The sequence below is a fragment of the Macrobrachium nipponense genome, chromosome 18, assembly GCF_015104395.2.
Source record: "Macrobrachium nipponense isolate FS-2020 chromosome 18, ASM1510439v2, whole genome shotgun sequence".
Lineage (NCBI taxonomy): Eukaryota > Metazoa > Arthropoda > Malacostraca > Decapoda > Palaemonidae > Macrobrachium > Macrobrachium nipponense.
In genome coordinates, this window is record NC_087211.1 from 80,052,892 (window position 1) to 80,124,980 (window position 72,089).

The 72,089-nt window shown below is 41.0% G+C and overlaps 3 protein-coding genes across 4 annotated transcripts in view; 1 reads left to right on the top strand and 2 right to left on the bottom strand.

The window, feature by feature from the left end:
* The window catches only part of LOC135196662 (uncharacterized), a 17,259-nt gene extending 15,883 nt beyond the window's left edge, over positions 1–1,376 (bottom strand). Inside the window, 1 exon segment of the mRNA XM_064223496.1 lies at positions 1,041–1,376. Coding sequence (XP_064079566.1) covers positions 1,041–1,290 — 250 coding nt within the window. The 5' untranslated portion in view covers positions 1,291–1,376.
* A 22,854-nt stretch (positions 1,377–24,230) lies between these two features.
* On the bottom strand, positions 24,231–33,621 carry LOC135196663 (uncharacterized). The gene is made up of 5 exons (XM_064223497.1): positions 33,482–33,621; positions 26,672–26,780; positions 25,993–26,092; positions 24,544–24,749; positions 24,231–24,266 (listed from the first exon to the last, which is right to left on the bottom strand). Exons 2-5 carry the CDS (start codon positions 26,777–26,779, stop codon positions 24,231–24,233), a joined length of 450 nt encoding a protein of 149 aa, XP_064079567.1. The 5' UTR covers position 26,780; positions 33,482–33,621.
* Positions 33,622–40,782: 7,161 nt separating this feature from the next.
* LOC135197244 (uncharacterized) lies at positions 40,783–57,612 on the top strand. Of its 2 annotated transcripts, none has more exons than XM_064224335.1 (8): positions 40,783–40,928; positions 52,438–52,512; positions 53,078–53,210; positions 54,663–54,709; positions 55,287–55,487; positions 55,616–55,849; positions 56,796–57,002; positions 57,259–57,612. In XM_064224335.1, exons 2-8 carry the CDS (start codon positions 52,446–52,448, stop codon positions 57,459–57,461), a joined length of 1,092 nt encoding a protein of 363 aa, XP_064080405.1. In that variant the 5' UTR covers positions 40,783–40,928; positions 52,438–52,445; the 3' UTR covers positions 57,462–57,612. The 2 variants fall into 2 exon arrangements, with proteins under 2 accessions (XP_064080405.1, XP_064080404.1); XM_064224334.1 differs by having other exon boundaries at positions 40,784–40,928; positions 55,284–55,487.
* Positions 57,613–72,089: the final 14,477 nt, after the last annotated feature.

A 72,089-nucleotide genomic window follows, 5' to 3' on the forward strand; every position in this document is an offset into this window, starting at 1 on the left:
GAGAAATCGAGAGTACGTACTCAGTTTTATTGACACTGGAAGACTATCCGCTGTAAGAGAAATTGAGAATATGTATTCAGTGTTACTGACACTGGAAGACTATCCACTGTAAGAGAAATTAAGAATACTCAGTGTTACTGCATGTATCTGTGTCTACTGTAACATTGCATGAGTTTTCACCGAGGAAATATGGCAGATAATAAACACTCAAGCAAGTTCTTGCTTTCTAGACATGGATGTCGATCAACTACAGATACCATGATTATGTAAATGTAGTATTACCTTTAAATGAACAATAAATAATCAGTGCTTTAATAAATGAACAGCTGTACATAGCTTTAAGCAAATTAAAATATAAAACTTTATTTAAAAAGGCTACGAATATGAGATTTCCTAATAACTTCATCTATGATATAATACACCACCTGGTTTCATTAAAAAATGTAATTAAATTTGTAAGAGCTTAGAAAAACATTGTTTTTTAAAAAAATTTTCACTTCCAAACTACAGTAATACTTTGCCAAGTATATCCTTTTCCTGTATCCACACTATGTCCTAAGCCACAGACTTTTCAGTACAAAGGGTATATGTACTGCTTTAAATAAACAAAATTTGTGAAGTGTAAATAAGAATGAATGTTGCATGGATGATGCAAAGGCCGAGTGCAGGGAAAACACTAATAGTTCTGGAGTGCATGTACATAAAATTCCTCATACAATAGCCTTTGTTCAACTAGGAAAAGCTCAACACTCCGCATAGGCTGACGAGTGTTGAGCAAACACTGATCATTCTGGAGTGCTTGTGAAACTACATTACCGCTCCCATAACCTCTGCTCTGCCAGTAATCATGGTACTCTACATATGCTGACTGACTTAATCAAGGTGGTTGGTACAGTTTTATCAAGCAACTCCATTGCGTTGTTACCTAATCAACATTAATTTGTCATTAAGTAAATGTGCTTTGTTTCACATGCAGTGTTACCCAAAAAAAAAAAAAAAATTCTTAAGAACTTCTATGGAAATCATTTCAAATTACTTACATGTGCTACTATCTCGCAAAGGCAGTCTTGGTTTAGTCTGGGACATCAACTTCACATACTGCCTGCCGCCAGCAGAAGATAACGACGGCTTCCTATGAAGACTTGTTCTTACTATAGGCCTGTTTATCTTCGAGGACACATCAGGAGCTTTGGAAACGGAAGCGTCGTCTTCTATTAGTGCGACATTCAAAAAGATATTTGGGTCCTTGTCTTCTGGCAATGGTGCCCCTTCTTCTGGTTCCTTGTTCATGTGCTCGTTTATGCTGGAGATGGTTCCTGGGCCTTTATATACAGTCTGAGGCGCATCCAAGGACTCCCTAAAATCAATGAATCTTTCAGAATAAAATACCATGAAAATACTATATTAATGAAAATTGTCAAAACTTTAAAATAAAATTTAATACAGTTATTTCTTCTTTCCTTGATACATGCTCCTAATGAAAATATAACATTTTGAAATTTTTGACATAAAACAGTAAAGACTGCACAAACACTATATTAAATGTATGAAATGTTTACAACTACATGGAGTACAAATATGATATGTCCAGTTTTTAATCTTCAAGCTTCTCCTAGAAATACGTGACTTCTATTCTCCATCTTAAAATGTAATGATTCTACCATTATCTGATAAATTCACAAAACACAACATTCCCTTTACATACTTTGGTCTTTTGCAATTTTTGGCATTTACCATAGCAAATGTGATCTCATTACCTGCATAATAAGATCATAATTATCATAACATCAATAATAATAATAATCATAATAATAATAATAATAATGCACTTGTATAGAGAATAAAACTGCTGTATAAATGCTGTTAATATAATTCTCTTTGCTGAAGTATCAACATTGGCCAATTATTAACCAAAATTAACATAGACGAAAAACAAGTCACATGGAAAAACTGAGAAGACTTAATATAAGATTTGACCAGTGCAGCCAACTTTTTAACTGGACATGATTGAGAGTGAGTCTACTTCCTTCTAATAATAATAAAAATAATAAAACATTGTCCTCCACAAAAAAATGATGAAAATGAACATTCAAATACCTAATCTGGAACAATTTCTGCAATCTCACCGTAAAAGGGACCCTATACGTATTGCACAGGAGATTACTAATTACGGGCAAACATAAAAACATTCCAAACCTCACCCTTTTGTCTTGAGTCAAATGCCGGTCAGGGTATCAATCAAAAACATATCTCGCCACTACAGTCACCGACAACAAAAATCTGCAGGTCTTCATCGGCTGCCGTTCCTAAGTTGCTGTTAAAGTTTCCTCCAGATAAATCCCTCAGGACTGTGGGACCCCTTCGCTGATTCTTCATTCACATCGCCAAAAGTTCTAAGACCTGTGAAGGTAATGTTGCATCAGCTAGATTTCCAATGAGACAAAGTACAGACACCACCCTACTTACGAACAAGTTACGTTCTTGGTGGCCATTTGTATGTTGAATTATTTGTAAGCTGGTTACTGCACTCTCCATGCCTATTTAAGTACAGTATGATGTATTAAATTTATACAGTACTGTACGTCTTTCCATCCTAAAACACAATACACTGTACTTACAGAACTGTTTGCACAGAATAAGTGTGCAAAACAAAATCTGAACTTACAGGTGGCAAAGGGAAGCGCTCTGAACACAATCATAATTTACGATCCCATTTGTTTGTAGCTCTACATGTTTTAAGTTGAAGTTCAAAAGTAGGGTGGTGTCTGTATGCAATACTGCTTGCTTATAAGGACACATCTTTTTATTCTGGACTGCTTTGAGATGTACTCTGAATAAAATAATAAATACTATTGGGACTCCTGTGTGGTGTCCTTTCCCTACAAATGTAGTAAGCCGAAACTTCTACATTTACAAGAGAAATTTTGAGTTGATGAGATATCAAAAATCATCCCCATATTCTAAGGTTATGTAAAAAAAATATAATAGAATATTTCACAACAAACTAAGGATGAAATAACCAAAAATTCTCACAGAACACACCATAGAAAATGATATTGTTATGATACAATAAAGTTTGTTCATACTTACCTGGCAGATATATATATAGCTGTATTTTCTGAAGTCCGACAGAATTTTAAAAAACTTCCGACACACGCAGTGGTCGGACAGGTGGTTTAGTACCCATTCCCGCCGCTGGGAGGCGGGTATCAGGAACCATTCCCATTTTCTATTCATAATTTTTTATTTCCACTGTCCCCGAGGGGAGGTGGGTGGGTACTTGATTATATATATCTGCCAGGTAAGTATGAACAAACTTTATGTATCATAACAATATCATTTTGTTCATGAAACTTACCTGTCAGATATATATATAGCTGAATCCCCACTTTGGAGGTGGGAAGGGACAGAATAGAAGGATTTTGGGAAACAAATGCATGCAGATGATTTACATCTTGGTTCCACCTGTTAGCATAGCTGGCTTCGTGGTTACTGCCACGTAAGTCTGCTTGTGCTACTAGAGTTGCCAGCGAGGTAGAGACCTAGTATAGCTTGGTGCACTCCAGATGATCTGGCAACAGGGGCAGGACCACGACGTGACTAGACCATATGACCATACCATGAGGGCTAAGAAGTAAAATAAATATATATATATATAAAAATATATATCACCACCTGACCAACCTAGCCAAAGTTAAGGTGTGTTAACTAAGGCTTAAGAGTTAAGAAGTCGCCGTTGTCGGCGACTCAACAACTAAATTAAGAGCTCTTCCTAACCATTTCTACAGGATAGGATGAGTGGTACTTCTTGCCCCCAAGATTGTGTCTGCAGACACGTATGGCCCTAGCGCGCAGCAGATCTCATATGCCATCTTCACATCTCGCAGGGAGTGTGAAGTGAACACAGAGTTGCTTCGCTAAAACATGGTACTCAGGATGTTGCTGAGTGCCATGCTCTGTTGAAAATGCTTCCGAGGGCCGCGCCCTCACCTCGTGAGCATTCAGATAAAAGATTTCAATCTTTGTGCAAACACAATGAAGGAGCATTTTTGAAAGAACTCCTTAACACTAAAGCCAGGCTGTTCTTCGATATGGGCAAGTCTGGTCTTTTTGAACACTGCAGATTGCCCAATTGACTTCGACTTTCTTGAGTTTTATGTAGATAAAACTTGAGACCCGACAGGGCACAGGACTCTCTCCTGGCTCCTGCCCATCCCACTAACTTGTGCCATCCTGCTTCCAAGCTCCTGGCCCAAGGACAAAACGGGTTACCATTCTTAGGCCACAACGGAAGGGTTAGAGAGCACACCGCCTTGTGTTCTCTAAAGCCAAAACTTGTGACGATGGCTTAAAATTTCACTAACCCTCTTGTCGTATCTAGGGTGGTTAGAAGAAGGCCTTCCTGATCACATGCAAGAAGTTAACAGGTAGGAGAGGTTCGAATGCTTTAACATCAAGAACTTCAGACTACGTCTAAGTTCCATATTGAAAGCTTCGATTCTGGACATGCACAGTCAGTCCGTCTGTACTAATAGTCAGGTGACCGACCAGTGACCAGTCAGACGAATCAAGGACAGCAAGGCTGTACCCTGAAGACCATAAAGGCACTATCTTCGCTGAAGGATGGAGTGTCTGGACTGCCTGGGCGATTCAATCTAAGCAAACCTTGGGGGTGTATCAACGCAAACCCAACGTCGTCAGCGAATCAACTCCTGACTCGAGCTTCCGGTGCCAGGAGAAAGGAGCGAGGAGCAAAAAGGCGATTCAGTCCCGAAGGAAGAATGCCTGACAGTCCAACCTGGTCTCATGTTACACGATCATCGGGGGGTGTATAAACGCAACCGACTTCGTCAACAAGAAACTCAGGGCTACTATATGTCGCGATCTCGCACGAGTGTCTGACTCCGAGAAACAGGTGAGACAAAAAGTAGATGGTGAGCGAGGTTCGAGATTCCACAGAACTCAAAGATCGCGAAGGGCTTTGTTGTTTGACAGACGCAAATCTCTGAGCCCAAAGGCCGTCAACAACATATTTGCGTATTCTTTAATAGTTGTGACTGCCAGCTTATCCCATTCTTCAGACGGAAATGGAAGACGGTAATCTATTCCTGTAACATCTCGATAGCCTGAACGTAGTCAAGACTCAGAGCGGAGAGGTTATAGGTACCTTTCGAGTTAGAGTAGAACCGACTCTCTCGGAAAAGGTCCTTGGAAAGTGAACTAGGAAGTATGTGACCTCGTGAATCCAGGATCCTGAAGGCCAACATGGGGCGATCAGCGTCATTGTCGCTCCCTGTGACGTCATAAATCCTCTTATACATTTCCTAAGCGATTGAAAAAAGGGAAAAGAGACTAAATATCATCCCCGTTCAATATCATAGGATGGCGTTTAATGGTACCGATCCGGATCGAGAATAAGGGAGCAGAGAAGAAGAAGCCTCTTCGTCCTCAACATATCGAAGAGAAGATGAAAGGGCGTCCCTAAAGTCTCCACAACTCTCAAACTTACTTCTAAAGAAAGATTCACTCGGAAGTCAATAGTTGCTGCCGTCGATCGAGACTATTCGTACGGACTTCGCAATCCGGTAACGAACCTCTAGAGGATCGTTACATTCTACGCCTGTTGTTATAATAGGCTTTCTCGTAAACTCGAACAGGGACCGAGAGAAGATACTTTCTTAAGATATGAGAGAGCTGAATATCAGAGTGATCTGGACCACTGGTTCCCAAAACTCGTTACGAGGACTGGAGGGACTACCGAATCGCTTTACTTCTTTCAGATTAAGTATCCTCCAGGACATCTGAAACCCTATCCAGATGTCCGGCACCTTCTTTCTATCACCTCAGGTGATAAACGCACTGAGAGATGTTCAGAATCATTCCTAGATCTTGAATAATATTTCAGTTTCCCGGTAGGAAAAAAACTGTGGTCTGAATTGCAGTCTATTCGGGGAAAAAAACAAACTTCTTCAGGAAGGAAATGGTCCCCAGCAAGCTCCATCCATTCCCTCCCCGAGTATGCTTACTTCCCTAATAAGGCTGCGCTTTGCCTAAGCAGGAGAGCATATAAAAGTGCAATGTTGCGGTAGACCTCGTAGTTCTATACCGTGCGGTAACGAGCACCGAAAGGATTAAGAGATAACTCTGTTGAACATAGTAAGGCAAAAACGAATGCAACGTTTATTCATTCACGTAAGAAATCCCCCTCAATCTTAGGCTAAAGTCCGTGATTGTAGGGCAGAGTTACAGTTAGTCAGTCAATCCCGCAGGAGAGACGTAACCGCCAGCACAGAGATACGGTTAGTCAGTCAATCCCGCAGGAGAGAGAGACGTAACCTACGGCGCATGACAGCACAGCGTGACAGCAGCAGCCAGCAGCTTACGAACGTCGTCGTCTTAACTTTATGTCTGGGTTGCCAGCTACCTATTCTACGAAGAAATAGGTCCGTTATTTTTGAGCCGAAAAGACTCTCAAGCTGGTATATTTAAGCGAAACAGAAAACGCTAAATTATAGATGCGTTTGTGTCGTCAGACACTACCATACAACGGTAAAAGATAAATCGGAAACTCCTGGAAGGCTGCAGGGAGTAACGATTAAATGTCCTTAAAATAGACAATAGACCTCTCGGTTGCCATCCGAAGAGGTAACTACAGCAAGCGTATATGACTTGAACCAACCAGAAGTAAAATAACGCAAGGCAAAATATGAAATTATATCACAATAAAGTTTGTTCATACTTACCTGGCAGACATATATATAGTGAATTCGGAAATACAGCTACATACTATCTGACAGGCAAGTTTCATGAACAAAACTTAAGAGAATCGAAGCAGTCAGCTCAAGCTTCTTATGTTACTGGACATAAGCGTTCATTGACGTAGTCTACAAGTCTATTTCTTGTACGAGTCTGCGAATGACGAATGAGAGCTCTTCCGAATCTTGTCAATAAGAGCTTATTCGCTTACGCAATATCAAGTTAATGAGATGTTTGTCAATGAGAACTAACCCATTTACGGGACAAAGAGATATTTTGTCAATGAGGGGATACCCACTTACTTGACAAAACGAAAGTATATTGTCAATGGGGGTGAAGTCACTGAATTGACAAAACGTAATCCAGGGAGTCAAGCATTAATTTTTTCGATTCCGTCTCAAACGAGGAAGGGGCAAGAATCCTGTTAAGAGACTGGGCTTACGGCAGGTAGAACGACGATGTTTCAATCGGCAGCGTAGTCCCGACTAGAAACTAACAAAATATATCATCTGAAAAACACCTTTCAGATGGGCTAAAAAGCTTGCAAAATTATCCTGGGAAGAGGAAGAAACTCTCCAACCAGCTTCCTCTCCCGTATCACAACTAATGCCTGCTAAAGATGAAATTTTCATTATTAAAATGAAGTTTTATTGTATACTTACCGAACAATTATAGAGCCGTGATTTCCACGAGCGGCAGGATACTAAATTCAAATTTAGCGCGTCGGCGTCGCCAACACTGGTGGTGATGACGTCATCTCCCTCCACTCGCGGGAGAACCAGGTACAACTGCCCAGGTGAATCCAATTCTTTCTGCCCGTCCGTCCACCTAAGGGGAGGAGGGTGGGTATAATCATAATTGTTCGGTAAGTATACAATAAAACTTCATTTTAATAATGAAAATTTCATTTTTATTGTAGTGTCTTACCGAACAATTATAGAGCTGATTACACATTTCTGGGCTCAGCTCGTGTCGGCCTATGAAAGGATCCTTAATATCATTCTTTCTAGGTAAAATTAATCTAAAATTACCAGAGAAAAACAAAATTAAGAAAATGTCAGTAAAAAACTGACTCGCTCACTCTTAAAAGAAGTGTCGGTATGATAATAGGGGCGAGTGTGGACACTACCACGAGACAATCACCAATTAGAACTTCCAATCAGAATCCCCCCAAGAGAGAGCCGATACCAACGGGCGATGCAGCCGCTACTACTACTACTAGAGGACGCCACGGACAGCAGCGCCCCTAGCGGACATCCTTAATTTTTAGCGCTAGCGCCAAGACGTCATTTTCCTTGTGCTGTGCTATTTTTGGATTTATCCTGTATTCTACCATGGAACGCTCAGCTATTGCCACGGCTAAGTTAAGTAACTCATAAGTAATATTTTACTACATTTTTATCTTCCGGGTACCAGTATTTTCCTCTTAAATAGGTCATATACGGTTCCCTGGTTGTCTCGTGGCGGCGCCATGCTGCCTCGTAAGAATTCCCGGTCCTCCATACTGGGACTTCTTATACTTATGGGCTTACTTTATTACGTTCATTGTTTTTACATCGAGTTTTAGCTAGTTCAGCCCTCCTACCATTTCTCTTAGTTTGGTATTTAGGGCTATTATTATTATTCCGGCCCAGCATCCCGGATCTTGCTCTTCATCGGCTATCGCTGGCTCCGAGTAGGCCTCTGTTTCTTGGAACAGTCTGCCTCCTCCTGGTCTTCTTTCTCTTTTTACTAAAAGTGTCTTTTCCATCTTTTCGATGTATTATTTATTACATTTAGGGTGTTAGGCTAGCCTAGGGTGCTTGTTCCTTGTATTGGTACAGCCTGGTTCACGTGGCCCATCTCACGGTTGTGTTTGCTCGCGGCCTAGGCCACTTGCGGTCACGTGTCCCATCGCACCTTACCCTGCCCCCGCCCTCCCCTTCTGGTATAGGGAGGAGCTGGGGGACCCCTTGGTTGTCATGACAACCTCAGTTGCCTTCTCTCTCTACTTCTCTGAGGCGGCCAGGGGTTCCTCCCAGCGGGGGGTATAGGGCGACCACTCATGAGGTACCGAGTCTCCATGCGGTAGTTGGTGAGGCGGGGAGGAGTAGGCCATCCCTCCCCCCCTCTCTCGCTCCCGCCGTGTTACACCGAGACCTTCCTCCCCCCCTCCCCAGTTGCTCAGCCATCTGCCTCGCTATACGAAAGGAGCCTTCCGTCGCAGCCGGGGCACCTTTGGTTGGAGGTTACTGGCTCCGCTAGCGAGCGGGGTGGGCACCTCTAGTGGTCGGTTGCTTGCCTACTATATCCTTACATCTCTCCCCCGCTACCGGAAGGGAGCTTGCTTCTTACCCGCGCACTCTTCTAGTAGACGGGCGGAGGGAGGTTGTTTTATTATTATTACTATTTTTAAGGATATACCCTAATTTTACAATGAATTGTTATATGATTTTATCTTCCATCCCCACCATTTTCCGTCGTGGTTTCCTTTTACCACCACTCCTGGTTGGTTTCTCTTTTGTGTCTCCGCCATCAGCGGAGCTATAGCCTAGAGAGCTCAACCAACCTGGTTACCACACGTATTTTGGCGGGGCTCTGGTTTAATCTAACTTTATCGCTCCGGCACCAGCGGAGCATCTGTTAGACTGTAAGTGTTTACCTGGTACTCATGTATCTTTCCACTTACAGGCTACCAACTGCCAGGTCCCAGCGTGTAACGCGACGCTGTTCGACCCCTGTGGACACGATGAGTGTAGGTCTCACGCCCCCTGTGCCACGTCTTACAACGAGACGATCGTCTGGCACCCTGAAGCCTGCGCCATCTGCTACGACCTGGTCGGTCAGCTGGGAGATGGGGTAAGTCCGTTATAGGCTTACTTATCATTTTACTAACAACTTTTAGTCATAAGTTTGTTAACCCCGTTCCACCATTGGAAGCTAATCTCGCTTTCTTCAGGCATACTGGTGTGAGGGAAGTCGCCCTCGCCACCTGAAAGCGTGGGTGGGCGGCTTCGGGAAGAACGCCGCCAAAGGCCAGCCCTACATTCTGGATAAGAAGCTGGCCGTCCAGATCTTCCCCGCGGGCAAGTCGACAGGTTACGTTGACCCCTTGTCCGCTGCCCCGCTGATAGCCTCCATCCAGCAAGACCTCCAGCAGTCCTTTGATGTCGTAGCCTCCCAGGAGTCGGTCCCGGACGTCGCTGCCCTGGACCTTAACGTCGAACCTATGGCGGTAGGGGTGGATGATTTGTTGGTTGAGGTAGGTGTGTCGGGCGCCCAAGGTCTTTCCTTGGGTGCTTCTGGATCTTCTCCTGTCCCCTCTTCAAGTGCTTCATTCCAAGGCTTTGTGGGATCTGAGATCCCTACCCGCTCTCCCGCTCTCTCTGTACCCGCAAAGGTGAAGGGACAGAGAGAACCGAAGACTCTGGCCAAGACAACTTCGAAGAAGTCGTCTTCGTCTTCTTCGGCTAGGAAGTCGTCGACTTCCTACGCCGATGCGGTGAAAGCAAGGCAGAGCTCTTCTCACCCAAAGAGCTCCAGAAGCAAGGCTTCTAAGGAGAAGGCTCGCGCTCCCGCCGAGCCACTGCCTTCTCCCGCCTCCACCGCTTCCACTCCGGCTACGCCGGTAGGGGTAGCAGGCCCTAGCACCTTTGATCCCTCTGCTTTCTCAGCAGTGGTGATGCAACAGTGGCGAGCTGGTTGGCTCGCAAGTCTCCGCCCTGGGGACACGGTTCGAGCAAGATGTTTGCACAGTTGTCAAGCACTCTGTCTCAGTCAGGCCAGTCAATTCAAGATCTCTCAACAGGATGAGAGAAAATGAGGACCGAGTAGCGGGGCTATCTCAGGTCCCTCTTCCAGTCTCCCCAGCGCCAAGCACTGGGATTCTTCAACTCCCGCCATATGACTCTTTGCCAGCTTTCTCTATGGAGAACCCATGGAGAGTAGCTGCCTACGCTCCGTTCAAGGATGGGATGATCTCTATCCCGGAGTGTGGAACTCGAAGGATTGAGGACTTCGAGTTTTACCCTCCGGGTCTGACGCAGCCTTTCATCGGTTATGCTAGGCTGATGCCAACGGCTCTGACGAGGGAAGACAAGATCTCTAAAGAGTCGGTCCTATATAGTAGAGATCATGCTCAGCGGGAATGGGTTCACTGCCTTGAGGACTGGGAGTGTACGAACACCAAACTCCAGGCCTACAAGAGTCCCTTCACTATTTTCTTTTCGACGGCGGAAGAGGAGGTTTCTCTTCCGTTCGCCACGAAATTAGTGGAGAAGTCCCTTCAGGCAGTCCTCAAGGATGAACCCATCCCACAGTTGAGGGAGGCGGAGTCTACTTCTCCACTCTTCCCGGCTTTCGGAGAATTGTGGAGAACTTGCCAGCTACATTCACGCTTGGTAAGCTCAAACCGGACTGCGCCATGGACCAGTTCGGCGAGAAAACTACCAAGGCTGCCGGATTCCCTAATCCAGGCAGAGTTTGATGCGCGAACCAGGTTTGGCAGGTCCCTCAATTCCCTTATAATTACGGAAATGGCTGCCCTCTCTTATGCTACGGAACCGCTGTTCAAGATTCTGGCGAAATCTCAGTTCCAGACGGTTCTAACGGACGCTTTTGATTTCTTCCAGGCTAGGAGGAACTGCCGGAAGCAGTCCTACAAGAGTGTACCATTAGGCATGAGCCGAAATAGACTCTTGGCCTCTAGCATGTGGGGAGCGGATCTCTTCCCAGAGTCCGCGGTTAACGAAGTACACCACGAAGCTGCTAGGCTCAACCAGAGCCTTAGAGCTAGGTGGGGTATTCCTCGAAGAGGAAACAGGAGTCCGTTCCCACTGCTGGCAAGAAACAGAAGAAGGCTGGTAAGAGGTTCCAGCCATATAAAAAACTCCAGCAACAGCAGCAATTTGTGCAGGCGGTCCCAGTTACCCAACAAGGACAACCTGCTAGTTCCAAGCAGAATCAGCCTATCCTCCTGTTGTCCCCTCAATCTCAGCCATCCACCTCCTACGCTATCTCGCCGGCCTTCAACCCTACATATGAGGCTCAAGGCACAGTCAGCGAGAGGTCAGCGAGAGGTTAGGGCTTTGAGTCACTTCGTGGACGCAGGAAGGGGGGACAAGGAGCAGGCAGTTCAGAGGAGGGCGTGGTGGCCAACCCGCCCATCAACAATGAGGCTCCCCAGGTAGGAGGGAGGCTGTTCCTCTTCTGCCACAGGTGGGGGTTCAGCAATGGGCACAGAGCATAGTGTCCAAAGGATTGGGCTGGAGTTGGATCAAAGATCCTCCTCCAATCAAATCATTCCAACAGATACCGTCAAAGGAATTGACAGATTACGCGGAAGAACTCCTTCAGAAAGGAGCTATTGCGAGAGTCAAGCATCTAAAATTTCAAGGTCGCTTATTCAGCGTGCCAAAGAAAGGCTCAACAAAAAGAAGGGTAATCTTAGACTTGTCAAAGCTAAACTCTTTCATTCGTTGCGACAAGTTCAAGATGCTTACCCTCTCGCAAGTAAGGACCTTACTTCCGCGTGGAGCCGTCACATGCTCCATCGATCTTACAGACGCATACTATCATATCCCTATAGCCAGGCACTTCCGCCCATTCCTAGGATTCAGGCTAGGAAATCAAACATTCTCATTCAAAGTGATGCCCTTCGGTCTGAATGTAGCCCCAGGGTATTCACAAAAATAGCAGAAGTGGTTGTTCAACAATTGAGAGCTCAGGGAATCATGGTAGCAGCATACCTCGACGATTGGTTGATCTGGGCACCAACAGTCGAGGAATGTCTCAAAGCTACCCAAAAGGTAGTTCACTTTCTGGAACATCTGGGGTTCCAGATAAACAAAACGAAATCCAGACTTACTCCGGAATCTCGTTTTGCAGTGGCTAGGAATCCAATGGGATTTGTCTTCCCACAACTCTGTCAATTCAGTGGCCAAACGGAAGGAAATAGCAAAATCTGTCAGGCAATTTCTCAAAATGCAAACAAACGTCAAGAAGAAAACCAGGAGAGAATCCTAGGGTCTCTTCAGTTTGCTTCGGTAACAGATATCCTTCTGAAAGCAAGGCTGAAAGATATAAATCGAATTTGGCGGTCAAGAGCAAACTCCAAATATCGAGACAAGTTGTCAGTAATCCCACAGATCCTCCGCAACCAAACTACGGCCTTGGTCAAAAGTAAAGAACTTAGCCAAGAAAGTACCCCGTTCAATATCCCTTCCCAGTGTTAACCATTCACACGGATGCATCCCTGTCCGGGTGGGGGGGATACTCTCAGTTCAAACAGGTTCAGGGACTTGGTCAGTTCAATTTCGCCAGCTCCACATAAACGTGTTGGAAGCAATGGCAGTTTTTCTTTACTCTGAATGAGACTGCTTCCCCCGAAGAAGTCTCATCTAAGGCTAGTTTTGGACAGTGCAGTGGTAGTTCATTGCATCAACAGAGGAGGGTCCGGCCAAATCCAAGCATGTGAATCATGTCATGATAGCCATCTTTGCATTAGCAAACAAACACAAATGGCATCTGTCTGCCACTCACCTGGCAGGAGTAAGAAATGTGATAGCAGACGCCCTGCTCCCGGTCAGTTCCTCTGGAATCAGAGTGGTCTCTGGACGACGGGTCATTCCAGTGGTAGACCGGAGAGTCCCAGGTCTCCAAGTGGATCTCTTCGCCTCACAAGCGAACCACAAGCTCCCTTGCTATGTGGCCCCCAACCTGGACCCTCTGGCTTATGCCACGGACGCCCTGTCGTTGGATTGGAATCAGTGGAGGAGAATTTATATTTTTCCTCCAGTGAATCTTCTCTTGAAAGTCCTAAGCAAACTAAGGTCTTTCAAAGGGATAGTAGCTCTGATTGCACCGGACTGGCCCAAGAGAACTGGTATCCTCTTCTTCTGGAATTGGGTCTCCGACCTCAAGGACTGATCCAAATCCCAAGCAAGTATCACAATCAGTACAAATGAGGACTGTGTTCGCTTCCTCAGGAATTCTCCAGACCCTAACTTTATGGACTTCATGAAGTTTGCGGCTAATAAAGATGCTGATATTGACCCACAGAATATTCTCTTCCTAGAATCAGATAAAGAGAGAGTCAACCATTAGACAATATGACTCAGCTGTTAAAAAATTAGCATCTTTCTTGAGAGAATCGAACACTACAACCATGACAGTTAATTTGGCTATATCCTTTTTCAGATCCTTGTTTGAAAAAGGTTTAGCAGCTAGCACGATTACCACTCATAAATCGGCTTTGAAGAAATCTTTCAAGTAGGTTTTCAGATAGATCTGACTGAATCTTATTTCACATCTATCCCTAAAGCCTGTGCTAGACTTAGACCTTCTCAGAGGCCTACTACAGTTTCATGGTTCTTGAATGATGTCCTCAAACTAGCTCAGATACTGACAACTCATCTGTTACATCATAAATGCTCCTGAGGAAGACATTATTCTTATTAAAGCCTAGCCTCAGGAGCCAGAATTTCAGACTGTCGGCTCTAGTCCAGGGATGCGGGTCATGTGGGAATTCCTCCCATCAGGAGAAGTTCTACTTGCTCCGGATCGTAGCTTTTTAGCCAAAAATGAGGATCCTCTTGCAAGGTGGGCTCCCTTGGAAGGTTATCCCACTTCCACAGGATCCTTCTCTCTGCCCATATCAACTCTTAGAGCCTTTCTATCTCGTACTTCTTCAAGATCCTCAGGTGCTCTCTTCATGAGAGAAAAAGGTGGTACCTTGTCAGTAAAAGGTATTAGACAACAAATCCTTTACTTCATTAAACAAGCCAACCTGAGTCATTCCCAAAAGCACATGATATCAGGGGAGTAGCCACCTCAATTAATTATTTTCAACATATGAACTTTGAGGATCTTAGAAAGTATACTGGATGGAAATCCCCGACAGTCTTTAAACGGCATTATCTAAAGTCCTTGAATCTTTAAAGTTTTCAGCAGTAGCAGCGGGAAACATTGTTTCCCCTGTACTGTCTGTAGTTGTAGTATAGATCCAGGTCTCCTTTCTACCTACATCATCCAACATGCCTCACCCTATCGCCAGGCTACTCGAATATCATAGCCTTAGCCGTTGAATCATATAGTGGATTGTCCCTTATTTTTTTTGCTAGGGACATCCACACTTGTACTGATAATGTACTCCAGTGTACCTACCCTTATTTTTATGCTAGGGTAGGACACAATGTGTTTGTATATATTTTGCCATACTTATATTAATGATGGACTTCAGTGTACCTACCCTTATTTTTATGCTAGGGTAGGACACAATGAGTTTGTATATTTTGTAAATATGTTAAGTAAATCCTTTTGTTTGTTTATATTACATGCATCTCTGTAATTTACTTTAATTTTACCATTTAAGTACTTTAGGATTACTAACGTTCTATTGTTTTACTGTTTAATATAAGTTAGTGTTTAAGTGCTTAGTTTGTATGCTGTAATTGATTTACTTATATTATATCCATCATTTTACACTGCTTTTCATTGTTCCTTTTTTTCCATCTTGTCTGTTTTCTCTGGTACTCTCTTTCATAGGCCGACACGAGCTGAGCCCAGAAAAGGGATTTTGACGAAGGAAAAATCTATTTCTGGGTGATTGGTGTGTCGCCTATGAAACCCCCCTGTTTGGGTTGTTCCCCCTTGCAGGACAAGATGTTTTTAGATTAAGGATGTCCGCTAGGGGCGCTGCTGTCCGTGGCGTCCTCTAGTAGTAGTAGTAGCGGCTGCATCGCCCGTTGGTATCGGCTCTCTCTTGGGGGGATTCTGATTGGAAGTTCTAATTGGTGATTGTCTCGTGGTAGTGTTCCACACTCGCCCCCCTATTATCATACCGACACTTCTTTTAAGAGTGAGCGAGTTCATGTTTTGTTTTACTGGACATTTTTGTCTTAATTTTGTTTTTCTCTGGTAAATTTTAAGATTAATTTTACCTAGAAAGAATGATATTAAGGATCCTTTCATATGGCGACACGAGCCAATCACCCAGAAATAGATTTTTCCTTCGTCAAAATCCCTTTTATGGGAAGGTGGGATTCAGTAGACCACTAGTATTTTTATTTTAAATGGTTACATTTATTGCAATACCAGTAAACACTCAGGTGTCTGTTGTACCTTACCTTGTAAGAGAGCTACAGCAGACTGTTACTGCCTCTGGTCGGTGCTCTTCTTACTATTGTAGAGGAATTGGAATTTGCCAAAGTTAGCCTCTACAGGAGTGGAATCCTTCCGTAGTTTCAAGCGAGTCAAGGCTGACTGACGGAGGATAGTAACAACAAAGATTGCCCTTGCCCTGGGCTAAGACCAGAAATTCAATCATACAAAACATTTGTCCACCAACACCAGATTTAAAAACATATATACCCAACCATTGTAAAATCTGACCTAACAGACTGGTGAGTATCCCAGGTACTCAGTACCCCCAGCTTCCCTTGAACTCGACAACCTATTCAAGGTGAAAAGTTAGCATAGAGGAGACGACCCCTGTGCCGTTTCTCCCAACACCATGCCAGAACAAAAGAAACCGCCACGCCGGGACCTAAACGTTTTATACAATTCTCGGGCGAAAACCGTTTCTATCTCTTTGAGATAATGACTCGCAAAAAACCGAATTCGATCTCCAGAACGTGCTCTGAAGAATCGAGCTAAAGATAAATTCTTTCTGAATGCTAAAGAAGTTGCCACTGCTCTAACCTCGTGAGCTTTAACTCTCAGAACGGAAAGATTGTCAAAAAAGTTCTCGGACTGCGAGTGAGCTTCCCTGATAAGCTCTCTAATAAAGAACGATATAGCATTCTTAGAGAGAGGACGAGAGGGATTTTTGAACCGAGGTCCAGAGCTTAGAAGATTGTCCTCTAATACCCTTAGTGGCAAACAGATACTGACTTAATAGCCCTGACTGGACATAAGAGCCTTTCTTCCTCCTCATGTCCAACCAAATCAGATAAGTTCCTTACCACAAAACTCCTCGGCCATGGATTAGAAGGATTCTCATTTTTGGCTAGAAAGGTCAAGATACCGAAAATACAGCATTGCCTTGAAGAGAAACCGACTCTTTTGTCTATAGCGTGCAATTCGCTGACACGCTTAGCAGAAGCTAGTGCAATAAGAAAGAGTGCCTTCTTAGTCAAGTTCCTGAGTGAAGCCGACTTTCAAAAAGGCTCAACGGTGTGGCCCCATGAGGAACTTAAGCCCACCACTCTAATTTCCAAGCCACCTGTATCTTGCGGGAGCTTAGTGGTTTCGAAAGACCTAATGAGGTCCGACAGATCTGAATTGGAGGAAATATCCAAACCTCGATGTCGAAAAAACCGGAGAGAGCATGGCTCTATATCCTCTGATCGTCGAACAGGAGCCAGTTTCTTAAGAGTTCCTAAGAAATAGAAGAAAATCTGCTATTTCTGTTAAAGAGTCGCAGAAAGTAGAGACTTTAGCACTTCTACACCACTCTCTGAGATTCTCCACTTCCCTTGATAGAGTTTGTTAGAAGACTCTCTCCTACAACGAGCGATAGCTTCTGCAGCTCTTCTTGAAAAATCCTTTCGCTCTGACAAGATTCCGGACAGTCCTGAACCCTGTCAGAGCTAGAGCGGACAAGTTTTGGTGGAACCTCTTGAAGGCGAGGTTGTTTGAGAAGCCACTTCTCTGGAGGAAGAAGTCTGGGGAAGTCTACTAACAACTGGAGAAGGTCCGGGAACCACTCTTTCCTGGGCCAAAGGGAGCGATTAACGTCGGAGTGTTACATTGCTGTGCGACATGAACTTGTTCAGCACCTCTCTTATTAGACCGAACGGAGGGAATGCATAAGCTTCCAGACCCGACCAATCCAACAGCATTTGCGTTCCACCGACCAAGATAGTAGGATTCTGGGACTGGAGAACAAAAGAGAGGAAGACGGTTGTTCCTTGATGTCGCGAACAGGTCTATTGACGTCGTCCCCCAAAGGCGCCAAAGTTTTCTGACAAATCTTGTTGTCCAAAGTCCACTCCAGAGGTAACATTGCTGGTTGACGACTTAACTCGTCCGCCAGGACGTTCATCTTTTCCCGGAACAAATCTCGGGACTAGCTGCTGAACCTTCGCTTCGTTTGACCACAGGAGGAGATCCTTGGCTACTTCGTACAGAGAGAAAGACTGAGTCCCCCCCTGTTTTCCGCACGTACGAGAGAACCCCAGCCTTGGAGTTGTCGGAATGCACTGCCACTACTCGACCTTCTACTAAGCTCCGAAACTGTCTGAGCCCGAAGAAAATTGCATAACAGTTTCCTTTACATTTGTTTTTTATTGTTGGAACTTCTTCTCCTTCTCCGACCAAGCTCCTGAAGTCCGTTGATTTTCCAGTAGGGTCTCCCAACCTGTGTCCGATGCGTCGGAAAAGAACTGTAGGTTCGGGAGGATGGGTCGTAAATCTAACCCTTCTTCCAACCTTGCTCGAGAGAGCCACCACCTTAGGTCCTCTTTTATTTGATCTGTGCAGGAAAGGTAATCGAGTCTGTTGTTGGTCTTCCTGCACCAAGAGGCTCTCAGGAAAAACTGCAGAGGTCTCATGTGCAGTCTTCCCAACGTCACAAATTTCTCCACTGACGTCATTTGCCCAGGAGCCTCATCCACTGATTGGCAGAACTTACCTTTTTTGTCCAAGAACTCCTGAACTGTCTCCAGAGCGCCTTGAACCCTCTTCGGGGACAGAAAAGCCCGAAAAACTTGAGCATTCAGAATCATCCCCAAATAAAGGATGCTCTGAGATGGAACCAACTGGGACTTCTGTTTGTTGACCAGAATTCCTAACTTTCTGGCAAGATCCAGAGTTGTTCCAACAAGGTCCTTCATGCACCGACTCTCTGATTCCGACCGGAGAAGCCAATCGTCCAGATAGAGGGAGATTCTTACTCCTAATATGTGCAGCCAGCTTCCTATCGGGATAGAACCCTGGTGAAAACTTGAGGAGCGGTCGCTAGTCCGAAGCAAAGCGCCCGAAACAACTGAAACACCTTGCCTTCTTCGAACATGAACCTCAGGTACTTCCGAGATTCGCGATGTATCGGAATGTGAAAATAAGCGTCTTGCATGTCCAGAGAGACCATCCAATCCCCCTGTCTGATGGACTCCAGAACCGACCGAGTGGTCTCCATATGAAATTTTGTTTTCTGGACATGCAAGTTCAGGGCGCTCACATCCAAAACCGGCCTCCAGCCCCCTGATGAACTTGGGAACTACAAAAGGTCGATTGTAAAAGCCTGGGAGGAAAATCCCGCCCTTTCTATCTGTTCTATCGCTTCTTTGAGACAAGCGCTTCCACTTCTGGCGGCTAGCGCCAGAAATTTGTCTGAGCGAGGGAGGTGAAACGAGAGGAATACGATAGCCGAACTTGAGTACTTGCACTACCCAGGCTTCTGCTCCTCTGTTTTCCCATTCCTCCCAAAACAGAGCCAGCCTGGCTCCCACTGGTGCATGAAGAACCGAGCTTTCATTTGGAAGGTTTGTTAACTTGGCCGAGGCCTTAGACTGAGGTCGCAAATTCGACTTCGGCCGAAAGAAGCGCTTGGGTTTTTCTCCCTCGAAAAGGCACTTGGGCCAGAGGAGAAACCGAAGGAACAGTCTCCACAGGAGCTTTAGGTCTCTTAGTAGACTGTGCCAGTAAATCCGAAGTAGATTTCTTATCTAGCGCAGACGAAATTGACAACACTACATCGTCTGGAAAGAGGTTATCTTTCACAAAAGGAGCGAACAAGAGAGCAGACTTCTGTTGGGAAGTAACCCTTTTAGAAGCAAAGGAGCACCAAAGTTGCCTTTTCTTAAGGGTACCAAAGGCGATGAGCAACGAAGCTAACTCATCACATCCATCCCTAATGGATTTGTCCGCACAGGACAGAACACCATCCAATCCTCCGCTAACTCCTGATAAAGAGAAGGACAGTCTTCGATCTTGGCCGCTAAAGCGCCAATAGTCCAATCAAGGAAGCTAAAGACTTCCAAAAGTTTAAATTGATTCTTTACAACGTGGTCCAACTCCGGCGCTGTAAAGAAAACTTTCGCTGCGGCGAAAGCAGATCTTTCTAGAGGATCGATTAAACTGGAGAAGTCTCCCTGGGAGGGAGGCAGAAACTCCTAGAGAAGGAGCTTCCCCAGTTATTCATAAAACCTACCTACCATCTTACGAAGCAACTTAGAGGGAGGGTAAGCAAAAAGAGCCTTCCCTAAGTCTCTTTTTTTTTTTTTTTTTTTCATAGACATCCATTTCTCAGTCTCTTTCAACGAATGTCTAACCGCTTTAGATAGAACAAGTTTTGGGAGGAGAGGGTCTGAAGTTTTCCTCCTCATCAAAAAAGTCGAAGTTGGGGAGCGCGGAGCCGCTTTCTCAAAATAATCTGGATAAGATACCGGAAGAAAAATCTAAGGAGACGAGAATAACACGAGAGGTATGTGAATCCTCTCCTCTACTTCTTCTTCATTCTCCGATACCGCCGAAGAAGTAGACGGAACTACAACCTGATCTGAATGTTTTCGAACCACCCTTGGACTCATTCATCCAGTTGGTTAACATCTCTAACTGCTTGCGCAAAGGCGCCAGAGACGAATCAAAACAGTTAACGTAGGTTTGGAAGAGCCTAAATGTTCAGCAGGAGGCGGAAAAACTACTTGCGCCTCGCTCGGAGCCGCCGAAATTCGAGGCGAAACAGGCGCATCAGGCGTAACAGACGAAAAAGCGCCTAAAGAAAAACCCTTAGAACTGCTAGCTACAGCGCTAAAACCACAATCTCTACTAGTAGATGGAGCCGAAAAAGGCACAGATCAGATCGAGGCTACTAACGTGCCCGGCTAACGGCCGCGGTGCAACCCTACTCTCAGGCTCCTTATACCGCTTGACTGGAGGAGGCGAAGAATCGGCGCCTGAACGCCTCTTTAAGGGACGCGAAACGGGCGAATCTCGCCAAGAGCGCCGCGCGACCGGAGACGAATCGCTTGAATCATTCGAAAGGCAGTTCTTGACCGCAACACCTTTCCAACGCTTAACCGAGCCATTTTGTTGAGGGCGCAAGGCTCAACAAGAGAGGCGCCTGTCTGTGGGCAAATCCCGATCGACTCCCTTGGACTTCCGGTATGTCTTCTCCCCGGTGCGGGGGAGCTGGACAGTGACCTTTGTCTAGGAGCGTGTCAGGACAGACAGACGCACCCTCAACTACACTCTTACCTGAAGCCGCTTTCTCCAAAAACGTCTTAACTGAATTACCAAGTTTGCAAAACCGTATTCGCTAGTACCGAAAATTTCTGATCTAACCTCGAATTCCAGACTGGCAATGGTGTTCGGAAGAAACTACACGGGAAGCCGGAGAAGTGGGTTATTAGTAGGAGGAATAGGAGGTGTAGTTAAAGGAGACATAACAATTTGAGGAGAAACAGAGGACAGATGCATCGCAAGACGAAGCAGAGCTAAGTCTACTTTCCCTAAGCGCTGCTTTTCTAATTCTGTCTTTAGCTAATTTCTCCGAGTATGAACTAAAAACTTCCATTGAGAATCAGTCCAATCACTACACTCGTTACATGTTCGATCTGCTGAACAAACCTGTCCCCTACACTTAACACATTTAGTGTGAGAATCATACTCTAACTTGGATAATCTAGTTTTTACATCCTGAGATGCAAAAACCTAACTCCCGACGGACTAGAATCCGACATGGCAACGCCTAAAATAAAAAGCAAAATAATAACAACGCCAAAAAAGAGTACTTCACCAATTCCGAAGATCAAATCCACAAAGAAAAAAAGCGAAGCAAAGTCATCCAACCGCAGCACCGACCACCGATGTTTACCGGACGCCGGCAGGAAAAGAATTGGATTCACCTGGGCAGTTGTACCTGTTCTCCCGCGAGTGGAGGGAGATGACGTCATCACCACCAGTGTTGGCGACGCCGACGCGCTAAATTTGAATTTAGTATCCTGCCGCTCGTGGAAATTCAACGGCTCTATAATTGTTTTCGGTAATACACTACAATTAAAACTTAAAAATTTATTGGCCAAGTATGGCAAAGGAAGTCCTGTCTTGCGCTTTTCCTGAAGAGCGTCCTTTTGATGAGTGGCCTTTGCAAGAATCCCACTGAACGTTGCCGAGAGTCCTGACGTGCAGGACATCGAGCCTTACATAACCCGTAACTGCCTTATCGCAAAGTCTTGACTGCGGTAGTGGCAACTTAAATTTATTGGCCGCCGAATGGCAAAGGTTGCGGTAGAGCAAACGAGATCTTCCCTTGAGCTTTGTTCCATTAACTCCATCCCACCTCTATGCGAAAAGCAATATTAATTGACAGAGACCTCTTGAATTCACGAAACCCGATGTCTTGCTGGGTTTCGAAGAAGTTGTCTGTTCACTTTAAAACTTCCTCCGAAGCACTGCCTACTTCACATTCTTTGCAGGTGAGGTTAGAAGGTATCACCGGAGGTAGAGGTAAACATTCTTTAGGCCCATATCTGAAACAAGAGCTTGAAGAGTTCAACAGAAACGTTCAGCCAGGCACACACCTGGCGTGCGCTGGTGCACGCTCGGCGTCCACTGGCGCGCGCTCGGCGTCCACTGGAACGCGCTCGGCGTCCACTGGAGCGCGCTCGGCGTCCACTGGCGCGCACTTGGCGTGCACCCGCGCGCGCCTGGAGTCCATCCGAGCGTCCCGGGCGTCCGCTCTCAAAAGCTTCCTGCTACTATGATTTCTTTTACGTATTTCTCGGTGGAAAGACGGACACGAGTTCAGGCGACGTTCGCCTTCTTACTTCTCCACTGAAACGCATAACGAGAGAGAGAGAGAGGACGTGAAGCGTCCTCTTCTATAAAGCTTCTATTTAGAGGGCGCGAGTCCTTCCGAAAGCTCCAACCCCTGCATGGGGAGGACGCTTCGGAGGACGAGAAGCAATCTTTCAGGATTCGTGCACGCGCACGCACTTTGGCAGTCTGGGGATTTTCATCAGAAACTGCCGAAGGCACGCCAGATCGGTGGGGGTTCCTTGTAACCCTCCTTAGGCTTTCGACATGCTCCCTCCCTGGGTCCTGGGAGTCAAGCAGAGGTCCCGGCCTAGAGGCGAAACGAGGCCGATCTGACGCACCCTCCACTACACAAGGGGTATCACTGCACTCTGCACTTCACTTTTACTCTCTAAAGCAAGCACTTTCGATTCTAAGATACGAATCGAAAGAGTATCAGAGAAAGGATAATTCCTCTACAGACCACTGCGTAGGGCCCGAAGGCAACACTGCAGGGTTAGGAGTAACAATTACAGAAGTAGCACTTCACAGCAATGAAGGAGAGCGAGCACCTCTCGTAGACATATTCATAGCCCGTAGGCCATACTACAGGGTTAGGCAAAATAAAGTCTACAGGAAGGTTAGCATTTTTGGTTCACTACCCTGACTTTTGTTACTGATTAATTGCGTACATACGAATCATACGTCTTCCTTACGGAATTAGACATGTTTACTGATTAATTGCGTACATACGAATCATACGTCTTCCTTACGGAATAGACAAAGTCTCACACTCCTTACATACCTACATGACAAATCTCAACAAAGAAGCAAGACCCATACCCCTCTACCATACCAAGTGCGGATCTACCGAAGCTTTCGGTAGCCACACCCTATCTTTGCAGACAAACCCGTCTGAAACTAGCCTAACTAGATTCAGATATTTTATGCAAAAATGAATCAAATTCAAATCAATTTAAGATAGCGTATGCCTAGCCACAAATCCCACAAATCCAAGTAAATAAATCAAAAAGACAATTAGGATACTTAGCGGCAATGAAGTTTCCAAAATCCTAAGACGGAGGTACTGACACAGGTGTTTTCAGCACCAGCGACAGAAAAATTATGAATAGAAAATGGGAATGGTTCCTGATACCCGCCTCCCAGCGGCGGGAATGGGTACTAACCACCTGGCCGACCACTGCGTGTGTCGGAAGTTTTTAAAATTCTGTCGGACTTCAGAAAATACAGCTATATATATATCTGACAGGTAAGTTTCATGAACAAACTAAGTTTTAAGACAGCCCTGATTCATATATGAACACCATAAGAATTACCTCTAGAAATAATGTGTATCAAATGTGACAGACAGTGTCACAACACACTTAAGCCTGTGGCATAGGGACAGCCTTTGGAAGATGTTAATTGTACTACCTGTTACCTTGTGGGGATATTGGACTGTAAAGCAGAGGCACAAGGAGAATATCGAAAAAAAGAATAGTAACAGAAACAAGATTTACAGCAATAATAACAAAAACAGATTGAGAGGGTTTAGACATATGAAAAAGGATGAGGAACACTCATAAAAATAGTACAGATTAAAGCAGCAAGATGACCAGTAGAACGATACACAATATAATGAAGAAAAGTGCACAGATATGACTTCGGCAAGTCGAGAATTCCGGCAGAATGTCCACAAAATACAAAACAGTGTTTAGGTAAAACAGCACGAGTAAACAGAATTGAATAGCATATAGACTTTAGGCCAAAGACCAAGCACTGGTACCTATGAGATCCTGCAGCAATGGAACAGAAATTGACAGTAAATGGTATGAATCAACTGTTAGGAGAGGGTGGAAAGCAAGATGGAAGAGAGAGAATATGAAAGGAGGTAAAATACATGGAATGAAAGGAGATGCAACTAGGGGACAAAGGGATGCAGTAAAGAACTCTAAGTAATGCCTACAGTGCACTGATGGCACTAACCCCCTTAGGCCCACCACACCGGTAAAATAAAAGCTAGTAAATTATGGAAACAACCAAGTCTAGGAGAACATAAACCAATTCCCGTACCTGAATTATTTCGCCATTTGTCGTCTGAAGAAAATAATGAATTGGGGAGGTAGCTTCTGGTGTTGGCTGAATAAGACTGCTTTCACTGCTCTGTTTGGATGTTTCTTCCTCCTGCTCCACTTTAATCTTCTGCTCTTGAAGCACCTTTTCATATTTCCTTCCGCCTTGGTCGAGGGTCCTGACTTCCGATTCATCTGTTTTGATCGCTGAAAGTCAAGAAAAATGACTGAGGTTTCCTGAGCCAATAAAACAAAATACCAGTAGATTTAGGAGTACAGGCAGTCCCCGGGTTACGACTGATTCAGCTTACGACGTTCCGAGGTTAAGGCACTTTTCAATTATGTATATTCATCAGAAATTATTTCCAGGGTTACAACGCCTACAACGCTGACCTGGCAGAAGAAATATGACACCAAAAATGCAAAATAATCAATATTTGAAGGTTTTTTTTTATGAAAAATGCTATAAGAATGCAGTTTACATATCTTAGAATGGACCCAAAGCATTAAAAGTAAGGTTTTCTTAGGATTTTTTTTACAATGTTGCGGCTTACAACGATTTTCGAGTTACAACGCGTTTCAAGAATGGAACCCCCGTCGTAACCCGGGGACTGCCTGTACACAAAATAAGATTTAATGTTTTTTTGTTTTTTGGCCAAAGGTCAAGAGCTGGGACCTACAAGGACTTTACACGCTGAAATGGAAATTGAAAATACGAAGGTTTTAAAGGTGTAATAGGAGGAAAACCTTGCAGTTGCACTTTGAAACAATAATTGTAAGCAGAATGTGAAAGATGGAAGAAAGAGAATATGAATGTAAGTTCAGTAAAAGGAATGAAAGGGGTAGCAGCTAGGGGCTGAAGGGATGCTGCAAAGAACCTTAAATTAATGACCACATGCGCACTGCGTGAGGTGCACTGATGGCACTATCCCCCCACCCTTCCCTCCGAAGTAAACAAAATAAGGAAGCAATGTCAATTTTATTCAACAAAAACAGCTGAGTATATATTTTACATAAAGTACTCATAAATAATTGATGCTCCCAAAACATTTAATTTCTACCTTACATCAGTTTTCACCTTAAAATCTGAAATACTACTGTACAACTTTTACAAATTTTAAGTTATCAGTCTGTAATCTACTTCAACTAAAATGAATCGTAACAGACACTGTCATTAGAAAGAAATAACAGATGGTAGTGAGAGCATAAAGCAAGTATTATCTATCTACTAGATTTGCTATCATTGACAGTTGTCCATTTCAAATAAAAGCTCCATAAAAGTCGTGCCTGTAATTGCCAAAACATCTGGGATTCCACAGGACACATGTAACTTGTTACATAAAAAGTGCTGTAATGGGTGTGTAACAAACATAAAAAAAAGATTTTTTGAACAACTAAATTTTTGAGGCAACAGTCACCCACCTCAAGTTTTTATCCAGAAAATGCATACCTTGATCTGTGGGTACTGGCGGTCCATTTTGGGGTGTTAGAAGACTTCCTTCATTGATAAGGCTACTCTGGGTGCTGTCAATACTAGCAGACTCCACTAACTGGTGAGAAAAACGAGGACACCAAAGATTACTTTTCACTGGATTTTCCCATCTTTCATGAACAACTCTGCCACTCACATATGGAAAAATGCATACATCAAAATATTTCAAGAGCATCAAGTTTTATCCACCATGAATGACATTTTATACATTGAGAAACTCTTACTTACAATACAGAATTCTGAAAATATTAAATCTGACTTTTTCCACACAAGCCCATCCAACTTTATGTTTGAATTGCATTCTTGGATTCTACCTTTCTGGCATTAAAGCACAAGTAACACAAAAGATTTACATCATGTATGAACACATTTTAGTACTGTAAAAGAACTCACCATACATCAAAATATTTCAAGAGCATCAAGTTTTATCCACCATGAATGACATTTTATACATTGAAAAACTCTTACTTACAATACAGAATTCTGAAAATATTAAATCTGACTTTTTCCACACAAGCCCATCCAACTTTATGTTTGAATTGCATTCTTGGATTCTACCTTTCTGGCATTAAAGCACAAGTAACACAAAATATTTACATCATGTATGAACACATTCTAGTACTGTAAAAGAACTCACCTGAACAGGGTCGCAAACAATTGAGACAGTTCCCGATTCGTCCACCTCATACTGTAACTGAGCTGACTCAATGAGGGAAATTAACTGCTTAACATCAGCCTCTTCCATCCTGAGGTTAGCAGAAATAAAATAATTATGTATTAATTTGTTACTGTGAAACAGTAATAAATAAATAGATGATTTTTTGTTTACAACCCAGGGTACTGAATTGGTAAAGTACAGATGCTCCTCTACTTATGAATGAGTTTAGTTCCAATCAGCTGTTCTTATCCCGATTTGTTCGTATGTCCAATTTGAAATACTTGGAGTCAATATGTACAGTACTATTTGTTTTTGTATAATAAAACACAATACTACTGTAATGTATTTTACTGAGTATTTTATTAATAATAACAATATTTAAAACCTAAATACATTAAACACATTAAACAAATTATGACAATACAATAAAATACAATCTTAATTTACGAACACAGTTGTTCACGTCTTTGAAAGTTCATAAGTAGAGTGTCTGTATAGTGAGCAAGGTACTGTAATGCACTGTTTGGTAATTGTTTTCAAGATTTTTTATTCCAAATGTACACAGCATTTAAACAAATATAGTATTACAGGAAGGTATTAAAGTCTACCAGTCAGGTAGGACCAAGCACCTCTGGTCAGTCTCAGTTTGGAAGGCACAGTTAGGACACATCTTATTACAATAAGGTTAGGTTAGGTGGGGGTCCCAGAGAGGGTATGGCCCTGGCACCCAAAGTTAGGAATGACGCTAATGCTAACCTACATTAGGTTAGGTCAGATAATGATCAATTAGACTAGGCTATGAAATATGAGTGGCAAAAGTGTAGAAGAGTTGCGCAGGGTACTTCCACAGGTCGAGGATTGCTCGAAAGCAGATTTCCAACATTTCAATAGGGATGTATCCAAACCTAACCTATCCTAGGGCACCATGCCTCAACATGACCAGAGGGGCTTCAGTCTCACTTCACACTCTCTAAGGTCTAGCTGAGAGTTAGGGCCTCTCCCTGGGGCGATTTTGGGATCTGAGGTGGGGGGTTTAGGTAACCTGGCTGACCTTTGCCTGAGCACCTGAAGGTGTCAGAAAACTTAAACAACCAAACTTTAACTTCTAACTTTAAGGAAACTAGGCTTTGTCAGCAAAAATATTTTCCTAGGAGATCTAAAAATGTAGCTAGCCCACATTTTCTGTGTCGCACGGTTGAAAGTACATCAAGAATATTTCGACATTGTCCCATCGTTCTGCATTCTCCCCCACAGTGCAATAGGAGAGCCGAGGGATAAGGGAACGAACAACCCTGATGACACCATAGGCTAGGAATCTACCTAAAGCTATGGCAGTTCTATGGGCTTCCCTAAATTGGTTACTATCTCTGTAATTTTGGGCAATAACTTAGCACATAATGCAAGGAACGTTCCCATGAATATGACAGCCACTGGGGATTGAGGCTACGAATGTATTTCGTTGTGTTTAGTAGTACTAGCCCCTGGTGGATAATTACAGCCAACCACCCAAAAATAATGGTAAAGTCTTAATAAGCTGTCCATATACCATAGGGAAACCGTAAATTTAGAAGAAATACCTGATGCGGAGTTATTACCCAGATCTACCACTATTAGGGTAAAACACCGTGTGGACTGGCCAACAAACCAACTATCACGGCTAGGCCACCCTCCGAAAAAGTACTTTTAATGCGTCCTGACACCGGAGATGGTCATCAGTCACGAGTTGTTGTTGGTGAGAGAAGGAGCTAAAGACCTCTACTCTCCTATCGAAGTAAGTATTTTCTCCAAAGTTAGAAATTAAGGCCATATTTTAAGATTTAAACAAAGGGAAATGAAAAGGGTGGCCAACGTAGTACCCACACCACCAAAACGCTTTCAAAATTTTTACTTACAACTCGGAATATTTAGAAGACTGGCGGCATGTCGACGTTTGCGGAGTTGCTAGTGTCAATAAACTTCCCATTTCCTGTGCTAAATCAGCACACCACTTGTACCCAAAGACGCTGGGGTACTTTCATCACAACAATCGTACACCCGACCTCTAACCATACTTATCGAAGGGGACTACGGCATTCTTTGCGGCATTTTGCGCTCTTCAATTGTTTATCAGTGTTGTCAATTGGTATGTGTTTACCCTCCAAACTGGGTATGAGACTTACACAAAACCAGGGAAATAAGTGAAATTAGCATATCTATTTGTAGTATATATACATATTACAACAATTTTATCATTACTGCATTACTATGACAACTAGAATTCATGGAAACAGTTTGTAAATGCATTGGCGTATGTGTGACGCTCCACTAGATTGGCAACGATGAATCATTTTACCTCGCGTCGTCTGCTCGTAAGTATACATCCAAAATATTTTTAATTTTTGGGGGTTAATTTGGTTGCAAAAAAGGGATAATGGACATGAATCAAATAAACATTTTGAAGTAAAGTTAAACTAAATAATGAGTAAAGTAAACAATTAAGGGAATAAAGCTTTGCAACAATAATCAGTGTTGTCGTCTGCTGCTTGTAACTGTGTTTGCGGAGTGAATACTTAGGAACCAGGAACAGCAACGTGGTTCAAGTGCAATGTGGAGTGAATTAAGACCAAAATGTGCATAATTACAATCAAATAAGCACTGTGGAGTTTCAGTTGTGATGGCAGTAAGGATAAAACCACCGATTACAAAGTAAAAATGAATTCAGTTCAAACCATGACCCCGGGAATAAAAAGTTTCATACTTTCACTAATATAGGCAACAAAATGTTAGTTTTATTGTGTTGATTACAACTGCAATCTTGAGTAAGATCAATAAACGTTACATATATACGCTAACATTGTTCAAATGAGTGCTGGGAAGGCTGGGAAAGATGGTGGATTGTCCGTGGTTAGACCGGCCAGCCTCACGATTGCCACCATATTGGATTTCAAAACTGCCTTGAAAACATATTTTACGAAGAGCGTCACATGCTTATTTTAGTTTGCATGGGGCTATCATATATCACATTATGTTGACGAAACTTCAATCTTTTGAATGGTATGCTTGGAGTTGTAATTGTATTCTTGTTTCACCATTTGAATATCGAGTGAGTAAGACCTGTCCATCGTGATACGGGCTGGTAGTCGCTGGTTTTTCCCCCTACCTACCTATTTATATTAAGGAACCCCATACCTAGAACTACTAGGTAGGTACTACCTAGGTAGCTAGCTAGTATAGGGGTACTATTGATTCTACAGTCGTATAAAATACAGTATGGGAATCCTACAGTAGGCTGAGATATGCGTCTTAAAGTATTAGTTTTATTACCAGCAGAAAGATGGCTAATTATAATTATTTTAGGGAACCCCATACCTAGGCTAGAACTACTAGGTACCTATAGGTAGGGCTACTATCCTCTATTGTACAGTCGTATAAAATACAGTATGGGTATCCTACAGTAGGCTGAGATATGCATCCTAAAGTGGGCAGTCCCCGGGTAACGACGGGTTCGGCTTACGACGTTCCAAGGTTAAGGCGCTTTTCAATATATTCATCAGAAATTATTTCCAGGGTTACGACGCCTACAACGCTGATCTGGCAGATGAAATATGACACCAAAAATGCAAAATAATCAATATTTGAAGGTTTTTTTTATGAAAAATGCAATAGTTTACATAGTTTTCAATGCACACACAGCATTAAAGGTAAGGTTTTCTTAGGATTTTTGATGATGTTCCGGCTTACGACGCATCTCAAGAACATAACCCCCTTCGTAACCCAGGGACTGCTTGTATTAGTTTTATTATCAGCAGGTAGAGTAAATTAGGCTAAAGATAGGGTAAACAATCACGGACAATTCATCGTCATCACGCTGGCCAGGCCTTATTCACTCGATATTTAATTGGTGAAACAAGAATACAATTACAACTTTCAGCATACCATTCAAAAGATTGAAGTTTCGTCAACATAATGTGATATATGATAGCCCCATGCAAACTAAAATAAGCATGTGACGCTCTTCGTAAAATATGTTTTCAAGGCAGTTTTGAAATCCAATATGGCAGCAACCGTGGGATGTACAGGTTCTGATCAGTGATGAAAATCATCTTTCCCAGCAATCATTTGAACAATGTTAGCGTATGTATTAACGTTTATTGATCTTACTCAAGATTGCAGTTGTAATCAGCACAATAAAACAACATTTTGTTGCCTATATTACTGAAAGTACGAAACTTTTTATTCCCGGGGTTATGGTTTGAACTGAATTTATTCTTACCTTGTAATCGGTGGTTTTTATCCTTACTGCCATCACAACTGAAACTCCACAGTGCTTATTTGATTGTTATTATACACATTTTGGTCTCAGTTCACTCCAAATTGCACTTTAAACAAGTTGCTGTTCCTGGTTCCTAAGCGCGTGTGCCACAAACACAGTTACGAAGAGCATACGACGAAACTGCTAAGTTTTATTCCCTAAATTGTTTACTTTACTCGTTATTTAGTTCAAATTTACTTTGTTATTTAAAAATTTTAATTTAATTCATGTATATTATCCCTTTTTTGCAACCAAATTACCCCGAAAAATTACAGATATTTCTAAAGTAGATACAATCAAATTGATTTCAGTCTATATTAGTGTATTTTGAATTTCTTTAATAACCGTATGCCAGAAATAAATGTAACCTTTAATGTTTGCATGCTAAGAATGGCAAAATCATCGTTGCCACATTAGTGGAGGCTTCACACATACGCCGTTTCATTATTATAAACTGTTTCCATGAATTCTAGTTGTCATAGTAATGCAACAATGATAAAATTGCTTTAATATTTATGTATATATACTTCCAATATATAGCCTAATTTCAACGTTTTGTGTGTAGTCTTATACCCAGTTTGGAGGGTCAACACATACCGAATGGCAACAGAGAGAGAGAGAGAGAGAGAGAGAGAGAGAGAGAGAGAGAGAGAGAGAGAGAAAGGAAGGCGAAGGAAAGGGGTGGCGGTGGGGGTGGGGGGAGAGGGTAGGTGGAGCTTTTAATGCGTGTTTTCGTATCCATTTCTGCATAATGGAGTTTTTGTCTCTTGGTACAAGGACAAGTGTCGTTATTCTTTACGATTAGTGATTCACGATACCCTTATAAATTACGGCACTGGGTGTAATGCACTACAGCAAAATATCGTTCTGATACGAGTGTTCGTTACAGAAATAGGTATTGCCCAAAAACGTGCTTGCACTGTCGCTGAAACCCATAGTAGGTATGCTGCTTAGTTGTCAATCAAGTTTTATGTAATAAAAGTATTTTTTACAAGCTAGCTATTGAATAAATTTGTATTTTTCTCAATCAAAACATATGCCCCTCAATGCTAACTTTCCTCTTTTAATGACTTTCTGGTCATTGCAAATTCGGCCCCATAATTTCTTATGGTGCGAAAACAGAGGCCCAGGGACCGAAAACGATTGCGTCACACTACGGCGATAATCCGGCAGTAAAACATCTTCATATATGTATCCAAAAAGTAAATAATAATGATATATATGTGCATTACGATTATAACAATTACATGAATATCTGATAATCTGCATGAATAACTGGTAAACTGTTCTGCAAGAAAGTTGAGTAAAGCAATTATTTACAATAGGTACGAAAGCCAAGATGTCATGACGTCATAACACATGAGTTAAACGAACATTCTAATTCCAAAAAATAATTACTTAAATTTGAGTCAGAATCAAGTTACTTTTTCAATAACGAATATTTTCAAATTAATCATCATAAACATGTAAAATATTGATGTTTTACTATTTATTTAAAAAATTACCGAAGTGCACTCTTCGTTGTCGTCTTCTACCAAAACAGTTGTTTACTCGGTGAGGGAAAGTTTTCCGATTGTTGTGATGAAAGTGCCCTAGCGTCTGTGGGTACAAGTGGTGTGCGGATTTATCACAGGAAATGGTTAGTTTATTGACACAAGCGACTCCGTAAACATCGAGATGGCGTCAATCTTCTAAATATTTAGAGTTGTAAGTAAAAATATTAAACGCTTTTTGGTGAGATTTGCACTACGTTTGACACCCTTTTCACTACCCTCCGTTTAAATCTTAAAATTTGGCCTTAATTTCTAACTTTGGAGAAAATACTTACTTCGAAAGGAGAGTAGAGGTCTTTAGCTCCGTTTCTCACCAACAACATGTCGCGACTGATGCCCATCTCCGATGTCAGGACGCGTTATAATGTACTTTTTTTGGGATTGTTCACGCTGATCGTACATGGTCGTCCACTCTGTACCCTGCGGTTTTTTACCCTAGTAATTAAAAATCTTTATCCTAATATACAAACATGAAATTAATGATTTGCACTTCAATACAGACTAATTTAGTCTATCTAGCCTACAGTAGGATTTCCAAAACAGTATTTAGGTAATAGCTAGGTACAACTGCAGAATCTACGATACGAGCTTAAGCTGGACTCAAGTCAGATAAGCTTCGGATATAGTTTTCAATCAATATTAATGCTATTAAAAGTAATAATACTACTAAACACTTCTTAAATGACGGAAATACTCTTAAAATTAAATAAATAAATAAGGAAAATAAGATAAATAAACTTAAACCAGAGTAAAAGACGAAAAGAAATTTAGGCTAGCTAGGTACTGATAATCTTGTCGACATCGTCAGGAAGACGATACTTCGGCTCCTTTTTTAACAGATACCAGTATTAATAACTACGATAATAATTAAACAAACCGCTAAAATGATCCTTAAACTCTTACAATTTAACAAAATTATAAAGATTTTGATGGATTTGGACTCACACTAGTGCAAAATACGAATAGAAATCTCACTCGACATCGTCACGACCATCATTCCACCATGCTGGATTAGTAAACAATGGAAAGGGTCTACTCTCCAGGGTTCAATTACGCCTTTCTTCTTCTTCTTCGTTTTTGTTTGTGATTGGACGCTGTGTTGCGTTTGTTTTTCATTAATAAAAAGTAAGGAGATATAGATATTACAGTCTTCCTAAAGTTATTTGCCTGTATTCATCTCTTCTCATGCAGGATTAGTAAACAATGGAAAGGGTCTACTCTACAGGCTTCAATTACGTTTTTCTTCTTCTTCTTCGTTTTTGTTTGTGATTTGAGACTGTTTACTTTTTTTTTTTAAATTAATAAAAACTACAGGAAAGAGATATATTACAGTCTTTCAAAAGTTATTTGTCTGTATTCATCTCTACCATACTGGTTTAGCAAATAGAAAGGTCCAGTCTTACAGGTTCCTGGTTCCTGGTTCCTGGGCGCTCACTCCACAAACACAGTTGCGGGCACACTACACTATGAGGTGCAAAGCTTTATTTACTTTTACCCAAACTCCCTTTCATTTCTTCTTCTTTATAAGTGAGGCATAGCCGCGTTACTTAGCTTTGACATCCATCGCTTTTCAGGTTAAGAGCATTCTTAATTTTGAGGGCTATCCTTATATATTCTCCCAGTTTTCTGTTAGGGGATAACAGTGTCCCTAAATTTATATCCTTATCTGCTTTTTGTAATAATTTACACGTGAATAAATGTTCAGTGGTGTCCTCCTCCACTCTACATATTTCACAGACCTCGTCATTAAATTTGCCCCGGAAGTTAGCCTTTAAGTTCAACATATTCAGTCTGGCTTTCATAATGATACACGCATCCTTTGTTTCCAGTTCCCTTATGTACTTGTTTTCCTCGAAGTCGTCTATGAATTTCAGCTTCTTCATTTCTTTTCTCTTTTCTCTCAAAGTCTCTTGGATATCTTGATTAATTTTTTTTTTATTTCCTTTTTCAGTGCTGCTTTGGGATATTCTCTTAGTCCATTAATTTCTATATCATATTTGGTGCATATGTTCACCACACTTTTTGTCCAGTCTAGGCTTCAGTAATGTCGATCTTCTTCTTCTTATTATTTTTGTTTGTGATTGGAGGCTTTGTTCTTAACTAAAATATAAATAAGAAGGATAGCAGAATGTCTTCAAGACTTATATAGGACTGTGTTGATAAACAGGATAAGGATCTATACTCTTGATAGGCTTCAAGGAAATGGATAATCCTACTACTCTTCTTCTTGCTTTTGTTTGTGATTGGACGTGACGTTTACTCCAATTTTATTATTAAAAAGTCAAAGAAAGCAGGATATTACAGGATTCCGAAAGCTATTTGCCCGTATTGACATCTATCACCCTGAATTTGTAAACAATGGCAGGTCCCATCTTTAAGCTCCTTCTTCTTCTTCTTGGTTTTGTGTGTGACTGGAGGTTGTGTTTACTTCATTTCTATATTTTAAAAACTAAAGAGAGCAGTGTAATTTTCTCTCAATTTTTATTCTTAAAACAATAAGAATACTGAAGGAATCAGGACGATAAATGCAGGTTTTCGAAACTTATAAAAATATATTACTTGTAGAATCGAGGCTGATGACGTAAGGAATAAAAAAAATTGCTAGAATAAGAATCCAAATTTGAGAGCGAATATATTTACTTTCTTCATCATGAAAATATTAAGGAAAACAGGACAATTCAAGTTTTCATTACTGCAGATAGTTGATCATAGGACTATAAATGTAAAAAAAAAAAAAAAAAAAAAAAAAAAAAACTTAGCATCTTCTAAGGCATAGACTAAAATCACGAAAGACGAAACGAAGTATAGACATTACAAGCCGAAATGGGGGTAACTTAAAAAAAAAATTGAAGGGAGTAAGTTTCTATAGTTTCTTATAATATACAGAAGGAAGTTAAAGGTTTCTTTGAAGCCATTAGTTGCTAATTATACTGTCATGGCGTAATATACTACATCCAAATCTATTTAGCAGGAATAGTTAGAAACGAGAGACGACAAAAAATATCTGCCAGATCGAATTTGGATAAAGAAAACGAGATTTGATCAAGTGACGTCACTGATAATAAGCCTGTGAGCAACTGGGAAAACTTGGTCTATAGAGGTTGGTTTTCCTACTGTGTTTGATAAAGCATTTTTGCATCTATCAAGGATAACTTTATTCACGGACGTGTTGAAATTAAAGAAACTGATAGAGAGAGATATGCCACTCAGCGCCGGTCCCAAGCCTGGATAAACAAGGTTTGAGTCAGGAAAGATATCTGCCCTTAAGATATCTTACTAAACCAGTTATGAAAAGACTGAAGCAGCTGTAGTAGTCACTGAAAACGACGACCCCGACTAGGAATTGAAATGAGAAGAAGAAGAAGTAGACTGGAGAAAAGTGTAATAAAAACAATTGCATAAATTTAGGTAAACTCTTTAGATAAATAGACTTACTATTTAAGAAACTGTGTTCATGAGAATTTAACTCATTTTAAAGTAAGGTCATGAATATAACACTAAAAATACAGACTGTAGCAGCTAAACTGTAGTACATAACATGCCTGTAATATTTCTACAGAACACATGTTAATTTTCATTTAAAAGTATGTAATAATTACAGATGAAAAAATTTAACGTCCTAATTCAAGGGAATAATATTCTTCTTAGTAGATGATAACAGACAACTGCTTAAGGTTTCTGTTATAAAATAAAGTTATAAATAAAAAAGTTACAAAATAAATAAATAAAATGTGATTATCATCTAGCCCCCAAGTGATTCCAAACCAGTTTCTCTTCCCCTGCTCCTTATCTGGGAGTGTCTACGTAGCTATTCTGAGGAAAGGTTCGTCCGCCACACAAACGCAGCCCATCTTTATCCTTCTTCTTCTTCTTCCTCCTCCTCTTCTTCTTCTTCTTCCTTGACTGGGCAGCCACGTATCTGTTCTGTCAACCTTCACACACACACACACACAAATTCTGCCAAGAAATATATGTCCTTGGTTTCTTCATCTCGCGCTATACCTAAGTCATAAAATTGGCTTCTGTACAAGATCTAATAATAATAATAATAAAATAATAATAATAATAATAATAATAATAATAGAATAATAATAATAACTAATAATAATAAATAAGCTCCTATGATTATGGGTACGATTTCCACTGGCATATCCCATATCCTTCTTATTTTTATTTTTCAGATCTTGATACTTGTTGAAGAGAAAGAGAGGGAAAAAATGGATAAGTATCAAGATCTGAAAATAGAAATAAGAAGGATATGGATATGCAGTGGAAATCGTACCCATAATCATAGGAGCACTAGGCACGATCCCAAGATCCCTGAAAAGGAATCTAGAAAAAACAACTAGAGGCTGAAGTAGCTCCAGGACTCATGCAGAAGAGTGTGATCCTAGAAACGGCACACATAGTAAGAAAAGTGATGGACTCCTAAGGAAATGCAGGATGCAACCCGGAACCCCACACTATAAATACCACCCAGTCGAATTGGAGGACTGTGATAGAGCACAATAATAATAATAATAATAATAATAATAATAATAATAATAATAATAATAATAATAATAATAATAATAATAATAATAATAATAATAATAATAATAATAATATGTTTTGTTAAAGATGATGGCAGCATCAGTGGAATTGATTTTATATATGGTCTTTTCAATTCTTCTTATTATTCTCTTCTCATCAGGGCTGATATTTGCTAATGAGCTGGCCGATGTTCATATCTCGGTGAAAGAAATGTTTTTTAAAAATAATAATTTATTGATATGATAACAAAAGTGGTTAACAAATCTTAGTCTAAGGGTGTAACGGAATTCCAACGTTTCCAACCGTATCATCGGTTCATTTTCAAGGAAAGGTGAGCTTGAACTGATTGAAATGGGGTCGTTCGGCGTATTTATTGTGTCCCAGGTGCACCTGGGACACAATAAATACCGCCGAACGACCCCATTTCAATCAGTTCAGCTCACCTTTCCTTGAAAATGAACCGATGATACGGTTGGAAACGTTGGAATTCCGTTACACCCTTAGACTAAGATTTGTTAACCACTTTTGTTATCATATCAATAAATTATTATTTTTAAAAAACATTTCTTTCACCGAGATATGAACATCGGCCAGCTATTAGCAAATATCAGCCATGATGAGAAGAGAATAATAAGAAGAATTGAAAAGACCATATATAAAATCAATTCCACTGATGCTGCCATCATCTTTAACAAAACATGTTTGAGAGAGGGTCTCCTACCTTCAAATAATAATAATAATAATAATAATAGCAGAACAACTCCAGCATTGTATCTCAAATCACCAAGCACCCAAATGGATGACAACAGGAAGAACATCCTTAGTACAAAAAGACAAGAGTAAGGGAAATATAGCCAGTAACTACAGGCCTATCACCTGTCTACCAATAATGTGGAAGTTACTAACAGGTCATCAGTGAAAGGCTATACAACTACCTAGAGGAGACAACACCTCCCCCACCAACAGAAAGGCTGCAGAAGGAAGTGTAGGGGCGCAAAAGACCAGCTCCTGATAGACAAAATGGTAATGAAGAACAGTAGGAGAAGGAAAACCAACCTAAGCATGGCATGGATAGACTATAAGAAAGCCTTCGACATGATACCACACACATGGCTAATAGAATGCCTGAAAATATATGGGGCAGAGGAAAACACCATCAGGCTTCCTCAAAAATACAATGGCAACTGGAATACATACTTACAAGCTCTGGAATAAGACTAGCAGAGGTTATATCAGGAGAGGGATCTTCCAGGGCGACTCACTGTCCCCACTACTCTTCGTAGTAGCCATGATTCCCATGACAAAAGTACTACAGAAGATGGATGCCGGGTACCAACTCAAGAAAAGAGGCAACAGAATCAACCATCTGATGTTCATGGACGACATCAAGCTGTATGGTAAGAGCATCAAGGAAATAGATACCCTAATCCAGACTGTAAGGATTGTATCTGGGGACATCAGGATGGAGTTTGGAATAGAAAAATGCGTCTTAGTCAACATACAAAAAGGCAAAGTAACGAGAACTGAAGGGATAAAGCTACCAGATGGGAGCAACATCAAACACATAGATGAGACAGGGTACAAATACCTGGGAATAATGGAAGGAGGGGATATAAAACAAAAAGAGATGAAGGACACGATCAGAAAAGAATATATGCAGAGACTCAAGGCGATACTCAAGTCAAAACTCAACGCGGGAAATATGATAAAAGCCATAAACACATGGGCAGTGCCAGTAATCAGATACAGAGCAGGAATAGTGGCATGGACGAAGGCAGAACTCCGCAGCATAGATCAGAAAACCAGGAAACATATGACAATACACACAAAAAAAGCACTTACTACACCCAAGAGCAAATACGGACAGACTATACATAACACGAAAGGAAGGAGGGAGAGGACTACTAAGTATAGAGGACTGCGTCAACATCGAGAACAGAGCACTGGGGCAATATCTGAAAACCAGCGAAGACGAGTGGCTAAAGAGTGCATGGGAAGAAGGACTAATAAAAGTAGACGAAGACCCACAAATATACAGAGACAGGAGAAAGACAGACAGAACAGAGGACTGGCACAACAAACCAATGCACGGACAATACATGAGACAGACTAAAGAACTAGCCAGCGATGACACATGGCAATGGTTACAGAGGGGAGAGCTAAAGAAGGAAACTGAAGGAATGATAACAGCGGCACAAGATCAGGCCCTAAGAACCAGATATGTTCAAAGAACGATAGACGGAAATAACATCTCTCCCAGATTTAGGAAGTGCAATACGAAAAATGAAACCATAAACCACATAGCAAGCGAATGCCCGGCACTTGCACAGAACCAGTACAAAAAGAGGCATGATTCAGTAGCAAAAGCCCTCCACTGGAGCCTGTGCAAGAAACATCAGCTACCTTGCAGTAATAAGTGGTACGAGCACCAACCTGAGGGAGTGATAGAAAACGATCAGGCAAAGATCCTCTGGGACTATGGTATCAGAATGGATAGGGTGATACGTGCAAACAGACCAGACGTGACGTTGATTGACAAAGTCAAGAAGAAAGTATCACTCATTGATGTCGCAATACCATGGGACACCAGAGTTGAAGAGAAAGAGAGGGAAAAAATGGATAAGTATCAAGATCTGAAAATAGAAATAAGAAGGATATGGGATATGCCAGTGGAAATCGTACCCATAATCATAGGAGCACTAGGCACGATCCCAAGATCCCTGAAAAGGAATCTAGAAAAACTAGAGGCTGAAGTAGCTCCAGGACTCATGCAGAAGAGTGTCATCCTAGAAACGGCACACATAGTAAGAAAAGTGATGGACTCCTAAGGAGGCAAGATGCAACCCGGAACCCCACACTATAAATACCACCCAGTCGAATTGGAGGACTGTGAAAAAAAAAAAAATAATAATAATAGGATGTTTTGAATTAAGTAAAGTAAGCCACAATTGTAAACGGAATCTCATGTAGGATAGTAAATATGTATAGCTCACGAGATGAAAGGAAATAAGACCTATGACTAAATGAAGATGGTCACTTTTTGTATCACGTGAACAAAGAAGATTTTGCAATCAACGAGGTTTCCTTGTAACCGTTGGCATTTTGACCCCCACTCTCTCTCTCTCTCTCTCTCTCTCTCTCTCTCTCTCTCTCTCCATAATTAACCGACGTATTAATTATTTCAAACCATCAGCCTAGAGTTTGCAAAGCTAAAAACCTTTACAGAGAAGGTTTTATACTCAAGAACATCATTCTCTTTTCTGTGTGTGTGTGTGTGTGAGAGAGAGAGAGAGAGAGAGAGAGAGAGAGAGAGAGAGAGAGAGAGAGAGAGAGAGAGAGAGAGAGAGAGAGCTTGCTCTTCAAAGCACGGCAGAACAGAAGTTCACCTGGGTTCACAACGTCCAGTTTTTGTTGTGTTTCTATCGTTAAATTATTTTTTTCTGAGAACTTCATCTTCTGGTGTGTAATTATAGCATAAATAAAGAACTTCTAGTGCTGATTTCATCACTGAAACCCTCTTAAGAAACTGCTGAATGAGGCGACATATTGCTTTCAAATTCGTGGGTATAGGGAAACTTTGTTGTCAGTAAAATCTTTCCGTTAACTTTTAATTTTTCTCTGCGTTTATTTTTCCGCCAATCTTCGTCCACCTTGGAGGAGGAATTCTCCATCAGGGATCCAGGGATCTGTAACCAGTTTTCACTCGTTTTCGTCTTCAGGAAACTAGTCAGTTCAGTTCGTGGTCCTTCGTGCAGTTATTAGAGGCTCGGCTCACTTCTTAGTCTAGAGGCGCGGGTGCTTGGACAAGTCGCGTTCCATTCGTCGTCAAGTGCTCGTTTTGGCCTCATAACTCTGAGAGGTAAAGTGAACTATTTATTATTATTATTATTTTAAGCTTTAAAACAATATTTTTTATAACTAATCAGTTCATTAAATCAAGCGAAAATTAATGAATATCTCAGCTCACTTTTTAGTCTAAAGGGGCAGGGCAAAGTTGCATTCGATTTGTCATAAAGTGTTTGTGTTTGACCTCTCAACTCCGAGAGGTAAAGTGAGCATTTATTAAATTTTTCAGCCTTCGAAATTATATAATTCAATAACTAATCAGCTCTATTGAGGGTTAAATTAACCGACAGTTAATAAAAAGTTCAGCTCACTTCTTAGTCCAGAGGGGCAGGGCAGAAGTGCGTTCGATTTGTCGTAAAGTGTTTACGTTTGACCTCTTATCTCTGACGGGTGAAGTGAGCATTTATTAATATTTTCCACTTCGAAATAATAATGTATATAAATTATCAGTTCTATTAAATGAACCGAAAGTTTATTCAATAAATAATTCAGCTCACTTTTTCTTAGTCAACAGACGCAAGGGACAGGCGCGTTCGATTCAGCCTCTCGACTCCGAGAAGTAAAATGAGCAATTAATAAATTTTTTTTGCGCTTTAGAAGCAATAAATCCCATAAATTCTTATCAAATGAGGTGCAAGTTAATGTAAAACGACAGACGTCCACTGAAGAGTCGTTTTCTGTGGAGATTTTATATATATAACTTTCGGGTTACATCTTGTGCCATTTCCTGTTGACGACGAGACTTTTTGTGCTTGCGCCATGTAAAGTGCGTTTGTTTTTCAACTAAATTATCTTAAAGTTTTTTCTTTACCGGCACATTTCCTGCCGAGGAGACTTGCGGCATGAAAACTGGTGTGCTCTAAAACTGGTTTTGTATGTGTATGTTTGTGTGTTTTTATAGTTTGTTTTTAAGACAAACTTAACCGGAATATTTCACCGTCTGTTGGCGAACAAGAAAAATGATGCTCAGGAGATGAAATTTAATTTAAAATAACGGTGCTATTTGTGTTGTATTGAGTTGTTTTTTCTTTAAACAAAACAAACTTTCTTTATGGATTGAAAAATATATATATTTATTTAGTGCTTAGATCAAATCGAATAAATGCGCAATAAGTGTTATTTTATAACCTTACCATTGTTTGAAAGAGTGACGTGACTTGGAGTTCTGTTAAGATAGTATTAATCAAAAAACTAAAAAAATCATAAAAATACTTAAAAAACATCTACTAAATATCTTGGCCCAAGCTCTTTCTTTTTTAATCTAGAAGCAATAATATTTATTAAGCCTCTAATTATATATTGGATGTCAAGGTGGGACAAGAGATACACGGTGGTAGAGGCATGTGGTTTATTAGGTCCTCAATTACATACCGACGCCAGTTGCCGACTTGCCGTCTCCAACCGGCACGCTTACTTGGCGCCTGCTCGCCATGGGAAAACATATCTTAACAGTGCAGGTACTCCATCATCCATCCCCCCCGAGATTAATACATGGGTATACATGGATAGGAAATAAAAAGAACAATACATGGATATACATGGATTAAATTGGATGCATGCGACAGAGTAATGGGACAAATCCAATAAAACAAAATAAACAGATGCTGCTGTAATGTACATGATTACACATTAAGAAGGGTGTATGACAGTCAAAGACGTCATATGTAGTCATTCATCCAAGCTGGCCTCCTGGCGTGACGTGATGGGCGTGACTCCCGCACTGCTTTCGGGCTGGGCGTAGGGTGGCTGACCGGTGGCTGCTTGGGCGTGGGAGGGGCTGGATGCGTGGCAGGTGTGGCTCGCCCTGGCTGGGGCCCCGATGATGTGAGTCGCAGGTGCTTCCTGTTACGGATGGGGAGGCGCCCGCTGCAGTTCAGTCTGACTAGGTATTGTCAGTATGGGAGCGTTTCCGCCACGATACCAGTACGGTCCCACAGCTTGGTGGCTTGATTTTGCACTCGTACTTGGGATCCCGGGTTGATGACGGGAAGTGTTCTGGAGGGTCCGTTCTCGGTGAGGGCAGCACCGTTGTCAGCCATCTGACGTTCTCTATGCCGGAGGGTTGCCCCCCAGTATTTGTCTACCGTGAGGAGCCAGCGGGCCGTAGGTACGCCGTCTCGGAGCTGCCTGCCTGCTGCCATCTGGGCGGGTGACTTATTCATTCCGCGGAGGGGTGTGTTGAGGTACTGCAGCATAGCCAAAGAGGACTTGTCCGTGTCGAGGTTGCCGCCGCTGCCCGTGTTGGCCATTATTATCCGCTTCCCAACCTTGACCGCAGCCTCTGCCCTGCCGTTGGACTGCGGGTACTGGGCAGATGATAGTCGCACGGACACGCCCCACAACTTGAAAAATTCCCCCATTTCCTCTCTTGCCAGGTTAGTGCACCCGTCCGTGGAGATTTGCTCCGGGGCTCCCCACCTGGCGAAGTAGTGACGTAGCTGGGTCTTGTTGTGAGAGGAGGAGGTACCGTGGGGGAAGTGGGCCAGCTCCAGCCAACCTGTGAGCCTATCTGCGTAGGCCATGTACACGTGTCCGTCGTGCTGGAACATATCTGCTACCGTCATCTGGAAGGGGTACTCGGGGGCCGGCATGATGATGAATTCCTCCGCGGCCTGGGATGGTGTGTAAACGTCGCATTCTTCGCACAAGGAGCGGCGATACTGCAGGTCCCCCTCGAGTCCAGGCCAGTATACCGTCTGGCGCGCTCGTCATTGCATGGAGTCCAGGCCTTGGTGCCCCGCGTGTAGGTTGACGCCCTTAGCTGCGCAGGTTTCGAGGAAGTTGTAGGCATGCCAGAAAGCCCCTTCGATGCTGTCGTCGTAGAGCAGGGTGTCGTCCACACACTTGTATTTCCTCTGGATGTCCTGGATGGCGTCGTCGAATCGTCGAGTATATGCATCGCTGGCGGAGCAGTGTCCCATGGGGGTACGTCGGTAACGAAATCTCCCCCAGGGGGTGATGAATGTGGTCAGGTCTCGACTTTCCTCGTCTAGCTCCACCTGGTGGTATCCCCAGTATGTGTCCGCCACGGTCTTGAATGTGTGCTTGGGTACCCCGGACACCATGTCGAACGGGGCTGGGGTATGGTGTGTCTCCCGCAGGCAGGATGCGTTGAGGCGCTGGTAGTCGACTGTACGGCGTGGCTGTCCTGACTTCTTGGCGATGACCACCGTACGGGCACACCACTCGGTTGGCTGCCCAGCAGGTACTGGTTCTATGACGCCACGGGCGATGTCCTCTTCGAGCTGGGCCTTCACTTCCTCTTCCCAGTGTTTTGGCACCGATGCTGGGGTGTGGCATGCGTAGGGCGTGGCACCTGGGAGCAGGTGGATGTGGTGCGGTTCCCCCTGCATCACAGGCAGTGGCTCTCTGGCTGTGTTAAACGTTGTCGTGGCGAAATGTTGCAGGAGACAGGCTTCCAGTCTGGCCGCATGCTCCTCCTGGGGCGGCAGGGGCACCTCGGCGGGTCGAGGTGGTACCTGGGCGGCCCGTCGGGCCACGCCATCGAACAAGCTCACGTGTGCCACCGCGGGGGAGGGGTGGGGGAACTCCTTGGGTACCAGCTTCAAGTCCCTGCAGGCGTCCAGCGACAGGAAGAGGTGCTTTGCTGACTGCATGAAGTACACGTCCTGCTCCGTGGTGCGGCCTTGCAAGGTGACGTGGCACACGGCGGATCCAAGGCACTTCAGGGGGAGGTTTGCTACATCCCGCAAGCCGGCACGGGGTGTAAGGGCTGCTGGGCGGACTTGGAGGCGCGACAGTAGGGAGGGGCCCGCCACACATACCTGTGCCCCGGTGTCCGCCACGGCGACGACAGGCGCTTGTACTCCTGTGGCGGTGTGGATGACTGTTACCTCCACTACTGGGTGGCGGGTGAGGTTGGCGCCCACAACAAGCACAGCACCAGACACAGCACTAGACACATCTGTCGGGGATTCTGCCGTTTTTGCATGGGATTTCCTGCAGCATTTTTGATAGTGGCCCTGCTTGCGGCATCCGTTGCATATGGCAGACTTGGCGGGGCATGAGGCTCTGCCGGGGGCGTGGCGGCCGCCACAGTTCCCACAGGGAGGGGGTGGGTGGCCCCTACCTGTACCAGCGACGGTTGCATTCGGATGCTCTGCCTCGGGTATCTTGCTGCCAGCCGCGAGAGCAGTTTCCCACCAATTGCATTGGCGCAAAGCGGCGTCAACACGGGCCGCCTCGTAAGCACAGCACCTAGACCTATCACTTAGGCTCACCGTTAACTTAGGTAATAACATATATTCGGCTAGGTTACACTGACACTGAGGGCACTGGAAATTGCAATCGGTGGCCTTTTGGGAACACTTTAAAAAGTAATCACTAATGCTTTCGCCTGGGCCTTGTATTGCATTAAAAAACTCTGACCATAACACAGCACGGTTTGTAGAGCGTAACACAATATCGCGAATGAAATCCATGGCTTCCGTAGCGGTGAGGTTACTCCATTCCTGAGAGGTGAATCTGGCGTCCAGCGCTCGTTGCAGAGGGGGCGTGCAGTATAGCCTGATGTGGTGGACGGCCTTGTGCGGCGGTAGTCTGCACAATTCGATCCGACATTCCATCGGCCTTCTCCAGGATCTGAACGCGGCGGGCTTCAGCTCAATTTCACACTTCTCCAGGGCTGCAGACGAAGGGACACGAGGCGCAGGGGTAGCGTGTGTCGTAATCCGGTCACGGAGGGAGTTGATCATTTGTTACTGTGCCGCCATGGCCTGCCTGGCTTCTTGCAGGGCAGGAACGAGCCCACAGGGCACGACAGGGCGTGCGGCCCTTAGGGTGGACTGCGCTGAGCAACGCTGGAAGGGCATGGTGAGGGTCACGTTGGTCCTTAAGAATCACTGCGCCATAATGGATGTCAAGGTGGGACAAGAGATACACGGTGGTAGAGGCGTGTGGTTTATTAGGTCCTTATTTCATACTGACGCCAGTTGCCGTCTCCAACCGGCACGCTTACTTGGCGCCTGCTCGCCATGGGAAAACATATCTTAACAAAGCAGGTACTCCATCATTATATAACAACGAGAGAGAGAGAGAGAGAGTTTCATTTAGCTTTGGAGAGAGATTAAGCATTTAATTATACCTGAGAGAGAGAGAGAGAGAGAGAGAGAGAGAGAGAGAGAGAGAGAGAGAGAGTTTTATTTAGCTTACGAGAGAGATTGAGAACATAATTAGACCTACAAGAGAGAGAGAGAGAGAGAGAATTTTATTTAGCTTCGGAGAGAGACCTTACAGACCTTACAGACCTTACAGTTCGTTCGGGTTGCCCCAGGTCCCTCAGTGTGAGGCACCTCTAATGTCTACCAGAGAGTTGCTAGTACATCTTCCGGTATATTTTGCATCTTCCAATCTTGGATGGTCTGGGATGCAGTTTAGATATTTGTCGAGCTTATTCTTAAACACATCTACGCTCACTCCTGATATATTCCTCAGATGAGCTGGCAACGCACTGAATAGACGCTGCATTATCGATGCTGGTGCGTAGTGGATTAATGTCCTGTGTGCTTTCCTTATTTTTCCTGGTATTGTTTTGGGCACTATTAATCTACCTCTGCTTGCTCTTTCTGATATTTTTAGTTCCATGATATTTTCTGTTATTCCTTCTATCTGTTTCCAATGCCTGAACTTATCATGTAGCGTTCTCTTCTCCTCCTTTAGACTATATAATTTTAAGGATTGTAGTCTTTCCCAGTAGTCAAGGTCCTTAACTTCTTCTATTCTAGCTGTAAAGGACCTTTGTACACTCTCTATTTGTGCAATATCCTTTTGATAGTGTGGGTACCATATCATATTGCAATATTCAAGTGGACTACGAACATATGTTTTATAAAGCATAATCATGGTTTCAGCTTTTTCTTGTTTGAAGTGCCGTAACAACATTCCCATTTTTGCTTTACATTTTGCCAAAAGAATTGCTATTTGATCATTGCATAACATGTTCCTATTCATCATCACACCAAGGTCTTTAACTGCTTCCTTATTTGTGATTGTCTCATTATTAGGTCCCCTATATGCATATAGCTTTCTTTCTCTGTCTCCATAATTTATTGATTCAAATTTATCAGAGTTAAATACCATCCTATTTTCCTCTGCCCAATCATATACTTTGTTAAGGTCTCTTTGTAGAGCGTTCCTATCTTCATCACAAGTAATTTCTCTACTTATTCTTGTGTCATCAGCGAAACTATCACTACCGAATCCTTAACATTACTGTCTATGTCTTCAATCATAATAACAAACAGTACTGCAGCTAACACCGTACTTTGTGGCACACCGGATATTACCTTGGCTTCATCCGATTTCTCATCGTTTGCAATAACTATCTGTTTTCTGTTGTGTAAAAATTCTTTTAACCATCTTCCTACTTTATCTACGATATTGTGTTTTCTAATTTTCTTTGCTAATATATTATGGTCTACTTTGTCAAAAGCTTTTGCAAAGTCTAGATAAACCACATCTGTTTCATTTCTGCTTTTCATATTTTTGAATATGTTCTCACGGTGGACTAACAGTTGGGTTTGTGTACTTTTTCCGGGTACGAAACCGTGTTGTCCTATATTAAACAAATTATTTTTTATTAAATGTTTCATAATATTTTTCTTCATTACCCTTTCATACACTTTCATAATATGTGATGTTAGACTCACAGGCCTATAATTACTTGCCTCAAGTCTTGATCCACTTTTGAAAGTAGGGGTGATATATGCTAATTTGTGCTCATCATAAATCTTGCCTGTATCTACACTTTGTCTTAATAATATTGCAAGTGGCTTTGCGATAGAATGAACTACTTTCTTTAACAAAATAGCAGGGATTCCATCAGGCCCTGCAGCAGCTCCATTTTTAATTTCATTAATTGCCTGCACAATATCAGCTTCATTAATTTCTATGTCAGCTAAATATTCACTATTTTTGTCTCTTACTTCTATATCATTATCTTCATTATCTATTCTAGGGGTGAATTCTCTCTTATATCGTTCTGCCAGTATGTTGCAAATTTCCTTTTTTTCATTCGTTAATCTCCTTCAATTCTCAGAGGGCCTATTTCTATTCTTCTTTATTCATCTTCTTCGCATATGAGTATAATAGTTTGGGGTTTTGCTTGATATTTAATAGGGTTTTTTCTTCCAATTCCCGTTTTTCATTTTCTTTTGATTGTATAATCTTTTGTTCTGCATTTTCTATCTTACTTTTTAGTTCTATAACTTTCCATGCATTTTTTTCTTTTGCAAGACCTTTTTTCCACTTTCTGATTTTCTGGAACAAGATCCTTCTGTCTCTTGGTATGCATGAATGATGTTTACTTTTCTTCTTCGGTATATATTTATCCACTATTTTCTCTAATATTTTATATATCTCCGTATTTACCCTTATGTCATCGCTTACGAAAATGTTATCCCAATCTTTGTTTAATTCTTCATTTATTTCTGACCATTTTATATTTTTACTGTAGAAGCTGTATTTTCCATATCCTTCCCACTTTTTCATTTCTTGCTTATCTCTGTTTTCACTTGCTTTGGAATGAACTGTTAATTCTATGACATTATGGTCTGAAATACTCGCATTATAAACTATTATTTCTTTAACATAATTCATCTCGTTCACAAATACTAGGTCTAAAGTATTTTCCTTTCTTGTTGGCAGGTGATTTATTTGTTGAATGTTGTATTCTAGTAGCATATCTAATAGCTTTTCGAATTGCCTCTTATCTTCTGCACTACTATTACTCTCTTTTTTATATGTATAAGTACAGCCCAATCAATTCCCTTATTTCGTTTTTCCTTACATTCTACGAAAAGGAAAGTTGAAGTTCAACCAGATAGGAGAATAGTACCAAGTTCCGGTTGTGATTTCTACATATATCATCCAATTTTTCAATTATTAAGTCAAAACTCTTTGTAGTATTAGAGGTCTATATATTACTATGTTCATTAATTTTTCAGATTCAAATTCTACCGCTATTAGTTCACATTCTGAGTTACTATATTTCTCATATATTTTCCTTGTTTTTTGTCTTTCCCATATATTGCGGTTCCCCCTTGATTCCTATTTTTCTATCTGATCTATAAGTTTGGAACCCTTTTATTTGATCATCATTTGCCAGGTCTCTTGGGAATACCAAGGGTTCTCACTTATATTCATTATATCTATTTTCTTTTTCAATTTTGGGTTAGTTCTTCTAAGTACTCTATTTTTCTTTTTGAGTTACTCGTAACTAAACCCTGCGCATTCATCACTATGATGGTTTGCGTGTTTTCTCCTTCATTTAATATTGGTAGTAATAAGGATTTTCCCCATGTCTCTTTCTGTTCTGGTATGTTGTTCTTTTTTTCATTTCCAGAAATTCTGACATTAAAAAATCCAACTTTTCCATAATATTTGATCTTCCTTCATCATAATTATTCATTTTGTGTCTGAATCTGCAATTTTCTCCATATCTGCAATATCCTCTTGCATAATAAAAACAGTTATTATCTCTTGAGTAGAATCTGTTGCTGATCTCATAGATCAGAAATGCCAGTTCCCTTCTTGCTACCTCATCGTATTGCGAATCTGCCAAGCAAGCTAAATCTCGCCATTTTTTTGTTTTCCGCAGTTGGAACTTACTGCCATCTTGTTCTGATTTACAGTATTTCACTGATAAACTAACTTAGAAGACGCTTTATCCTACTATTTTCACACTAATCTTATCACCGATAGTTCACGAACACTTCTAGATATTTCTCAAATTCTAGACGTATGTTAAACTTGTGATATCTGTTGATTAACCTGACTTCGCGCAGGAACGTCTCACCAAGCAAGATGACTACTACTACTACGAGAGAGAGAGAGAGAGAGAGACCTTACAGACCTTACAGACCTTACATCTTGTTCGGGTTGCCCCAGGTCCCTCAGTGTGAGGCACCTCTAATGTCTACCAGAGAGTTGCTAGTACATCTTCCGGTATATTTTGCATCTTCCAATCTTGGATGGTCTGGGATGCAGTTTAGATATTTGTCGAGCTTATTCTTAAACACATCTACGCTCACTCCTGATATATTCCTCAGATGAGCTGGCAACGCATTGAATAGACGCTGCATTATCGATGCTGGTGCGTAGTGGATTAATGTCCTGTGTGCTTTCCTTATTTTTCCTGGTATAGTTTTGGGCACTATTAATCTACCTCTGCTTGCTCTTTCTGATATTTTTAGTTCCATGATATTTTCTGCTATTCCTTCTATCTGTTTCCATGCCTGAATTATCATGTAGCGTTCTCTTCTCCTTTTCTAGACTATATAATTTTAAGAATTGTGTCTTTCCCAGTAGTCAAGGTCTTTAACTTCTTCTATTCTAGCTGTAAAGGACCTTTGTACACTCTCTATTTGTGCAATATCCTTTTGATAGTGTGGGTAATATATCATATTGCAATATTCAAGGGTAGACTACGAAACATATGTTTTATAAAGCATAATCATGTGTTCAGCTTTTCTTGTTTTGAAGTGCCGTAACAACATTCCCACATTTTTGCTTACATTTGCCAACAGAGTTGCTATTTGATCATTGCATAACATGTTCCTATTCATCATCACACCAAGGTCTTTAACTGCTTCCTTATTTGTGATTGTCTCATCATTAGGGTCCGGTGCCCTATATGCATATAGCTTTCTTTCTCTGTCTCCATAATTTATGATTCAAATTTATCAGAGTTACATACCATCCTATTTACCTCTGCCCAATCATTATACTTTGTTAAGGTCTCTTTGTAGAGCGTTCCCTATCTTCCATCCACAAGTTAATTTCTCTACTTATTCTTGTGTCATCTGCGAAACTACTCACTACCGAATCCTTCACATTATTGTCTATGTCTTCAATCATAATAACAAACAGTATTGCAGCTAACACCGTACCTTGCGGCACACCGGATATTACCTTGGCTTCATCCGATTTCTCGTCGTTTGCAATAACTATCTGTTTTCTGTTGTGTAAAAATTCTTTTAACCATCTTCCTACTTTATCCACGATATTGTGTTTTCTAATTTCTTCGCTAATTATATTATGGTCTACTTTATCAAAAGCTTTTGCAACGTCTAAATAAACCACATCTGTTTCATTTCCGCTTTTCATATTTTTGAATATGTTCTCACGGTGGACTAACAGTTGGGTTTGTGTACTTTTTCCGGGTACGAAACCATGTTGTCCTTTATTTAGCTTCGGAGAGAGAGAGAGAGAGAGAGAGAGAGAGAGAGAGAGAGACGAGAGAGAGAGAGAGAGAATTTTATTAGCTTCGGAGAGAGAGATTAAGATATAATTAGACCTGAGAGAGAGAGAAGAGATGAGAGAAGAAGATAGAGAGAGACCGAGAGAGAGAGAGGAATTTTATTTAGCTTCGGAGAGAGAGAGAGAGAGAGAAGAGAGAGAGAGTTTTATTTAGCTTCGGAGAGAGAGATTGAAATATAATTAGACCTACGAAAGAGAGAGAGAGAGAGAGAGAGAGAGAGAGAGAGAGAGAGAGAGAGAGAGAGAGAAGTCACACTTCTAGTACCATAAATTTAATATGTTAATTAGCTAATCACTTTCCATACTTTTAATTCATTTGTCTGCGCTTAAACAAAAGAATGATATTCACTTCTCCAATTACAAAACGGATCTTGTCATGACGAATCGAATTATAAGTAGGAAAAGTGTTAGTTTGAATACACTCCCCTGTGATGTCATTGTGACACCTCCTCCCTCTCCCTCCCTCTCTCTACCTCTCCCTCCCTCTCTCTCTCTCTCTCTCTCTCTCTCTCTCTCTCTCCAGCCACCAATGGCTGAGTCATTGTACAAAGTTTCCTTTTTAGAAAACTTGCAACAAGACTTGGCCCTTCCTTCTGTTCTTCATTTTATTCTAATTTGAGTATATATTAGCTGTTTTATAAACCTTTTATAACTCTTTATAATACTCATTTTTCGTACTATTATCCTTGGTTCATAGGCCTACGATTCCTCTGTACTACATTTCGTTTTTATTCCATCCTGTAGCTACGTGAACTCTGTTTTATTTTTGATTTTTTACTCTAAATTATGTATATATCCGTTACTTTATAACCCTGTTATAACTATTCATGACCATATCTATTTTTCGGATTTTAATTTCCGTCTTCTAGGCCTACAACTCATCCGCAACACGACATTTCGTATTCATGCCATTCTGTACCTATTGTAGCTCCCTATTTCTGTATTTCCACTCTAAACGTTTTCATTAACGTCTACCTATTTTATAATTCTTCATCGTAATAAACAGTTTTCCAATTTTCATCTTCGCTTGATAGGCCTACAATTCATCTAAACCACAGTTCGTACTACATTTATTTTGCATTTACACAATTTCACGCCATGCTAGACCTATAAAAATAAAAGTTTTATCTTTTTTTTTAAACAAAATCTTTCAGCTTTATTCCATTCTCTTAAAGGTATCAACTTTTCCCAGTTGTTTTCAAAACCAAGTGATCCTTATCTTTTGCTAATCTATTTTTTTTTAGATCAAGATATGAAGATTCTTGTGGCTATATTACTTATGGGACTCTCTGTAGGACAGGGGTATGGTGAAGCTACAGGTATTTGTTTACATTTTGTGTATTTCTTTATATATATGAAAGAAACTGTGTATTTCACACACACACAGATATATATATATATATATATATATATATATATATATATATATATATATATATATATATATATATATATATTCCCTTGGTAATAAAGTTTTTCCCCCCTTAATAAACTGTGGACGACTTCAGAGAATTAAACAAGACAATAGTCACTGCCCCCATCAATATTCTATAATTCACATTTGACTCTGTATAGACCTGTAATATGTATAACTGGAATTCTATCTAATCGCATTTAACTCTGTAGACCTGTAATACATAACTGTAATTCAGTGTAAATCTGTGTAATTCTATTTCAGTACATTTTTAACTCTGTAGACCTGCAATACGTAACTGCAATTCAGTGTAAATCTGTGTAATTAACACTATAGACCTGTAATACATGACTGTAATTCAGTGTAAATCTGTGTAATTCTATTTTAGGACATTTTTAACTTTTTAGACCTGTAAAACGTAACTGTATTTCAGTGTAACACTGTAATTTCTCTCTATTCCTGTGTAACAGGAACTTGTTCGACTGATAGGGTGCCCAGCGGAAACTGCCAGCTGATACCGGAATGCCAGCATTTGGAGCTGGATAAGAAGACACTGCCCATTACAGACTTCGTCGAGTGGTACGGAAGCTGTGGCGAGGACGGGTAAGATAAGAATTTGGTTTAATTCACTGATGTTTGGTTTAATTCATAGTTATTAAGATAGGAATTTGGTTTAGTTCACTGCTATTAAGATAAGAATTAGGTTTAATTAACTTCTTTTTTGGTCTATTCACTGCTATTTGGGTAAATTCTCTGATACTTGGTTTAATTCACTGCTGTGAAGATGAGAATTTGATTTGATTAGCTGCTTTTTGGTTTAATTCACTGCTATTTGGTTAAATTATCTACGATTTGGTTTAATTCACTGGCATTAAGATAAGAATTTGGTTTAATTCACTGCTTTTTTTGTCTAATTCACAGCTATTTGGTTAAATTCTCTGATATTTGGTTTAATTCACAGCTATTAAGATAAGAATTTGGTTTGATTGGCTGCTATTTTGGTTCAGTTAACTGCTATTAAGTTAGTAATTTATTTAATTCACTGCTATTAAGTTAGGAATTGGTTCAATTCACTTCTATTATGACAAGAATTTGGTTTAATTCACTGCTGTTATGATACGAATTTGGTTTAATTCACTGTATTATGATAAGAATTTGGTTTAGTTCACTGCTATCTATTAAGATAAGAATTTGGTTTAATTCACTGCTGTTATGATAAGAATTTGGTTTAATTCACTGTATTATGATAAGAATTTGGTTTAGTTCACTGCTATTAAGATAAGAATTTGGTTTAATTCACTGCTATTAAGATAAGAATTTGGTTTGATTAGTTGCTATTTGGTTCAGTTAACTGCTATTAAGTTAGGAATTGGTTTAATTCACTGCTATTAAGATAAGAATTTGGTTTAATTCACTGCTATTAAGATAAGAATTTGGTTTAATTAGCTGGTATTTGGTTCAATACACTGCAATTAAGATAAAAGTTTGGTTTAATTCACTGCTATTAAGTTACGAATTGGTTTAATTCACCGTTATTACGTTAAGAATGGGTTTAATTCACTGCTATTAAGTTATGAATTGGCTTAATTCACCGCTATTACGTTAAGAATGGGTTTAATTCACTGCTATTTGGTTTAATTAACTATTTTTAAGTTAAACAATTGGTTGAATTCACTGCTATTTGGTTTAATTCACTTGTTTTAAGTTAAAAAAACTGGTTGACTTCACTACTAATCAGTTGCAAATTTGGTTTAATTTATTAACCTCACTGTTATCATGTTAAGAAACTGGTTTAATTCACTACTATCTAGCTACGAATTTGGTATAATTCACTTCTATAATTTACAATTAACCGTTTTCATGTCTTCACAAACAACGTATCGAAAGTCATGCGTTCTTAAATATATTTTTTTGTTTATCTAAATGTCTTATTATTAATGATTCGTTTCTAATAAGTCTTTAAAAAAAAATTCACAAAGTAGACGATTTTCAAATGTCTGTCAACAATACACTACGCATGCGCACTGATCAACCTTCATTTATTTAATCTCGCAGAGATGACGATTTGAGGGTATGCTGTCCCACTGACATCGTCTTTCCAGGTATGTTGATCTGATTTAATTTAATTTAAGCAACTTAACTTAATTCGAAGACAGAGGCCACACGAACCAATTCTTCCTCTTCTTGAGGTCATAACGAAAGAAACTTGGCAAGCTTGGTGTGTGCGTGTTTATTCGATGTTTTCAGAACTTTAAAGGAGATATTACTGACATATTGCACTGTAAAAGTATACAGGATTGTAATATTATATCGTAGATGTATTGCACTGCTAGAGAAATGATATAATTGACGGGAAAACATCGAAATAAATCGGAAAAATTGTTGATTTGACAGTCTATGGTACGTAGAAACCACGCACGTTTTTAAGTTTGTTTCATTTGCAAAAAAAAAACAAACAAAAAACTTTTATGATTGTAGGCCTCTAACATATCTGTAACATTCAGAAAGTAAATAGAGCGTATTTACTAAACGATTGAATTAACGTTTCATTATTTTCTGTCCTTATTACACTGAGATTCAGTTCCCTGGCTCCGTAATAGGTCTAGCAGTACTGCCTGAATTCAGAGAGAAAGAGAGAGAGAATATAACCTCTTTAATTTACCACCAAAATTCCAGTAGATCCCACCTGCCCCATACCGTCCCGAAGAATACCGGGCCTAGGATGCGTCACGCCCGTGAACGAACGACTCACTTGGACAGAGGCCAGAGACAATTGTCGAAGGACCAATACCCGTCTCCTCCAAGGAATCACGACAGAGTCTCAGCTAAGGCAGCTCAGGTATAACTTCGACGGCGTCCTGGACTTCCCCTTGGAGTTTCGTGAGTGTCTTCTCTCCCTTTAAAGGTTTATTATTATCATTTATTGTTGCTCTAATAGACCTAAGCCTTTTATTATTCTTTTGAAGCATAAGAACGACTCCAAAACGCTCCAACTTTTCCCCCCGCAGACGACGTTTGGATAGGCCTATACGAGAGCAAGTGGGCCGAGCCGGGCGCTCCATCTCAGGTACCGTCACACTTCTGGTACCCCGGGATGCCCAAAGGCGGCCAGTACAAGTGCGGGTACGTCGCCTTGCAGATGGAAATACCATCACTCTGGGAGACCCCGTGCCATGCTGCCGCCCTACCGTCTCTGTGTCAGGCCGTGCAAGGAATTGACGTGGATATCAGGACCGGTTATGGTGAGTTTAGTCTAAGGCTAACTCAAGAAAAAGGTGATAAAGGTATAACAGAAGAAAGCAGAATGATAAAACGAGAATGGGAACACAGGGGAAATATTAGTAATTTAATTCTGAAGCCAGTAAAAGTAAGGAACGAATTCCAAATTGGTAGTAGTGACAAGGACCACCTCTCGTTTGTTGACATTTGCTTCTTCTTTAAGTTTGAGGATAGAGGTTGCTCTTTGAGAGTTGAGAAAGTAGGTCAAAGTTTTGGGTTGTTGTCTCCTTCATGTAGACATATTCATTTTCAGGAAAGGCAAGATAAGAAAAAAAAAAAAAGTGGTCAGGAATTGGTACTATCACATTCAAGAAGCAGTAGTCATCGAAGTTCACATTGAGTAGAGAGAGAAAGAGAGAGAGAGAGAGAGAGAGAGAGAGAGAGAGAGAGAGAGAGAGAGAAAGTGTCATTAGAAAGACTGGTACTAAGCTAATTTCAAACTGTGCTCCATTGGAGATCAACCTATAGGCCTATATCCACATCACGAATGAGACTAGACAATCCTACACCACACTACAGACTAATCCTATATCAATTTCAAACTGTGCTCCATTGGAGATCAACTTAGGCCTATATCCACATCACGAATGAGACTTAGACAATCCTAAACCACATTAGAAAGACTGGTACTATATTAATTTCGAACTGATGGTCACTGGAGATTGGCCTACATCCACATCACGGTGAGACTTAGAACAATCCTAAACCATATTAGAAAGACTGGTATTATATTCATTTCGAACTGATGGTCACTGGAGATCAACCTATAGGCCTATATCCACATCACATTAGAGACTAATCCTATATTAATTTCAAACTGTGCTCCACTGGAGATCAACTTAGACTTATATCCACATCACGAATGAGACTAGACAATCCTAACATCTCACTTTCATCACCTTCCTACAGGGTCATCATCCTCCTGCGATCCTCCGTCAAAGACCGTTGAAGGATTGGGCTGCATCATGCCAGTGGCAGACCATCTGATCTGGACAGAGGCGAGGGACAACTGCCTTGCCCTCGAAGGGCGTCTCCTGTCGGGGCTGACGACGCAGGAACAACTTCGTCAGATCAAGACGCACTTCGAAGGAGCTTTCGGTTCGTCGCGTGAATACAGTAAGTGTCTTTCTTTCTTTGGGTTTGCTCCGTATGAATACGGCGCAAAAACGTATTACATAAGTTGTAAACGATACAAGGGCAATTTTTTAATCTGTTAGAGAATTCAAAAACCGCTTTTGACTGAAATATAAAACGAACAAATATTGTTTTTCGAACCTGTCGTCCTTAGACTAATATCACAGTTCCGCGCTGCAGAAATTGGACAGCCTTTTGAGAAACACTAATCACAAAAACTTCTCATTTTTCCCGCCAGATGACGTCTGGTTAGGACTGTACCGAGGTGAGTGGCTTGGGGAGGAGGGGAAGAAGCCCCCTGGCAACCTCTGGTACCCTGGGCAGCCCAAGGGGGGTAATTTCGAATGCGGGTACGTCGCCTTGCAGATGGAGACTCCCACTTTGTGGGGACACCGTTGTTCAGAGGCCAGTTTGCCTTCCCTGTGTCAGGTGTTCTGGTAATTAAGCAATATATATATATATATATATATATATATATATATATATATATATATATATATATATATAAAGGTATAGGTATCTGCATCAATCATAGATAGTAAAATATCATTGTAATTATGGTTCCTAAATAATAAAATGTAGATCTGAATAATACTTTTACTGGACCACGAAAAAATATGGAGAAAAGCTACAAAGTTCACACTCTTTGGAGAGAGAGAGAGAGAGAGAGAGAGAGAGAGAGAGAGAGAGAGAGAGTTACGAGGATTAGGATGCCTGAAAGACTTGTTATAGTGCTCACTTATCTGAAGGAGCAGGTTTTTACTGTGCATTCACAGTGTCCTCCTAATGATTTTGTCTAGCTTTCTTTTAAACTCTTCCACACTGTTGCTGTTTACGACTTCTGGTTTAGGAGAGAGAGAGAGAGAGAGAGAGAGAGAGAGAGAGAGAGAGAGAGAGAGAGAGAACTGAATCGTGACAGTCAATGACCAAAATGGAGAGAGAAAAATCTTGTATGTGAGGAAGTTCCCACAATGTGACACAGAGAGAAAGAGAGAGAGGACACTGACGAACATATGGACAAGGAGAAAGAAACAGAGAGACAGAGAGACAGAGAGAGCTCCCTTAACTAAATTTCCAAAGCTCGAGGTCTTCTGAATGTTGATACTCCAGATATTATTGTTTCAATTTTCGTCGGTATTTCCACAGAGAGAGAGAGAGAGAGAGAGAGAGAGAGAGAGAGAGAGAGAGAGAGTCTCAAAATGCTGCAGTTTAAGGAAATCAATTAACGATGCTTTGGAAAAGACACACACACACAAACGCAGACTGATTAAGAGGGAAAATTAGAGGAGAAGAAGAAGGGGAAAGTTAACAATAACACAGCGCTATACGTCCCTCTTGCCCTGAAATGTTTACAATAACCAAAACGAAAAGCTACGTTATCTATGATAATAAAACTAATAAAATCCGAGTGGATCTTCCTTGCTTGTCCGCCCCGGGTAGGGGGTGGTGGAGGGGTGCCTGCAAACCTGTTTGTCCGCCCCGGGTGGGGTGGAGGGGTGCCTGCAAACCTATTTGTCCAGCCCGGGTGGGGGCGGAGTAGGTAGGAAATTGGATTTGCAGACAATTTTTCGAAAACCCATTATTCGAAAGGCAATTGTTCGAAAAGTTTTTTTTGTTCTTTTCGAAAACCAAATATTCGAAAACAACAGTTCGATTGTATAATTGTTCGAATTTTCAATTGATTGAAATACAAAATATTCGAATAAGCAGTTTTTCGAAATGAATATTGTTCGAATCTATTACATACTTTATCTAACAATATAGGAGAACAGGACTAATGTTAATAACCGATTAATCTAATCTAAATTTATTAGTTTTTTAACATATCTTTGCACTATTTAACTTCAAAATAATCTAGTGCCGGAAGTAATTCAGCTGAAGATGATTATTCTTCTACTACATTTTCAAAAGTTTTAATGACTCTTTCTTCTGGGATAAATGCCAAAGCAAGTAGCATTCGAATTTTGACTGAAAACTCTCTTCTTCCTGACCTGGGTCAAAAAGAGGAAAATCTTCACTCTTGGAAGTCCTCATATTCTACTACTCGATAGGGAATACTACATTCTTCCCATGATTGGGTGTAGATAGTCCACGATTTCTTTTGAGCGAACCCTTCTAATTGAGCGCTTAATACTGTTGACAGTTGGCAATCCTTCTTCTTCAGTTGACAGTTGGCAATCCTTCTTCTCCAGATGCGTTGAGATCCGAAGATGCATTTGCAATTAGCATTTGCAATTATATAATGCGGGGAGTCATGTGTTGTACCTTCTTGAACTTTTTCAATAAATCTCCGACCGTCTACGCCAGTTGGATCACCTGCTTGATTATCATTGAGGAGTGAGCGATGTGTATTTCTGGTGATAGAAGTTCACTCTCGACGTGGTTCGGAAGTCACGTAAAGCCGTTGGTCCCGTTGCTGAATTACCGCTGGTTCCATGCAACGTAAAAACACCATACAAACAAACAAACAAACCTGCATGATTATGCTCTTTGGAAACGGTAACATCTTCTTTTGCTGTTATAGCGCGACATTTACAGGCATTTCCAAATTTTATCTTGTATTCGCTTGTCCTTAACAAATAAATGTCCATTCACTAAGAAGAGGGGCTTTCCTTGTTCACTTTGGACGAACTCAGCCATGATAGGGTTTAAGAGCTTCTCTACTAAATAGGAAACCGTCCAAAATAACAATGGGAACTTGAAGGTTTAAAGGATTTGTTAACGGTTTATTTTCATGTTTATTTATTTGTTATTTAAGGTAAATAGAATACAGACAATGGGATTGAGTTGTTTCTCGAATAACTACTTTGAGAGAGAGAGAGAGAGAGAGAGAGAGAGAGAGAGAGAGAGAGAGTGCCAACATATACAAAACTGCTGTCGAGCTTTTTTCAACAAGACATGACATAGCCACCTTCCCCCTGCAAACCTGTTTGTCCACCCCAGGTGGGGGCAGGGTAGGGAAGTAATCAGTAGAGATGGGGAGACATGACACATCAACCCATCTGCATAACTGTTTGTCCGTCCCAGGTGGGGGGCAGGGTAGGGGGGGGGTTAGGAGGGCATGGCACATTCATCCTCCTCCTACAAACCTGTTTGTCCGTCCCGGGTGGGACGAGGTAGAGAGGGCATTAGTAGCATAGGGGAGACATGACACATCCACCTTTCAACTACAAACCTGTTTGTCCTCCCCTGCACGCTTTGAATTCTACAGCACGAATTTAAAAGCCCTAGATGTGGTTATTGTCATTATGATTGAATCGTTATTATTAGATAAGTCAAACATAACAAGGGTTGAGAATGAATATATACATACATATATATATATATATATATATATATATATATATATATATATATATATATCCTAGCAACTAATGAATCCTAATAACAAAACAGAACGTAAGAATAGGATCTGTGTTCCTTGGCCACGCCAGGAAGCCCAACTTCCGGTCGAACACCGGAAGCGCGCTAATTAGGACACACGAAAAACTCCTCTTGGTGAGAGAGAGAGAGAGAGAAGAGAGAGAGAGAGAGGGCAGAATACAGGAACGCTTCGAAACTGGGGGAATATAAATCATCCTACAATAGGAATGATATTAAGCCAGGCATAAAAGTTTCTTGTTATATGTCTCCATCTCGGCTCAATCCCTTGTCGGGGTCGTTGTTTTTGCTAAGCCTCTTTTTTTCCAGGTGTTTTTAAAGGCCGTTGAACAGCTCGTCTCGTCATCTGTTCGGGCAGCGGTTTTGCTGTCACTGTGTATACACCTTCGTACTCTGGCACTGTGTAAAAAAGGTACGTATGACACTGTGTAAAAAAAGTACTTATGACACTGTTTAAAAAAGTACTTATGACACAATGTAAAAAAAAACTACTCATGGCACAGTGTAAAAAAAGTACTTATGGCACTGTGTAAAAAAGTACGTATGGCACTGTGTAAAAAAAGTACGTATGGCACTGTGTAAAAAAATACTTATGACTGTTTAAAAAAAGTACTTATGGCACCGTGTAAAAAAAGTACTTATGGTACCGTGTAAAAAAAGTACTTATGGCACTGTGTAAAAAAAGAATCTATGGTACTGTGTAAAAGGTACTAATGACACTGTGTAAAAAATTACTTATGGCACTGTGTAAAAAAGAGTACTTTTGGCACTATGTAAAAAAATAATCTATGGCACTGTGTAAAAAGATTACGTATGACACTGCAAAAAAAGTACTTATGGCACTGTGTAAAAAGATAACCTATGACACTGTTGTAAAAACTGTAACCTACGACACTGCGAATAAAGAAAAATTCTATGGCACTATGAAAAAAAAGACACCCACTGGCACCGTGAAAAAAAAATAATAAGACATCCTATGGCACTGTTGCTTCTCAGAAATGAACACTATATTATATCCTTCAACAGATTGAATTCCAAGTCACTGTCAACCCTTTTGGTTTGCTTGTTTCATATAAATAGGGTTCATCTTCTGAATAATAATAATAATAATAATAATAATAATAATAATAATAATAATAATAATAATAATAATAATAATAATAATAATAATAATAATAAGATCCCCTCCATGGAAAGCCTACAACACCAAGAAATTAAGGAGAAAACTAGTGAGGTCAATGAAATAATGGGCCTAATACACACCACCAGTATCACAGAAACAAATAACTTGACATATGCAGGAGCAAGATTAGTAGCAGAACTGATGGGGATTCGAACACCAACACCACCGTCACAACCAACCCAAAAGAAACCAAAACAGCAACCTCCTTGGAAAGGCGCCTTGGAAAAGCAAATCATGGTGATGAGATCTGACTTGAGTAAACTGAAAGAGATGGCAGAAAAAAGGCTAAGAAGCAAGAAAACAAGGGAGGAACTCAACGAGAAATACAAAGTACAAGAGAGGGGACTAAACAACACAATAGAAGATGTAAAACAGAGGCTTAAGGCCAAAGCACACAAGATCCAACGGTACATGAACAGGAATAAGGGATACCAACAGAACAAACTATTCGGAACCAACCAGAAAAGACTATACAGCCAACTAAGAGGGGAAGACAACCACCCAGAAATTCCTGAAGCCGAACCAAGTAAGAGACTCTGGGAAAACATATGGAGCAATCCAGTATCACACAACAAACATGCAACATGGCTCCAGGAAGTCAAGGAAGAAGAAACTGGGAGAATAAAACAAAGATTCACAGACATCACGACAGACACAGTCAGACACCAACTAAAAGAAAATGCCAAACTGGAAAGCCCCAGGTCCGATGAAGTCCATGGATACTGGCTCAAAAACTTTCAAGGCCCTACACCCACGAATAGCAGAACAACTCCAGCATTGTATCTCAAATCACCAAGCACCCAAATGGATGACCACAGGAAGAACATCCTTAGTACAAAAAGACAAGAGTAAGGGAAATATAGCCAGTAACTACAGGCCCTATCACCTGCCTACCAATAATGTGGAAGTTACTAACAGGTATCATCAGTGAAAGGCTATACAACTACCTAGAGGAGACAAACACCATCCCCCACCAACAGAAGGCTGCAGAAGGAAGTGTAGGGGCACAAAAGACCAGCTCCTGATAGACAAAATGGTAATGAAGAACAGTAGGAGAAGGAAAACCAACCTAAGCATGGCATGGATAGACTATAAGAAAGCCTTCGACATGATACCACACACATGGCTAATAGAATGCCTGAAAATATATGGGGCAGAGGAAAATACCATCAGCTTCCTCAAAAATACAATGCGCAACTGGAATACAATACTTACAAGCTCTGGAATAAGACTAGCAGAGGTTAATATCAGGAGAGGGATCTTCCAGGGCGACTCACTGTCCCCACTACTCTTCGTAGTAGCCATGATTCCCATGACAAAAGTACTACAGAAGATGGATGCCGGGTACCAACTCAAGAAAAGAGGCAACAGAATCAACCATCTGATGTTCATGGACGACATCAAGCTGTATGGTAAGAGCATCAAGGAAATAGATACCCTAATCCAGACTGTAAGGATTGTATCTGGGGACATCAGAATGGAGTTTGGAATAGAAAAATGCGCCTTAGTCAACATACAAAAAGGCAAAGTAACGAGAGCTGAAGGGATAAAAGCTACCAGATGGGAGCAACATCAAACACATAGATGAGACAGGATACAAATACCTGGGAATAATGGAAGGAGGAGATATAAAACACCAAGAGATGAAGGACACGATCAGGAAAGAATATATGCAGAGACTCAAGGCGATACTCAAGTCAAAACTCAACGCCGGAAATATGATAAAAGCCATAAACACATGGGCAGTGCCAGTAATCAGATACAGCGCAGGAATAGTGGAATGGACGAAGGCAGAACTCCGCAGCATAGATCAGAAAACAGGAAACAAATGACAATACACAAAGCACTACACCCAAGAGCAAATACGGACAGACTATACATAACACGAAAGGAAGGAGGGAGAGGACTACTAAGTAGAGGACTGCGTCAACATCGAAAACAGAGCACTGGGGCAATATCTGCAAACCAGTGAAGACGAGTGGCTAAAGAGTGCATGGGAAGAAGGACTAATAAAAGTAGACGAAGACCCAGAAATACAGACAGGAGAAAGACAGAAAGAACAGAGGACTGGCACAACAAACCAATGCACGGACAATACATGAGACAGACTAAAGAACTAGCCAGCGATGACAATTGGCAATGGCTACAGAGGGGAGAGCTAAAGAAGGAAACTGAAGGAATGATAACAGCGGCACAAGATCAGGCCCTAAGAACCAGATATGTTCAAAGTACGATAGACGGAAATAACATCTCTCCCATATGTAGGAAGTGCAATACGAAAAATGAAACCATAAACCACATAGCAAGTGAATGCCGGCACTTGCACAGAACCAGTACAAAAAGAGGCATGATTCAGTGGCAAAAGCCCTCCACTGGAGCCTGTGCAAGAAACATTCAGCTACCTTGCAGTAATAAGTGGTACGAGCACCAACCTGAAGGAGTGATAGAAAACGATCAGGCAAGATCCTCTGGGACTATGGTATCAGAACGGATAGGGTGATACGTGCAAACAGACCAGACGTGACGTTGATTGACAAAGTCAAGAAGAAAGTATCACTCATTGATGTCGCATACCATGGGACACCAGAGTTGAAGAGAAAGGAGGGAGGGCTGGATAAGTATCAAGATCTGAAAATAGAAATAAGAAGGATATGGGATATGCCAGTGGAAATCGTACCCATAATCATAGGAGCACTAGGCACGATCCCAAGATCCCTGAAAAGGAATCTAGAAAAACTAGAGGCTGAAGTAGCTCCAGGACTCATGCAGAAGAGTGTCATCCTAGAAACGGCACACATAGTAAGAAAAGTGATGGACTCCTAAGGAGGCAGGATGCATCCCGGAACCCCACACGATAAATACCACCCAGTCGAATTGGAGGACTGTGATATAGCAGAAAAAAAAAAAAAAAAAAAAAAAAAAAAAAAAAAAAAAAAAAATAATAATAATAATAATAATAATAATCAGAAACCAAAACAGCAACCTCCTTGGAAAAGGCGCCTGGAAAAGCAAATCATGGTGATGAGATCTGACTTGAGTAAACTGAAAGACATGGCAGAAAAAAGGCTAAGTAGCAAGAAAACAAGGGAGGAACTCAACGAGAAATACAAAATACAAGAGAGGGGACTATACAACACAATAGAAGATGTAAAACAGAGGCTTAAGGCCAAAGCACATAAGATCAAACGGTACATGAACAGGAATAAGGGATACCAACAGAACAAACTATTCGGAACTAACCAGAAAAGACTATACAGCCAACTAAGAGGGGAAGACAACCACCCAGAAATTCCTGAAGCCCGAAAACATATGGAGCAATCCGGTATCACACAACAAACATGCAACATGGCTCCAGGAAGTCAAGGAAGAAGAAACTGGGAGAATAAAACAAAGATTCACAGAGATCACGACAGACACAGTCAGATACCAACTAAAGAAAATGCCAAACTGGAAAGCCCCAGGTCCCGATGAAGTCCATGGATACTGGCTCAAAAACTTCAAGGCCCTACACCCACGAATAGCAGAACAACTCCAGCATTGTATCTCAAATCACCATGTACCCAAATGGATGACCACAGGAAGAACATCCTTAGTACAAAAAGACAAGAGTAAGGGAAATATAGCCAGTAACTACAGGCCTATCACCTGCCTACCAATAATGTGGAAGTTACTAACAGGTATCATCAGTGAAAGGCTATACAACTACCTAGATGAGACAAACACCATCCCCCACCAACAGAAAGGATGCAGAAGGAAGTGTAGGGGCACAAAAGACCAGCTCCTGATAGACAAAATGGTAATGAAGAACAGTAGGAGAAGGAAAACCAACCTAAGCATGGCATGGATAGACTATAAGAAAGCCTTCGACATGATACCACCCACACATGGCTAATAGAATGCCTGAAAATATATGGGGCAGAGGAAAACACCATCAGCTTCCTCAAAAATAAAATGCGCAACTGGAATACAATACTTACAAGCTCTGGAATAAGACTAGCAGAGGTTAATATCAGGAGAGGGATCTTCCAGGGCGACTCACTGTCCCCACTACTCTTCGTAGTAGCCATGATTCCCATGACAAAAGTACTACAGAAGATGGATGCCGGGTACCAACTCAAGAAAGAGGCAACAGAATCAACCATCTGATATTCATGGACGGAGATCAAGCTGTAATGGTAAGAGCATCAAGGAAATAGATACCCTAATCCAGACTGTAAGGATTGTATCTGGGGACATCAGGATGGAGTTTGTAATAGAAAAATGCGCCTTAGTCAACATACAAAAAGGCAAAGTAACGAGAACTGATGGGATAAAGCTACCAGATGGGAGCAACATCAAACACATAGATGAGACAGGATACAAATACCTGGGAATAATGGAAGGAGGAGATATAAAACACCAAGAGATGAAGGACACGATCAGGACAGGATATATGCAGAGACTCAAGGCGATACTCAAGTCAAAACTCAACGCGGAAATATGATAAAAGCCATAAACACAAATGGCAGTACAGTAATCAGATACAGCACAGGAATAGTGGAATGGACGAAGGCAGAACTCCGCAGCCATAGATCAGAAAACCAGGTTAAACAAAAATGACAATACACAAAGCACTACACCCAAGAGCAAATACGGACAGACTATACAAATACCCGAAAGGAAGGAGAGAGAGGACTACTAAGTATAGAGGACTGCGTCAACATCGAGAACAGAGCACTGGGGCAGTGAAGACGAGTGGCTAAAGAGTGCATGGGAAGAAGGACTAATAAAAGTAGACGAAGACCCAGAAATATACAGAGACAGGAGAATGACAGACAGAACAGAGGACTGGCACAACAAACCAATGCACGGACAATACATGAGACAGACTAAAGAACTAGCAGATGACACATGGCAATGGCTACAGAGGGGAGAGCTAAAGAAGGAAACTGAGGGAATGATAACAGCGGCACAAGATCAGGCGCTAAGAACCAGATATGTTCAAAGAACGATAGATGGAAATAACATCTCTCCCATATGTAGGAAGTGCAATACGAAAAATAAAACCATAAACCACATAGCAAGCGAATTGCCCGGCACTTGCACAGAACCAGTACAAAAAGAGCATGATTCAGTAGCAAAAGCCCTCCACTGGAGCCTGTGCAAGAAAACATCAGCTACCTTGCAGTAATAGTGGTACGAGCACCAACCTGAGGGAGTGATAGAAAACGATCAGGCAAAGATCCTCTGGGAACTATGTATCAGAACGGATAGGGTGGGATACGTGCAAACAGGACCAGACGTGACGTTGATTGACAAAGTCAAGAAGAAAGTATCACTCATTGATGTCGCAATACCATGGGACACCAGAGTTGAAGAGAAAGAGAGAGGGAAAAAAAAATGGATAAGTATCAAGATCTGAAATAGAAATAAGAAGGATATGGGATATGCCAGTGGAAATCGTACCCATAATCATAGGAGCTCTAGGCACGATCCCAAGATCCCTTAAAAGGAATCTAGAAAAAACTAGAGGCTGAAGTAGCTCCAGGACTCATGCAGAAGAGTGTGATCCTAGAAAGAAAAGTGATGGACTCCTAAGGAGCAGGATGCAACCCGGAACCCCACACTATAAATACCACCCAGTCGAATTGGAAGACTGTGATAGAGCAAAAAAAAAAAAAAAAAAAAAAAAAAAAAAAAAATAATAATTATAATAATAACTGATATTCATAAGATCAGTGGCATGAACTCTACTTAACGCAGTGGTTCGTTAACTTATCAACCTGTTATTAGGCATAATAATTCATCAGGTTATCATCTAAGTTAATGATAGTTCAACGTAACGAAAATGTCATATCTCAACAGTCCAGTAAAACCATAATTATTTTGGCATTTAACTTATTACGAAGCCCATAGCACGGGGTCATTTGCCTGTACGTAAATGACACAGGTGCATGTACACTCTACACACACACAAATCACTGATAAGTATACAACTATTTATTTCCAAGATGGGCGCACAAACTAAATAAATAAGATAAGTAAATAAATAAATAAATAAAGAAATATAAAAATGAAAAAATAAAGCTTTACCTCTCTAGACCAATTACCTGCCACCAATTGGCCAAGATAACTGGATGCTGAAGATTTATTTTTGTTTACACTTAACTAAAATACCCTCTAGAGATAACTTGGACTATCATTATCTCCTTCTCTCTAGAGTTGGTCAACTACATTGTTCCTTTGTGTATGCGTTTTATTTTGCTAAAATGTAACAACTAATTATATATAACTTTTTGGAAAGATAGTATAGAGATATGGGTCCCACTATTATTATTATTATTATTATTATTATTATTATTATTATTATTATTATTATTATTATTTTACTTTTTTTTTTTGCTCTATCACAGTCCTCCAATTCGACTGGGTGGTATTTATAGTGTAGGGTTCCGGGTTGCATCCTGCCTCCTTAGGAGTCCATCACTTTTCTTACTATGTGCGCATTTCTAGGAACACACTCTTCTGCATGAGTCATGGAGCTACTTCAGCCTGTAGTTTTTCTATATTCCTTTTCAGGGATCTTGGGATCGTGCCTAGTGTTCCTATGATTATGGGTACAGTTTCCACTGCCATATCCCATATCCTTCTTATTTCTATTTTCAGGTCTTGATACTTATCCATTTTTTCCCTCTCTTTCTCTTCAACTCTGGTTTCCCATGGTATTGCGACATCAATGAGTGATAATTTCTTTTTGATTTTGTCAATCAACGTCACATCTGGTCTATTTGCACGTATCACCCTATCTGTTCTGATACCATAGTCCCAGAGGATCTTTGCCTGATCGTTTTATATCACTCCCTCGGGTTGGTGCTCGTACCACTTATTACTACAAGGTAGCTGATGTTTCTTGCACAGGCTCCAGTGGAGGGCTTTTGCCACTGAATCATGCCTCTTTTTGTACTGGTTCTGTGCAAGTGCCGGACATTGGCTTGCTATGTGGTTTATGATTTCATTTTTCGTATTGCACTTCCTCCATATGGGAGAGATGTTATTTCCGTCATTCTTTGAGCATATCTGGTTCTTGGGCCTGATCTTGTGCCGCTGTTATCGTTCCTTCAGTTTCCTTCTTGAGCTCTCCCCCCAGTAGCCATTGCCACGTGTCATCGCTGGCTAGTTCTTTAGTCTATCTCATGTATTGTCCGTGCATTACTTTGTTGTGCCAGTCCTCTGTTCTGTTTGTCATTCTCCTGTCTCTGTATATTTGTGGGTCTTCGTCTACGTTTATCAGTCCTTCTTCCCATGCACTCTTGAGCCACTCGTCTTCACTGGTTTTCAGATATTGCCCCAGTGCTCTATTCTCGATGTTGACGCAGTCTTCTATACTTAGTAGTCCTCTCCCTCCTTCCTTTCGTGTTATGTATAGTCTGTCTGTATTTGCTCTTGGGTGTGCTTTGTGTATTGTCATATGTTTCCTAGTTTTCTAGTCTATGCTGTGGAGTTCTGCCTTCGTCCATTCCACTATTCCTGCGCTGCATCTGATTACTGGCACTGCCCATGTGTTTATGGCTTTCATTATATTTCCGGCGTTGAGTTTTGACTTGAGTATCGCCTTGAGTCTCTGCATATATTCTTTCCTGATCGTGTCCTTCTTCTCTTGGCGTTTTATATCCCCTCCTTCCATTATTCCCAGGTATTTGTATCCCGTCTCATCTATGTGTTTGATGTTGCTCCCCTCTGGTAGCTTTAGCCCTTCAGTCATTGTTACTTTGCCCTTTGTATTTTTATTATTATTATTATTAATTATTATTATTATTATTATTATTATTGATTATGCACGATGTATATATACTATTTTGAATCAACACTCAAAATTTACATGAGTTTTTGAATGCAAGACAATACTACAATGGTTAGTGATGTCATTATAAAACTGAATTAGATATATATATATATATATATATATATATATATATATATATATATATATATATATATATATAAATATATATATCATATATATATATATAAATAATATATATATATATATATATATATTAGATCTCTATATATATATAATATATATATATGTATATATGTTATAATATGTAAGTTACCTGCTGTGTTCTTTGGGTTTTCCTCTTCACAGACCTACATATTACATCTGATTACATTATTCTGATACACATACTTTAAATATACTTTTGCTTTAGGGTTTCCGTTCGAAGTGTTTATTGTTTTGCTTAGCTACCGACGCTGTTTCCATTCGAAGTGTTTATTGTTTTGCTTAGCTGCTGATCTTGTTTCCGTTCGAAGTATTTATTGTTTTGCTTATTGCTGTTGACCCTTGTTTTGTTCAGTTTGTAACAGTTCGGCTCTCCAACCCAGATATTCAATCCTCGCGATCTCTTGGGTTAATGAATTTTCTTGTTTAGATACGGTTTTAACAATAGGCACGGATGTTTCTATATCTTTTAGTCCAACTAATGGTTCTTTGCAGTATGGTGCAGGATTGCGGGATAATGCGTCAGCTATGATATTTGCTTTCCCAGGTAGATATCGTATCTTGGCTCCAAGATATGCCGCCGAGTTCTTTTGGGACTGTGATTAAAGCCTTTGAAAAACTCGGTAAGGGACTTATGGTCGTAAGCATTTTAACAGGATAGCCGTAAATTATGAACTTAAAATGTACTAGTGAGTTTACGATACCTAGCCCTTCCTTTCCTATTACTGCATATTTACTTTCAGAGGGCTTTAGTTTACGTGAATAAAAAGCTATAGGGAAGAACTATTTATCATATTGCTAAAGTAGTACCCTTCTTACTCTTTGGTCTGAGGCGTCTGTTGCAATGAAAAAAATAAATAAATAAAAAAAATAAAAGAGATTTTAAAGTCAGGAAGTCTAGAAGTGAAAATGTATATCTATGCGAATAATCCTATACGGATCTTACAGGGCAAATAATATATATAGAATTTGTATGGAAACCCTTTTTCATTAGTTTAAATAAGGAATATCTAATTTAACATAATTACATTTATTTTACAATCATGCAGATTTCCAACATGAAACTAATATATTGTTCAATTTTGGTACTGTTTTTTTTTCAGACATTCTTCTCATGTGGGTGGAGAATTAAAACAAAAAATACCCAATTTATACTAAAGTCATATTTATTACATCAAGTAACGTAACTCTTAGCTGGCTGAGAACAATCTCCTGCCAGGTGACGACGTCATCAGTTCTGAAGGTGCTTGGCGCGTTTGCCGAATAATCATTGTTCCTTTTAACCTCAATAAACCGCTTGCAAAGCAGGTTGGCTGGAGAGAGGAATGCTTAGCCCGAACTTCTCATGGGCAAGGCAGACGTTAGGTACAAGTGTCTATCCGTATGTGCAATGCAACTTTAGTTAAGGAATTGCAATCGTTTTAAAATTAATGAAAAAAATTAATTCATTTCATAACATCAAAATGAATTAATTTTTTTCTGAACCTCATAGACAATTAGAGTAAATAAATCAGCTTGGTAAACGGACATTTAGAAGTATCAGGTCATGGATATGAAAAATTTGCTTGCAACATTAGCCTATTACAATTCAAGTAAATCACATTCATGGGAAAATGTCACATTTTCTTGAAAAACCCAAAGTTTATATAGAAATAGTTACATAGTGGGTCTTTCGTTGCATCTCTAGCCTATTAATAAAGTTTAAAAATTAACCTCAGAGGATGCGCGCGAGAAAATTGAATATGAAACTTTTGTTAGGGGCACATAGGATCGGATTTTATCACAACTTAATTTCAGTAAGCGTAGCGAATTACAGAATCATGATTAATATTCTCTTTGACTCTTATGTTGCCTGGCAATCTTACCAATAGCTCCGTTTTCCACTTCTTTGTCTAGTAACTTACTACCAGTAATATCGAATTTTCTTTGGGATTTGTATTGATATCTGTTTATTTTTTATAATTATGGATATTTTTACAGTCATAATAGACCTGGATAGGTTCACTCATTGTTATAATACCATGGATAAAAAAGTTTGTACAGCTGAATTTGGATGTTATCTGAATTTACTTTGCCTTGTGACAAGTATAATTTCACTTACAGGCTGATTAACGGAACCTGGTTACAGTATCCTGCAGTTCGAGAGTTTCACATCACACGCCCGAACAGATCGTCTATAACTTCAAAAAATCGTTCGACGCTGCGGACGACTGCAGTGAAGTCTCAACCGCCTACAATGTGAAGGGAATAAGCACCATCATAAGTGAACAAGCTTATTTCGTGGACTTCTTGGACCGACACCCGTATCCCGTCGTTAATCTCGCAATCGACTACAAAAAGGGACATACTTCCGACAATTACGACCGAAGAGGATATTCAACTCTACGTTGCTGGCGCAGGACTCGTGCTGGGGATGATTTTATTCATCGCGAACGTATTTATATGGCATAGGATGCAGAGAACAAGTATGAGCGCAAAAATAGAACGTTGGACCCTGCCCAGGCAATTCCCCTTGTTTTTA

Coding starts and splice junctions, on each gene's coding strand:
- LOC135196663 (XM_064223497.1), bottom strand. CDS start 26,779: ATGGAAGAGGCTGATGTTAAGCAGTTAATTTCCCTCATTGAGTCAGCT. Junction 26,093..26,671: donor TTGTTTGCGACCCTGTTCAG/GTGAGTTCTTTT, acceptor TTTTCTCACCAG/TTAGTGGAGTCTGCTAGTAT. Junction 24,267..24,543: donor CAAATGGCGAAATAATTCAG/GTACGGGAATTG, acceptor CCATTGCTGCAG/GATCTCATAGGTACCAGTGC.
- LOC135197244 (XM_064224334.1), top strand. CDS start 52,446: ATGAAGATTCTTGTGGCTATATTACTTATGGGACTCTCTGTAGGACAG. Junction 52,513..53,077: donor GGGGTATGGTGAAGCTACAG/GTATTTGTTTAC, acceptor CCTGTGTAACAG/GAACTTGTTCGACTGATAGG. Junction 55,850..56,795: donor GGATATCAGGACCGGTTATG/GTGAGTTTAGTC, acceptor ACCTTCCTACAG/GGTCATCATCCTCCTGCGAT.